Source organism: Mus caroli, unplaced genomic scaffold (assembly GCF_978045245.1).
Source record: "Mus caroli unplaced genomic scaffold, Mus_caroli_1 scaffold_15, whole genome shotgun sequence".
Lineage (NCBI taxonomy): Eukaryota > Metazoa > Chordata > Mammalia > Rodentia > Muridae > Mus > Mus caroli.
Window position 1 is genome coordinate 66,112,488 of NW_028227270.1, and position 71,478 is coordinate 66,183,965.

At 48.1% G+C, this 71,478-nt stretch overlaps 1 protein-coding gene across 2 annotated transcripts; it reads right to left on the reverse strand.

Moving 5' to 3' along the window:
- Nucleotides 1-7,292: 7,292 nt before the first annotated feature.
- On the reverse strand, nt 7,293-47,774 carry Hrh2 (histamine receptor H2). Of its 2 annotated transcripts, XR_015045325.1 has the most exons (4): nt 47,715-47,774; nt 25,992-27,503; nt 18,982-19,126; nt 8,700-8,759 (listed from the first exon to the last, which is right to left on the reverse strand). XR_015045325.1 is itself a non-coding variant. In XM_085830744.1 (3 exons), exons 2-3 carry the CDS (start codon nt 27,062-27,064, stop codon nt 8,567-8,569), a joined length of 1,266 nt encoding a protein of 421 aa, XP_085686870.1. In that variant the 5' UTR covers nt 27,065-27,503; nt 47,715-47,774; the 3' UTR covers nt 7,293-8,566. The 2 variants fall into 2 exon arrangements, 1 of the variants encoding a protein (XP_085686870.1); XM_085830744.1 differs by lacking the exon at nt 18,982-19,126 and having other exon boundaries at nt 7,293-8,759.
- Nucleotides 47,775-71,478: the final 23,704 nt, after the last annotated feature.

Genomic DNA, 71,478 nt, shown 5'->3' on the forward strand with positions numbered 1-71,478 from the left:
ACGTTTAAAATTGTGTCATGTTGAACAGGTAGACAATTTTTTCCCTCTTCATCATTGCCTAAACAGTGTGATCATTGTTATCTCAATATTTACACCTAGAGATAGAGTTTGATCAATAAATAGAAGTTGTGCAGAGAGTTGAATAAAATACCACTTCATCTCTGGAAGGGACCTGAACATTCATCGTCCCACACAGCAGCCCGGCTCCACTCTTCAGTGGTTTCTGCAGTACCTCTGGCGGCGGTGACGGTATTGTTGATGTATCTGTAGACGGCAGGGCAGGGGCAGAGACTGATAACAGGGATATTGATCAGAAATGGTTGATGTGATTCTTCTTATTTGTCTTATGCCAGTGAACTTGGGTGGTCCACATAGGTGTCCAAGTCTGCCGGGGATGTGTCTGATGTGTTCTTCTCAAGGAGTGATGCAGGGGAATGGGAAGTGGTGAGCTATTGTGAGAATGGGAACAGAGACAGGTTGGAAATGGGCGTGATGTTCAAGCTGAGATTCGGGAGATGAGTAAGGGAAAAGGTAGGTTGCAAAGAGACTTGTGTAGAGGATGTGGCTGAAGAGGAGGTGTGTGCTACAGCTGCCGGGTCTTTGGAGGAGGTTGGACCATGCCATTAAAAGCCCCTTCTTGGTTAGTTATGCCTCCAGACTCGGGAGCTGACTCGGTATTTATTGTCTTGTGTTGTGAGTTTAAGGATGTTTGTTACACAGCATTGTTGGGGCAACTCTAGCTGCTACAGCCTGCTATGGCTGTGTGTCTCTGATAGGGCCTTTAAAAAGATCTAGGAGAAAGGCAGGACTTAGGGGTCATGAAAAGCCTAGGGCAAGTTCAAGGAGACCTGTGAAAATGTCTGTTCCCTACATTTTCTCTACTGTCCTGGTAATTGACTTGTTCTAACTTCTAGGGCCTAAGAGAAGCCAGAGGGCCTCCTCTTAGACACAGGTGCACTGGGGAGCTGGGGGAACAGGGTCTCCCTGTTGGTACTGGCACAACTGGGAATGGATTCTTCTTCCTTGACGGCACCTTGACAACACGTGGCCTCCATACCCAGAATCCACTTGTGTGTACAGATGTTCTTTGACTTGTGATGGGATTATTTCCCAGTAACTCACCAGAGTTTGGAAACACCAGAGGCCTGCTGCTCTGACTCTATCTAACCCAGTGAGACCCTCACCTAACAAGCTAGTGTACTGCGGAGTGCTGGCTGCTCACCCTGGGGATCCCATGACTGAGTAGGAGGTGCAGCCCACTGCTGCCACCCGGCATCACCAGATGGGATCCTGTCACATCTGTCTAACCTGGGGAAAGATGCTATTTCCATCCATGCCATGTGTGTCGCCCTCACATGACCACAAAGAAAGAACCCTAAGTAGAGCTGTTGTAAGTCAGGGGCTATCTGTGTCTTGGGGCAAATGTGCACTGAAGCCCTGACAAGGAAACGTTGTCAAGTCACCAGCATCTCCTTGTTTAAGCATAAGAAAGGGGTAGCAGTGACTCAATGTCTGTGGCTACGGAGACAGACACATAGACCAGGGGACAAGCACCCATGGTTAAAATAAAGAGGGAGACCTTTGTGTTGCTGTTATGGCTGAAAGTTGAAGATGTAGTGTTGAATTTATGTCCTCTCAGAGACTGCAGTTTTAATGATAAAGAAGAAAAAAAAATCAAATTTAATTAAGCGCTGCACAGCAATCTGAGGCAATCGATTCATCAAAAAAAAAATTATAGGGAAAATGAGGATTGGAGCTGGGGGTGGGGAGGTTGCCAAATGAACTCAAGTTTTCTTTATAATCGTATAATGTTTTAGTTTATATGTCATTTTTAATTTTTTTCTTTTTTCTTTTTGGTTTCTTTGAGACAGGGTTTCTCTGTGTAGCCCTGGCTGTCCTGGAAGTCACTCTGTAGACCAGGCTGACCTCGAACTCAGAAATCTGTCTGCCTCTGCCTCCCGAGTGCTGGGATTAAAGGCATGCGCCACCACGCCTGGCTCCGTTTTAATTTTTAATGTTTTTCTTTGAGATAGAAAACTCTGCTTCCCCCTTCCTCCCCTCCCCCAACCCCTCTCATCTCTCCCTGTTAACAACCCCCTTTCTGATTATTATTGTTACTTACATATATAAGTACATACATGTACATGCACAAAGATATGTGCTTACAACTGCTGAGCCTGTTTTCACTGGTGGTGTCCATATCATTTTGAGGCTGATCATTTTACATTGGATAACCAATAAGTGGGGGAGGGGAGTACTCATCCTTGGAAGAGGTTAATTCTCTTTCTCCCAGAAGCCACTAGCTTCCTGTAATTCTTTGTCTAGGAGCAGCCTCCATGAAGGCTTGCTAAGGGCGGGGCCCCGTGAAAAGTTTCCCTTCCCACGTTGACACGGCCGTTAGCATTCTTGTTATTCCTCTCTTGTTTATTTAGTTATTTCTATTTTTAAGAGACCATCTCTGCAATCACGTACGAGCTTAGGAATAAACTCCAACTCTAAATCAGAATTGATACAGACTGTTGATAAGGAGGCCTGAGCTATAGCCTCAGTTAGGCCATTGACTGGGTGGGGCTGTTCGTGGGGTCATGTTTCCTTCTCCTGGCCCCATTTTGTGAGTTGCCGACTGACTGCTGCTGCCCCACGGAGGTGGCCACCAGAAGGATAACCCTGGGTGTGGGAAAGGGCTTGATGATCTCAGCTGAAAATCATGGTTAGGTTCATCTGGGAGCCACATTACCCAGAAGGCAAGTCCTCTGGGGGCCCTGTTTCTCTGGGAATCATGCCAGGTTTACGGCATGCATGTGACAGTTTTGGCAGAGCCCCGGGGAGTGAGCCCCTGTTGCAGCAGACCTGCTTCTGAGGGCAGTGACATGGCAGAGTATGAGAAGCCCCTTGTGTCCCATGACCTTGAGCAAGGAGATCAGGGGACTTGGTGCTGAAATCTGTGGTCACCTCCAAATAATGAGTCACAAGTCCCTTCAGGCTGCTAATGGGTAAAGGAGCTCGTTCCGGCCACCCAGCCAGCGACCTGCCAGAGCTGATGAATTCCTCCAGGAATGCTTGCAGTTCTGGTGGGAGATGTGTGCCTGCAGCGATCACTTCCTGCGTGAATGGCCTGGAGAGAACCACCCACACATGTTAAGCTCCTTCCTGTTCTTTACCTGTGTGCTGATTAGCTGTCTCTGGAACACTGATGACCGACCGGCTATTCTGGAAGGTCTGCATTGTCTCCCAGCTTAGCTGAGGTGGGATTCTGAACGGATCCGCCTGGGTCAGGGCTCCACAGCGGTTCCCTAGCATCCACTGTGTTCCTAAAATCCACCCCAGGCTTTGGTAAGACCTGGGTTCTGTTGGACCACGAGCATCATCCCATCCTCTCTCCTGGTGTAAGTAAGTCTACCACCTGTCTCCTGGTGAGGTGCCTGCTAACTGGCATGCCTCATTCCTCCCCTAATTCCTTTGCAATGTTTAAATACAAGCTCACCTTTCTGGAGAGTAGGGAAACACATGCGCAAATACACTCTTCTTTGTGTTCCCAACACGGAGCTCAGGGTCAGTAGAGAATGGGCCCTCATAAAGTGTTATGGCCAAGTTGAGGAGAGTCAGGGAGATCCAGAGTTTGGGGTCACTGGGCTACAAAGTGAGTTCTAGGCCAGCCTGGACCATGTGGTGATACCTCATTTCAATTTAAGACAAAAAGCTTTACTCTTCACCCTGCCTGTCCCATTGTTTGCCTCTGCTATTGTTTGCCTCTGCTCTGATGTCCCTAGGCTTCCCAACTGAAATCTCAATGTTTCCGTTCTAACCCTGACCTTATTATATTAACCCTCTCTTGCTTAAATTGCTACATTCGGTATAGGATAAGGCACCCCATCCCCAACCCTGCTAAACGCCAGCTGCCCATTGGGACCCTGCATGGATCCCCACACACTGCCTCAGCCAGTCTGTGGGACCCCTGCTTCCCTCCTGGCTTTCCACCGTGGCTCACTTACAAGCCTCTGCTTCTTATCTGGTTCACGCTGATGGTTTCAGAGCCTGCAGATCAGGACTGCAAAATGCCTCTCCCAGGTTCCAGCCTTGCCTGGCTGTCTATTTAGTTCCTGGGTGATTATCACAGTCCTGGCTGTAACCAGGGAGAAAGCAGCTCCAACGGGAACTAACCAGCATCGCCTTTAGACTCGCCTGCCTGTGTGCGCCTTTCTAAGCCTTTTGCACAGCTTTGAGCTTCTCTCTTGACATAGTAGACGCTGCTCGAGGAGAGCACTGTAAGCTTTGCCTCACCAGCTTTTCTCTGGTTCTTGTGAAAGTCCATCAGGGTGTGCCATCATGGTTTCTTCTGAAGGGGCCAAAGTTCAGAATTCTACCACCTCCAGCTTCATCCCTCCCATACCAAGGTCCCTTCTCAGCTTGATACTTAGTAACCCAAGCCCATTCTCCACCCCAGCCCTCTTCCTTCCTTGTGTCCTTCTCTGAAGCCTTCCGTTGGGTCCTCTGGGATTTGGATTTCTCTTGCCTTACCTGCCCTTCCCCGACACAGTGTGGCTCTCCTCCACCAATAGATGGATGTTTCCATCCTGAAGATGTTGCTCTGTGTAATGACAAGCCTCTAACAAGTTTGAAAATCTACTTCACAAATACACTTTGCCACACACCTGCTGCACACATAGGCCACCAGGTGAGCTGGAAATGGTAGCCTTCCCCAAGTCAGCAACAAACGGAGACATCAGACCACAGAGTGGGTTGGATGGCAGCTCTCCAGGTGTTTTTAACCTGGAATCTCAGCATGTCACCTTAAGGTCACTCCCTCCTCTGTGGTTTGGCTTTTCTTGGCTTCTGACAGGAGGAGGTGAAGCTGCTGGGGAAACTTCCTTCTTTTTTTGTTTTGTTTTAACTCATGTGTGTGTGTGTGTGTGTGTCTGTACATGTGTGTGTGTGTGAAATCCCCCGGAACTGGAGTTACAGACAATTGTGAGCTGTCATGTGGGTGCTGGAAATGGAACCCAGGTCTTATCTTGGAATTAAACCTAAGTCTTGTTTTTGTTTGTTTGTTTGTTTGTTTGTTTTTGTTTTTGGTTTTTCGAGACAGGGTTTCTCTGTATAGCCTTGGCTGTCCTGAAACTCACTTTGTAGACCAGGCTGACCTCTAACTCAGAAATCCGCCTGCCTCTGCCTCCCAAGTGCTGGGATTAAAGGCGGGCGCCACCACGCCCGGCTTTGAACCTAAGTCTTATAGAAGAGCAGCCACTGCTCTTAACTGCTGAGCCATCTCGCCAGCCCCTGAGTCAGGGACTCTCACTGAGTCTGAAGCTCATTTTTGACACTGCTGGTCAGTGAGCCTTTAGGATCTTACTCTTTCTTCCCCGTAGTGCTAGAATTACAGCTATGTATGTTCATCCCTTTGAGATGAGTGTGGGAGACTCGCACTCATGTCCTCTTATGTGGAGGGTAAGTGTCCTTTCATCTCCTCAGCCCTATCCTAACCTTTAAAGGCAACTTTCAATTTGGCCCCTCCCAGCTTTGAGCCCTTTATCCCAGACTTTTCTCATGACTTTGTTTCCCCCTTCTAAATCAAGATACCACATGATAAAATTTGGGAGTATTTCCTTGCCAGGGAGAGAAGGAGGGATGGAGAGAGAGGGAGGGTCGGAGAGAGATAGAGACAGAGACAGAGAGAGAAAGACACACACACACACACACACATACACACACACACACACACACACACACAGAGAGAGAGAGAGAGAGAGAGAGAGAGAGAGAGAGAGAGAGAGAGAGAGACCAAGGCAGCATCTGCGTTGATAGCTTTATTGGAACATGGAAACACAGAATGGACTTGAAGTTCCACCTCAGCTGATGCTCCCCCAGGCTTCATGCACCCCACTTGTGCTGCCAGGAAAGGCTCCAGAAAGTTTACATGTGCAGGAATCTTCTGATGTGGCAGGTTGTCCCCGGGCACTGTGCTCTTGAGTCTGACTGGCTGTCTCTCTGATCACGCAGGTCCATTTGCACCAGAGATCTTGTGCCTCCGGTTAGTTGGCTGTGAGTTAAGAGACTCACCTGCCATTGGCTCCCAAGAGGATGTCTAAGTGGGTCTCTTGGGCTTTCAGAGGGAATTTGATAAAGATACTCAGTGGTCATCTCTGGGAGTCATCAGGCCAAATTACTCCTTGAAGTTTATTGGCAGGCTAGCCCTTAAAATATTGCTGTGGACCATTCTTTGCCTGTTTCCCTGACAACTTTAACTAAGCTTCTACTATGTGTGAGTACTCTTCCAGAGACCCAACAGGCAAAGGTCAGCAGAAGGAACTCATGCATAGAGGAGGAAGATAGTGTCCAAGAAACCACAGCTGACTATCATATTATAAGGTATAATATAGAGTCAATGGCTTCTACATAAAGTCCCATGGTGTGTGGCAAGGGCCTGGTATAGGAAGGGTCAGAACAGACAAGGAGGAAATCCCCAAGGGAATGGTATTTTCAATGAGATCTCATGATGTCAAGTTGTCCAGAAGAGAAAGGAGCATTTGAGGTCATGGAAATAGCACTCCTAGTGCCTTGTTTGCTAGAAATAGTAGAGCTAAATAAAACAATATGACAAACAGGGGTGGAATTAAGAGAAGGTAGGGGATGGCAAAGCAGGAAGCTGGAGGAACATGGAAGCTGACAAGGCTAGGCTGGCGGGCCGTTCTAAAGAAGGTTCTATCCTGGATGTGACAGAGTAGGCTATGAATTTTCACAGCCCACGGAGGCTGTTGTGTGGAGAGCTGATGGTGGGAAGAAGGTGGGGTGAGTGTAGGAAAGAGATCTAAGCAGCTTTTCCAGTTGTCCCGATGGAGACGACAGCAGCAGGGTCATGTGATACAGGGAAGATGAGGATTATCAGTTGGATGGTGGATATGTGTTGGAGCTAAGACTCTAGTGTCCGCCATGAGAAGAAGCAAGGTAGAAGGAGGGGCTGAGGCTGACCAAGGGTTTTGAAGCCCAGGATATATCCTCTGTTTGAGAAGGAGGGCTTTGGAGAAGCAGGCGAGGGAGAAGTTGGAGTGGGTAGTTGTGGACTTGTTAACAGTAAGGTACCTTTGAAGTATGCAGATGGAGGTGACCCAGTGTCTGATGCTTTGCCTACAGTTGTGAATCAGCCAATAATTTCTTTATGTTTGGTGATTAAGGTTATGGATGCAGATGAGGTCCCAAAGGGAGAGCCAAGGTGAGATGTCCCATCACTGAACTCCAGGGGACAGTCACATCTAATGGTTGTGTGGAGGATAGCAAGTCACAAAGAGGGCTGGAAAGTCACATAAAAGGTGGACATGGCGGGGGTTGGGGGCGGGCATGAGGCAGCAGGAGAGGGTCTTGGAAACCTGGGTATCAAGGAGGAGTTGAGGCCATGGAAGGGCAACAGCAATGAGGAGTCCTCGGGGAGAGAAGCCCAGATATCCTCTTCTCTCTGGGACTCTCGCCAACTCCACCTCCTTGAATCTCTCAGTCATTCTCTAACTATAGAAAGGGAGTCTGCTCATTTACACAGAGGAATAAAGGGCTGCTCAGAGGGGCCAGGGATTTGTTCTGGTCATGTAGCCAGATGAGGGTGGCACTAGGTCAACCTACACATTTGTACTCTCTGCATCTTCCCAGCTTCTATCTGTGCTTTCCTGGGACTCAGTAGACACACTTTGCCCCACAAGCCCACTGTACACTACTTCTTGTTGATAATGAGCACCATCAATGGCTGTAGCTCATCATGGAGGGCTTCCTGAAGGGCTAAGACTTGCTAGAGGAGGGTTAGCTGAGTTAAGGAACTGTCTTGGCTTCTCTTCTGAGTATCAGTGTAGTTTAGAAGACATGGACGTAAGCCTGGATTTTTATTTATCCATCCATCCATCCATCTATCCATCCATCCATCCATTCATCCATATACTCATCCATCTATCATCCATCCACACATCTTCCCACACATCCATTCTTAGTACCTCTATCCCAGACATATTTTCTGGCTGAGTGGCCTGGGGTACATTCCACACTACCCTGACTCTCAGTTTCCATCTCTGTAAAGTCTGGATAGTGATGCTTATCCTAAGCATATGTATATAAATTACGAGAGCCTGTGTAGGCAAAGTATCTGGAACTTAGTTAGGTGTCCATGGAGGGCAATTTCTCTCCTCCTCTTTCTCTTCCACTTGCTTCTCTTCTTTTCTGCTCATTTTGAGACCCCGCAGGGAAGCGAGGCTTCTCAGTGCTTTATGGTAGCATCCTTTGCCCTGCTCGGCAGATGCGCATGTTTTCTACAGAAGCACGTCCATGCACACCTGTGTAGACATCTCTGTCCTGCTCTCTCTGCTCATGACTCCTAGGGCCAGCACCAACATGAGCTTTGAACCCAAGGAATTCTGCCCAAGGATTTTAACCTGTCTGAAATCTGCTCCCAGGGAAGATGTTTTGTGTGTTCTGTGAGCCTCCAGGCTCAGGCTGAAGTTTGTCCTCAGTGGTTTGGTGGGGCTTGGTATACAGGGGCTCCAGAAAGGAGATCCAAGTGATAAGGCCAGCATCTTGGCGTCCTGGGCAGGATCTAGACAGCCTCATAGGACAACAGCCCCATTCCTTCCTGCGATGGTGTCCTTTCTGGCTTTTCAGACAGTGGCTCCCCCAGTTGCTCCTTTGAGGGTCCTTCTGGGTGTTGCTGGAGGAAACGAAGCCTCCACAGGCTCTTGCAGCAGCTTAGGAGGTTATTGGAGCATATGGTGCAAGACAATGCTGTTTTCCTGCAGAGACACAAGCACAGGTCAGAACTGGGGTACTGACATGACTTGTCAGCTTGACATACATGGAAAGAGGGACCCTCAGTTGAGAAATTGCCTCCATCAGATTGGCCTCTCTGTGGGGATTTTTCTTGATTGCTAACTGATGTAAGAGGATATAGTCCACTGTGGGTGGTACCATCCCTAGGCAGGAGAGTATGGGCTTTGTAAGGAGCCTAGCTGAGCAAGCCAGAGTGAGCAAGCCAGTAAGCAGCCACTCTCTTGGTTTCTGCTTCAAGCTCCTACCTTGAATTCCTGCCTTGGCTTTCTGCCACGATGGACTATAGCCTATAAGCTAAAATAAACCCTCTTCTTCCCAAATAGCTTTTGGTTATAGAGGATTTGTTGTTTGTTTGTTTGTTTGTTTCACAGTAACAGAAAGCAGGCTAGAACAGGTGATCACTGAGACAAGTCCATGGGATGAGCCCTTGTCCTGTGTATCCTCTAAGCCTGGACTAAGCCTGTGGGATTCTCTTCCCTGTCTAGAGCAAGGAAGTTTTACGGGCAGAGCAGGGAAGGTCATCACCTTATAAGGAGAAGCAACCAGGGGCCATGCCTACAAATCCCAGCTCTGTTCCTGTATGCTGTGTTGGCATGATCCTTCCTCTGAATCTCATATGGAGCTACTCATAATTATATATTCTCCAACTCTGGTAAGAACCCAGGGTTATAAAACACACCAGAGCGAACACCTCATACGTTAGGGGGCCCAGGTAACGAATGTTCTATCTGTGCCACTTTTCAATGTTCACAGTGCTGGAGATGGAACCCAGAGAGAACCATCTCACACGTCTTGTATGAGCTGGGGAAGCTTGGCCAGTGGGACCATCAAGCTCTCTGTTCCTCCTTCCATACAGGGAGAGGGATGGAGACTCTACTTCCCTTGCTCACTTCTGCTAGTCACACGGTGGCTATGGCTGTGGGTGCCTGGCTTTGCAAGGCTCCGTGGACAAAGACTCTGCTGATTCCCAGCCTCCTTCTGTGCGTGGCACACCCTGGCTGAGTCACTGCCGGGAACTCCCAGGTGGCCCTTGGCCCTCTCTCTTAACACTCTGTACCTTCGTCTGGTCGGCAAGGTCAGGCCTGTGGCATTTCAGAGGTTTCTGCTCCCACATGAGCAGCAATGTACATATTTGGCCAAGCTAGCAGGGAGGTGTCTGCCCTTGGACGAACATTCCAGTAGCTCTGAGAAAGTACTTCTTGCTGAAATTACTACCGAGGAGCCACTCGAAGCTGAAGCCTTTGCCCTCTAAGGAGCCTGCCTAGTAATTCATCATGACATATTCACAGTAAAATGTCAGCACGTAGAACCAACAAAAAGACACAGATAAACAACACAGGTAATCCCCTACTCCAGCAAATCCTCTTGGCTCACAATTCAGCTATTGGATATTTTTGAGTGAAATACACTAGCCACCCAAACAGAGCCTATTTTAAATACATAGACATGATTTAAAGACTATGTAAGTAAAGAAGTTGAAATTCACGAGCACCTGATTCACTCCAGCAAATATTTTGTTTTGCCTTCATTTATTTTATGTAGATGGTATCATGTTTTATGATTTTTTTCCCCCTCTGAGGCTGACTTTTTATTCATACCTTATTGCCCTGAGACAGGTCTCTCACTGAACTTGAAGTAAGATCCTTCGGGTCGGCTGGCAAGCTCTGGGGATGCACTTGTCTCCACCCCTCCGTGCTGGGGTTAGAAGCACATGCGGCCATGTCTGGCTTTACAGTGTGGGTTCCGGGGATTCAAACTCAGTTCCTCGTGCCTGTGTCTCAAGAGTTTTTACCTACTGTGCCAGCAACTCAGCCCGCATTTGCCTTCATTTTAATAGCCATGTTTTATTTATTTTCCCTTCCGGGATTGTTTATGAAAAGCCTTATACATCCCAAAGTCATCAAAGTGTTCTTTTTTTTTTTTTCTTCTACAAGTTTAAATGTTGCGATTGGCTTTTGTGTGTCACGTGGTGTACTGACTGGCTTTGTGTGTCAACTTGATAGGAGCTGAAGTTATCACAGAGAAAGGAGCCTTCCTTGAGGAAATGCCTCCATGAGATCCAGCTGTAAGGCATTTTCTCAATTAGTGATCAGGGCTGAGAGGGCCCATTGTGGGTAGGGCCACCCCTAGACTGGTAGTCCTGGGTTCTGTAAGAAAGCAGGGTGAGCAAGCCAAGGGAAGCAAGCCAGTAAGCAGCATCCCTCCATGGCCTCTGCATCAGCTCCTGCCTCCAGGTTCCTGCCCTGTGTGAGTTCCAGTCCTGACTTCTTTGGTGATGAACAGCAATGTGGAAGTGTAAGCTGAATAAACCCCTTCCTCCTTAACTTGATTCTTGGTCATGATGTTTTGTGTAGGAATACAAACCCTGACTAAGACACGTGGCATTCAATACTTTTTCCCCCTTTTTTCTTCCTGACCCCTCCCATTCCTATTTTTAACATGCAAATGGTTTTCCTACCTGTGTGTGGTGCTGACTGAACATCTCCACCTGATCATTGTTTCCCTTTGGGTGGACGTGGAGTTGATTCCAATGGTATTTTCATTCTTAATTATACCAAAATCTACAAAAACGTCCTTCATTCCTTATGCGATGGACCTGCCAGTTTTTCCAGAATTTTCCGCAGAACTGTGGCTGGGTTTGTTCCTCTTCTTTGACCAAGCCTTTGTCTTTTGCTTCACTAATGTCTGCTCCATGGTTGACCTTTTCTTTACTGTGTATGGGTGCGCGGTGTTGATCTTTTTTAACTTTCCAAGTTGAACTTTTAGTACTTAAATTTCAAAGCCATTGTTTGTGTTCTAAGCGCATACACCTGCATTTCCCTTGGTGGGCGCTTTGAGGAACGGAGTATGTTTCGAAGTCTTGTTTCCATTGTCCTGCACTCAACTCTATTTCCTAACAGCTTCAAGACTTTTTTTTTTCTTCATTCCACCAACTAAGGAATGCGTTTGCAAGTTAGCATAGGTTTCTTTTGCTATTTATTTATTGGTCTTCATTAGAGCACTGCTCTATGAACAGAGTTCTAGTAGACGCTCAACTCTTTTTCTTCGGTTTGTTCTTTTGAGACAGGATCTTGCTATGTAGCCCTGGCTAGCCTGGATCTTGCTATGTAGCCCTGGCTGGCCTTGAACTCACAGAGATCCACCTGCCTCTGCCTCTGGGAGTAAGTGTCTGCCACTATACCCAGCTTTAGACAGCTCTTTTGTGTTCCGAATGTGCTCTGCCTTTGTCGGGAGGGAGCAAATTTTTGTAAATCAAAATAAAGAATTATATTCTTATATTGATAGTCATATACCTGGTTTTTAAATACTGATAATATATTATACATTTTATATTATAATGAGTTGTAAGTTTTTCTTTGTGTTTCTGTTAGCTTTACATGTTTTTCAAGCTAGGGTCATTTGGCACATATGAATTAAAATGATCTTTCTGATAGATTAGCTCTCATCAAAATATATTTATCCTTAACAATACCTTCCACTCAATGTTTATTTTGTATGATATTAATAGAGCTAGCTAGATTTCCTTTTGTTAGTATTAGTGTATGGTATCTAATATATATGTTCTTCCTGTGCTATCAATATTTCTGTTTTATATATGTTAAATCTGTTTATTATAAAATATTTGTTTAAAATAATCAAATCTGACAACCCCTCCTTTCTTCTTTTAAAAATTTTCTTACTATTAAAACCTTACTTACTGTTATTATTATTATTATTACTATTATTGCTATTATTGCCTGTTTGGTGTGTAGGGCATGCAAATGCTGTAGCTTGCTTGCCATGGTCAGAGGACAGGTTTGACCAGCCAGTTCTTTCCTGCCACCTCTGCATGGCCTCTGGGGACTGTGCAGCATGCTCAGTTGAGCCATGTCACAGGCACTTCTGTTGAGACAGTGTCTCACCCTGTAGCCCAGGCAGACCTTGAATCAATGCTCCAATATCTCAAGTCCCCAGTGCTGGGACTGAAGGTGTAGGCTGCCAAGCCTGGCTCTTCATATCCTTTTAATTTGGTCATTTTATTCCATTGGCCAATGAGACTACTGATGAGAGTTTCACTTTTTCCTTTCATCTTGATTTCTATTTCACCATTAACATACCCTATCTAAATGTCCCCATTTTTTTCTTGCTGTCTTCCAAACTTCACCTATCTTCACTTCCTTACCACAGCATCATATGGATTTGCGTACATGTGAAGTCCAGTGGCCTAGGCCATCAGACTCACCAAACCATGATAGGAGTCTCTCAGTGTGCAGACTCCAGCCTAGGTTCATAGAGACACTAGAAGGCTTTCCATTCCTCAACACCTCTCATAGCCCCATAACCGATTTCTGCCTTGACCCCCACCACTTGCTGCAAAGACTGTTAGCAGGGCTCCAAGAGAGAACAGGGCCACCTTTTCATTGCCCTCTCCTGGGAACACTTCAATTGTCCCCTGAGATCCCCACTCTGTCCCATGTGGAAGAGGGGAGGCTGACCTCCCCCAGCCCCTTCTTGTGTTCTTTGCTGGGCTCACGACAATTAGTTTCAGGATAGAAAAACCAAGACCTAATTCTATAAATGAATTTTTTTTAAAAAAAAAAATTGATGGTTTTATTTTTCCTTCATCACCAATTTTTCTTTTCTTTCCTTCTTTTCTTTTCTTTTCTTTTCTTTTCTTTTCTTTTCTTTTCTTTTCTTTTCTTTCTTCCTTCCTTCCTTCCTTTTCTTTTTTCTTTTTATATGTTGGGGGATATCAAGTGAATGAAACTTAAACTTGAAACATTTACTGGAGCACTATTGGGGAGAGCACCTTTCTATTGGGTCTGAAAAGACAGTAAGACGGGAGCTTGGGCCAGCTGCAGGTCACATGGGGAGAAGGAAGCCTGTTGACAGTGAGAAGCCAAGCTGAGAGCTGACTGAGACCCGTCCCTGGTGACCTCAGCACTGGTTCTAGTCACACTCAAGCTACCCTTGACCTCACGGCTCTGAGTCAGTGGCCACCTCCACCGTCCTTCTTTACCGAGTTTCTGTTACTGGTGCTTACCAGTGGCCAGACTAAGACTATTCCTAAATACGGATTTGATTGAACTGAAGGTGTTAGAATCCATTCAGCCACCAGGGGTCAGAACCCAGCATCCATGCTCCCTCATGGGATGCCTCCCTCAGCTCTTCTCCAGACTCCCGGCTTCCTTCTGTGATATTAGTAACAGCAGCATCCTGGGACACGAGCTCCCGGGCCTTCTTGCATTGAGCTCTACTGCCTACAGGACAGATGGTCAGACAGAACCACTGACTGCTCTGCTTGTGTCTGCAACTCTGCATATGTTGTTCCTAGCACCTGACATACCCTTCATTTCTTCTCCACCTTCAGGGTGTCAGGGCTGGAACCCAGTACCCCACACCTGCTATCTCTACCACAGAGCTATGTCCCCAGCCCTTTATTTCTCCTTTGATGACTGTTTCTACTCCCGTTTCAAGGCTGTTCAGTTGTCACCTCCTTGGGCAGCTGTCTCTGAGCTCTCCCAGAATTACTGCCTTCTCTCATGTTTCTGCATTTATTTCCCTGAGCTGGCCACTGGATTGCTTCTCTGTCTCCCAGACTAAGCTAAGGGTGTCATAATGGCAGGTGGCAAATTTTTCTTTCTTTTTGCATTTGACAAACCACATATGTTTATTTGCGTGTGTCACATATGCCATCCTGCCCATGTGGAAAGTTAAGAGACAACTTGTAGCAGTTGGTTTGCTACTTCCACGATGTGGGACCCAGGGGTGGAACTGAGCTCCTCAGGCTTGGCAACAAGCACCTTCACCCTCCGAGCCATCTCCCTGTCTTGGATCTCTCACCTTCTATCCATTTTCTACCTCAGAGTGGATGTTCATCTGTGTGAATTGATGAATGAATGCTGGCAATCTCAAGAGACAGCGACCTAGACAGGCAGGTGTGGGAGCGCCTATTCTGGTTGACTATAGCAGTCCTCACCTGCTTGCTGGCTTCCCTGCCTCTCACAACTAGCCTGCCAGAGCCTTGAAAGCAGGAGCCCTAGCAGACGGTGTGTGTGTGTGTGTCTGTGTCTGTGTGTGCATGTGAGTGTGTGTATGTGTTGATGGTAGTGCCATTTCAGCAGATATCTGAACAATAATTAAATAACGATGTCCTTGGGTGTGTTTGAACAGTGTCTGAGTTTGATCCCTGGGACCCACATGATGGAAGGAGAGAGCCAACTCCCATAGGTTGTCCTCTGACGTCCTGTGTATACCATGATGCACAGTGAGCCTTGTGCACATGCGTACACACACACACTCTAAGATAATGTGATTTTTAAAACCCACAGAAAATGATTGACAAGAAGCAGCACCATCTGAGGCTTTAATCAGTCGCCACACCCTTTTCTCCTCCACTATGGCAGTGACCCTACGAGGCAAATGTTTTCACCACAGAACTGAGGCTCCAGGGAGGAGGTGGAGATACCCCGAGGACTCTCATCAGAGGGCAGTCTGAGCTGGAGCCATCTGACTCCGAAGCATACTACCCGCTTCCCATGATGAGCTGTTCTCTGAGAGGCAGACCACATGCATGTGATAGAATGAAGACTGCCTCGGAGATAACAAGATAGGTGACCAACCTCCAGGGACTTATGGTGACGGTGTGCACAGATCAACAGCTGAGGTAGACAGAGAACAACGTGTGGACCTTTGAGTGAGCAGAAAGCAGGAGTGCATGAGATTAAGAGTGCGCACTTGTGTGTGGCTGGGTATGCATACACACACACATGTGCATATCCGGTGCCTGAGCGTGTGTGTCTACCCTGCCCGTGAGCAAGAACCAGCACCGTCATGAGAGCTGTGTGGAACAGAAGCCATTTCTTGTTCTGAGGTGTGAGAAAGGGGACATTTGTGTTTTCCCTGGGACAATGGATGGGGGGGGGATTCAACAGCCCCTCCAAATGTTTGGGGGTGTGGGGCAGAGGGAACACCATGAGCTGGGGCTGAGTTCTGAGGACAGGGGAGGAGAAGATGCAGAGGAGACAGACGTGCATCCTTTCTGTGGTAGCAAGGTGGTTCTGACTGAGGTATGGTCTCCAGGTACTGGGGAGCTGTTGAAGGCTCTGGAGCGAAGGGGTTTAGGGAACTGTCTAACACTCCTGGCAAGTTCCCTGTGGCTTCCTCAGGATTCTGTGTGGAGGCTGTGAGTGACTCAGAAGATAGGGGAAAGGAGCTTGCCCTTCCATTGTTGCCCCTCACACAAAGGTTCACACGCTAAAGGCTTGGTGGCCAGTCAGGTGTACTAGTGGGGTGCATATGTCAGGGTGGTGTGGGGTGTGCACCTTTAAGAGGAGGGACTTAGTGGAGAAAAGTTAGGCCATTAACAGCAAAGTATGCTCTGGAGGGGGATTTCGCCCAGCTGTCTCTGCCCTCTCTGCCTCCTAGCCACTAAGAGGAGGCTCTCTGATAGACTTGCTACCTCAGCCCTGAAGCAAAGCGGACAACGGCCACACACTGAGACGTCTCCTCTGTTTTGAAGCTGTTATCTCAGCTATTTCACCTCACTGACAGAATGCTGACCAATACCACCCCCGTCAGGAAATAGTCCCCCAGCACTGGGAAGGTGCAGGGAAGGGGGCTTAGGCGGCTCTCTCAGATGTCCTTGCTCAAGGCAAAGTGTGTGATCCCACATTCATCTTGAGCTTCTGCTGGGTGTGTGGCCTGGGACTCTCTCAGCAGCCGGTTGGCTGGGCACCAGGTCGGGTATCCAGAGATTCAGGTCTAGCTATGTATATGTTGCTGGTAAGTACGGGGCTATAGGCTACACACACCTGCTAGATCTAAATTCTGGGCACTGAGCGATGGGATCCATGGAAAAGCTGTCATCTGTGAGCGATTACGCATACCAGGCCTGGCCCTGGGCATCTTGTGTGCTCAGTCGCTTGTCACACTAACGCTGGAGATAGATTACTGTACTATGGAGGGGTTGCAAAGGTCAGACAAGTTGGGGAACTTGCCTGAGGAAACACAGCCAACAGGTTGGTGCTGGGTATGTGTAATGGCTATTCCTGGTTGTCAATTTGACTATATCTGGAATGGACTACAATCTGGAATTGGAGGTTCTGAGGGCTCACCTGTGATCCAGATCTTGAGGCTGGAAGACACAAGTTTCTGACCTGGGTCTTGCCATGGAGATCTTGAGGCACAGTGGCCATGAAAAGCTTAGGCCCAGGCAAGGAAGGTAGTACACACCTTTAGTTCCAGGAGACTGAGGCGAGGAGATCTCTGAGTTCAAGGTCAGCCTGGGACAAAACAAGTCCCAGATCCAGGTATGGTGGCACACACCTTTAATTTGGGCCACACCTTCTGCTGGAGACCTACATAAGGACATTGGGAGAAGGAAGATTTGCTCTTCTTTGCCTGCTTGCATTTACTTGCCAGCACATCTGTTGGAACCTACTTCTATAGAAGACCAGCTGAAACAACTAGCCTGTGGGACTGAGCAATTAATAGAGTCTTGGGCTTCCCATTCACAGCTGACCATTGTTGGGTTTGTTGGACTACAGGCTGTAAGCCATCACAACAAATTCCCTTACTATATAGAGACATTCTGTAAGTTCTGTGGCTCTGGAGACCCCGACTAAGACAGTGTTATAGCTCATGAGCTTGTTGCTTGAAGGAGAAGCAAAGGTGTAGGGAGCCCTTCTTCCTGTTTAGCTCCTCCCCATCTGTCACCCAGTGGCGTTGGACTGCTGGACAAAAACCTGTGAGAATCTCCAAGACTCACTTCACATTACAACTCCCATGTGAAGAAGAGCATTTGTTGATCACCTCTAGATATGGACCAGGAATCCAGGAACTTCAGTCACTTTCCCATGGACTCAAAGCAAATAAAGATGGTGGCTTCCAGGGAGACCAGCTGCACCAGACACCCTGCCATGATCTCCTCAGGATGCATGGAGCAGAGCTGGGGGCCAGGAGCTATATGGTTCCATCTCTTGGAATGTGGGTCCTCTTGGGTCTCCCTTGTCCTAGCTTTTGTTTACCCTGTCTCCTTGTGAATCCTCTCTTGAAACTTGGTTTTAAAAAATTAGTGTTTGTGTGTGTGTGAGAGAGAGAGAGAGAGAGAGAGAGACAGAGACAGAGACACACAGAGACAGAGAGAGACAGACAGACAGAGAGAGGGAGAGACAGACAGACAGAGCAAGAGAACGTGTGTGTATATGCCATGGTGCATATGTGAAGATCAGAGGACAGCTTGCGACAGTCAGCTCTCTGTACCATGTAGGTCCTAGGGATTAAACTTAGGTCATCAGCCTCACTGGAGTGTACCTTTATTCACAGAGACATCCCATCAGCCTCAGGGTTGTTTATTTAAGGTAAAGGAGATCCTAAACTCCATCCAAACTCATGCTAGTGGCTGCTTATGTAAAAGACCCCAGGGCATCTGATGCATTCTGGGAGTTCACTCCCCTCATTCTTGGTGCCTCACCATTGAGGCAGGCAGGGTGGCATGCCCAATGCATCAGTAGTGAACCTGAAGCTTGGTGGAAGCTTCCATTGAACCATGCTCTGGGACTCCATAGCCTGTGCCTTTCCCCTGTGCATCCATGCTAGTCCCTGAGTCCCTAATTTGCTCTCCAGCATCTCACGGGCTTCAGCCTTGAAGTTAGGATGGGGTTTTTTCTTTCACAGGGTTCCTCCTCAGCCCTCTCAGAAACTCTTCCTCCTTCTAGGCTCCTACCACGATCTTTCTAGGCCAGTGCTCTTTCTTCCTGTTTGGTCTTTATCCTCTGCTCTGGCCAGCTGGCCACGCAACACTTACAGGATCATACTGCTTTGAGGAAGCGATACCTTCAGATGTGGCTAGCAGCAGGAAGGCCATGTAGCCCATCCCGAAGACAAGCAAAGTGGGACAAATGGCCTAAAATAATATTCCTTCCCTCTCGCCTGGAATCCTGTTGCTAGAAACTCAGTTCCTAGGAAAAGTCTGAAAGAAATCTGGGTGTTCTTTGTTCAAGGATGTTCATCTTGGAGTTGCTTACGGCAGCAAACAGACAAAAGGCAACTCGAGCCAGGGCCTGTGCATCTGACTGATTCCTGAGAGTGCCCAGAGAAGCTTAGCGGCAGCCAGCTGTGACCCAGGCCATCCATTGCAATTGTGCCATCACAGAAATGCCACAGGACAGGTCTAGAGGGGCCCAGACAGCCTGGGGAACTTACCCCAGAGGCTGGAGGTGGGGCGAGTCCTGCAGTGACTACCTTCAGCATCCAGAGTCACTGGGGTCACAGATGGAAGTGACAGAGTTGTCTGACACTGGAAACTTAAGGTTTTCCGTCATCTGTGAAATCGTGGTCTGTCTGCTCCCTGTGCAGAAAGAAAGGAAGACTTTTAACCCTGGGGACACCCAGGTACTTGCTGACAGTCCTCACCCTGCACCTAGAAGGAGGTGCTGACATGGTTGGTCCACTTCTCAGACAGAGGCAGTTTTAGAGAAAGGAAGCAATGCCTAGGTCAGCTGGCTACCTCTGGGAGATGCCCCAGCTTCCAGGAGATGCTCCCATGGCCAGCTTCACAGAGATAAGGAGTGAGCTGGCAAAACCGAGACTTGAAGAATCCAAATCAAAGACTTGATGAATCAGAACATCAGAAGGAGCATCAGCTGCCACCAGGAAGGAGGAGGGGGAGGAGGGAAGGAGGGAGATAGGGAGGAGGGGGAAAGCTTCTTAGAGGCCAGTCCCACAGGGAGAGATGGGGAGAGCAGAGCACAGAACCTGTCACCTGGACGTGGACAGTAAGAATAAGGATCCTCTGCGACTTTCTGTTGTGATTTTGTTTGAACTAAATTTAACATTCCTTCCAAGAGGGTAAAGGGAGGCTAAGAAGGTCATGGAACTTACAAGAAACTTTCCTCACCCCTGGTGGGGGGCTTATGCAAAAGTAAGGAGTCGTTCTGGAGAAGGGGACCCTTGGGTGGTGCAGCCACTTGGGGATTGGCAGTGCTCCAGTGTCCCTCAAGCTTTTCAGGGATGCAGCTGTCGGAATTGCACATGCTCCCGTGACCCCAGGAAACCCATCAACATGCCTGTCTGGCCCTGGGTGAATGGACTTGTATCCCTGGACTCTTTCTGCCCTTTGTGTCTGGGATGAATTGAAAGCAGTACAGTCAGGCACTTCCCCACCATCTCTCTTGAATGGCAGTCAGTGGGTGATGGTGGTGTGTGGGCAGTCAGTCCTCCAACACTGTACGGTGCACAGTCTTATGTGGGCTGTGAGGTAGTGTGCCCTGTGCCCTGCGGCTTTAGCATGGGGCATACACAGGACAAGAAGACCTACTGATGGTTGCGTGGCAATCCCTGCCACCCTTCAGCCCTTGATACAGCCTTCCCCCCTTCATTTCTTATCTCTGGGCAGGGAGGATGTGACAGTCAGGGGAGTCTGATATGTAGACACTCTGTCATGCTATCCCATCCTGGCTCCTAGCACTCTGCTGTAAACAGCTTCAGTGTTACATAAATACCACTGTCACCCCACAGCAAAGACCCCTGGGGCTCACTGCTATTTCTGCAGGAGCAGGACCAGCTCTTTTACAAGTGAGAAAATTGGGTCTCTGAGAAAGATGTGACCTTCTCAGAGTTGCCGGCAGCAGATACCTTTACAGAACAGGCCGAGGCTGCCTGTCTGTAAGGCTGGGGTTCTTGCTTGCAGAGTCACCTTGTGCATAGGCGATGTCCTGACCTGGCCCTGTTCTGGCACTTGTAGCTAATCATGACAAGAACAAATTCATTGTATCTGCCTCTACACACTAAGCAACTCATCAGGATGAAAACCACGTTCCCCATTGCCACTGCCAGAGATTCTTGACACGGCACAGTTGGGGTTGTGCGCATAATTTCCCTCCCTTGTTAAGCATTGATATGTAGTGATGGTTGGAAGGGTCTCCTGTGATGAATCCAAGTTCCCAGCTTCCAGATGAAGGACAGGAGGCTCAGGCTCAGGAGACAACTTGAGTGACTCAGTCCTGTCCCGAGAAAGACACGAAAGCCGTAAACTTTTCAGCTTCTCCTATGCAAAAAAAAAAAAGGCCACTGGGGAATAAAACCCACTGCTTTCCAGGTGTAGACACAGGCACTGTGTGTGAATTGCTGCTAAATCTCATCCTGCCCCTTTTAGGGAGGTGGTTTTAATACCCGTTATTTATTTTTTTTCTGATGGGAAAGCTGGGGCTCAGAGAGGGCAAGCATATGCCTGAAGTCCCAGAGTGTGCAGCTGGGAGTTGGTATCCATGTTTTACCCTACACCAGCATTGGTGATTAGATTATAACCCATGGGTCCAATCCTACCTACTGTCTGTTTAAATAAAAAAGGGCTATAAAAATGTAAAGAAGCACTCATGACCCATGAAAATGTTATGCAACTGACATTTTGGTGTTGGTGAACAATACTTTAGTGGGACACAGCCACCTTCCTGCATTTATTTGTTTATCATGGCTACCTTTGAGCTATTGGCAGACTGAGCAACAGTCACGCGCTATTTAGCAATTTGACATTATCTGAGAAATGCCCCGTTAGGAGATAGACCACTGTGCAGATGTCACAGTGTGTACTTACACACTCTGATTTGTCGGGCCTTGCATATACCTCAGCTATATAGCATAGAGAGCCATTTCTAGGTTAAGGACCTGTGCAGGGAGGACACAGTACTGAACTGTGCAGGCAATCCCAGTATAGTGCTAAGTATTTGTGCATCTTAACATAGACATAGTACTGCAAAGGCATAGGCAGTAAGATCGTTGGCTTCTCTCTTACATATTTAGATATGGAACCTATCTGACACTCTGAAGGAAAAAAAATTCCCATCTGTTTCCTGGAACATCTTCTGTGGGTCCTGGAAGGTGTGCAACCCTTCCAGGTATGTCTCCAATAGGACACACTGGCTGCTCTCTGCCCAGAGCATCAAGTGTAGGGTGTAGGGCTCTCTCTGTGCTACCAGGTTACATGCTGTTCTGGAGGCTGTGTCTCACAGGGAAAGAGGCTTTTGTTTCTTCCCCTTGTCTGGTCAGCTGGGTGAAGTCTTTTTTCCTAAAGGTGAAAGTTAACAAGTCAGTGGCCCTTTCCTCTCCTCCCAGGCCCTGGGAAGGCAGTGCTCGCTGACCTGCCTTAGAGAGAAGCCAGGGGAAGGGTACAGTTTGGGGAAGAAGGTGAAGTAGGGGTTCAACTTCCATCTGGCTCCGTCCCCAGATGTGCTAATTCCAGTGAAGAACCACAACAGGGTCTCCACTGCTCTTTCTAGTCTCCTCTCCACACCCCTCCCTCTCATCTCCCATCCCCTGCACAGTGAGCTCATGCTATTGTGAAGGGTCTATGTATGGCTGTCCTACCTAGAGACACTTTTTATGTCATTATCACGTGTCTTAGCTCTTCCAGGCCCATCTGTGACAGCTGGTGGGGGTGGGCGGGTTAGGGGGAGACTTCCCACTAGAGGCTCTGTGACTCAGAGATGGCCCTGGATGCTTCTGTGAGATCTGCCCCTGGCACCAAGTCTCGGAGGAGGGCCGCCTGTGAGTCAATGTATAAGAAAAGGGAACAAGCTCTCTCTGAGCTTTTCTAGGCTCCCCAACTTCCCTTTTTGAGGTTTGGTTTCCTGATGTTTAACAGTGGGTGACTCTGACCAGTGTTTAGGGTTCTCGGAGACCTAGGACAAGGAATTCATTCATTCATCAGCCTGCCAAGCACAGTGCTGGATCTCAGGGACTCAGCAGAGGTTGACATGGGCAGGACCTGCCCTCTGGGAGATGATGATGTAGTAGGGCAAGCATAACCCAAATTGAAGGTGGGATAGCATGTGACAGCCTAGGAGTTGCACAAGGAGAGATTAGTACAATTGCAGGCTCCTGGTATTCAAAGACTGTGACCGGGTAGGCTTTGATCTTCATTCCAAAAGTAACGAAAGGGTTGAACCACAATTGAGTCGAATTTTGAAAGAGCCTGGGTGACTTTAGAGGGAAGGAAGGCAGACTCAGGCTAGAGGCCACTCTGGCTCCTTGGCAAGAGGAGGGTTGGAAGGTGAAGATGGAGGTACCCAACTGGGACTCCAGTCCTCGAGGAACCTTGGTCTTTGCCAAACCAGGGGCAGAAACAAAGGGGCTCTGCAGGAAGGGGGACATTCCCACTCAGAGGTACCAATAGGCTAGGTGCCCAAGCATCTTATCTCTACAGAGATTATTGGAGCAAGTGAGTAGAGGAATAAGATCCCAAGGGCCCAGCCTTTCGGCTTGCTCTGCACTACAGATGGATCAAAGCCTTCCAATGCCTCTGCTTCCCCTTCTGGTATCTAAAGGACTGAGTCTGAGGTGTCTGTCAATAGCAGAGCCAAGTTCAAATCCAGGTGTTTGTTAGACAGAGGCCAGACTTGGAAGACAGACAGGTGTGGATTGGAATCTTAGTTCTGTCATGTCTGGAAAGGTGGTGGCCCAACGCCAATTGGTTTGTCTCTGGGCAGCCTGCTGGTTCAGGGCTACCCTGTGAGAAGCTCTGCTGTTTGCCCAGGGCTATGTGCTGAGAGCACTGGTGTCTAACAAGGGTTTGGTAAACATTTGGTAAAAAGCTCACATCTAGTGATGGAATCAGGGGTGGGATGGGTGAGGTGTCCCCCACAATGGGGCTGAGGAGGGGCAGACAGAGCCTCAAGCTAGAAAGATAGGGCTAGTTAGTTTTGCTAACCTCTCCCGAGAACCCTACATTGTCTGGCTGTGCCCTGCCCCTCTCCACTCAGGGGAGTCTTGGTCGGCTGCCTTCAAGATTCTTGGTAGGGTTAAAGGCTTTGGGTGAGTTCTGCTCTTGCCCTCAGACAGAACAGAGAAGACATGCTGTCAGTCAACAGGGAAGCTGGGAGCTGACCTTACTGAGGGATGAGAAAGCTCACAGTGCCCAGGAAGCTCAGAGAGAAAACCTGGCTGTTTTTAGTCTCCTGCAATTCTAAAGAAGTATGTGGGCTCTCTGAGCCCTCTTTTCTGCTGAGCCCACCTGCTCACTGTTCTCAGAGGCTGAAGACAGACCACAGTTGAGCTCTCCGGGATCCTAGCTCTGGGTCTACTCTGCAGCAAGCACCACCTCTTGGCTGACCATGGCTTTCCCCAGCCTGTACCAAGGGCGACCCTGAGGACTAGAAGAAAATGTGGACCTTCAGACTTACCAGGTACCAGTACCCAGAGACTACTTAGTAATGGAGCCTCTGGGAATGTCCGACCATGCAGTACTTAGGGAAATTTACTGGACTTTGGGTCTAGGTTGCCTGTCTATGAAGTGGAGGTTAGGAGTTAGAGAGCTGCTTCTTGGAGAAAACAGTTTGATTCCCAACATCTGTGTCAGGTTCTCACACCTGTCTATCACTTTAGTTCTCGGGAATCGGATGCCCTCTCTTGGCCTCTGCAGATAGCAAATGGAAGGAGCCCGGTGGAACTTAGTCATCTCTGCCAAGTGTGTTAATAGGCTTACTAAGAAGGGATGGTTGATACCAAGTAACACACAGGACAACCAAACAGGACTTTTTTTCTTCTTCTCCTGTCTAGTCTGTAACCCTTGAGTCTTTATTCTACCTCCACGGTGAACTCAAGCAACGTTGTGAAAGAAGTGGGGTGATGTGATTGAGGGGAGTATTTTATCCGTCAGGATGGGAAAAGGAAGCCTCCAGGTGCAGGGGCACCCTGTGCGGCCTTGGATGATGGACTTGATAGTGAGGGATGAGGGTGGCGGTGGGGAAGGCCCAGAGGCCAGAATGATACAATTTGTGACACTGTAGCAAGGGTTCAGGAACAATAAGGTTTTCTCCAGAGGGAAGGAGGAGAGGAGCAGGTGTGCAGCCTATGGGAGGACCTGCCTATGGAAGGGCCTGGCAATGGCAGTTCTAAGCTCAGCTGTTCCTCAGAACTCAGAGCCTACTACCATCAAGGCTTGCAAATGAATGGATAATGAAAGGAATGACTGGGTAGGCGACCTTGACCAGCACTGTAGGGGGCTAAGGCGTGGTTTATGGGAAGAGAAAGAGAAGCCACCTTCATTGAGCAACTCCTCTGTTAGGCGCTGGACTCTCTTAATGCCTCAAGCAGGCGCTGGCTCTGCACACATCAAGCTTCCCCACTGCCTCCCAAGACAGTGCCTTGGGTCCCTGCAACACCCTGCAGTGACTTTGTCCTTCAGTGAGTTTATTGAAATCTCATCTTGATTTGTTTCTCTTCCTAGCCTGGACACTTCCCATGCTTCCACTCTTACTGCACTCTTCTTACCCAGTGTTCTACAGGTTTTGTTTGTTTTGTGGTTGTTAAGTAGCCTATAAGATTTTGCTTTTCTCTCTTCCCCAACCCATGGATCAACGCAATTCCCTTCTTAAATATCTACAGGCTCACTTCGCTAGCTCACATCAGAGAGGTCACAATAGCCTTCTCTCCACAACCCAGATCTGCTAGCCATGTCCTCCTTTCTGAAACCCAGCTATGTGAAGTCCACTTGTCCCTAGTCCTTGTGTCTGTCCCTCCCCAAATTCTACACATGAGACCCACATTTGCCCACATTTGCGGTTCTACTGAGGCCACACCTGCCATTCTCATTCCCTACTGACTGGAACACTCCCCAAGGAAGAAGCGATTTTCATATGACTTTTGCATGCTTTTCTCCTCCCTCCCCACCCCCCACGCAACCCCCCACCCCCCCAGGGTATAACTGATCACTCACAACTCCTGAGTTGCAGAGTTGGGCCTTTCTTAGGCACCTGATGGAAAGGTAGTTATGTTTTTTGTTTTTTGTTTTTTTTTAAAGATTTATTTATTTACTATATGTAAGTACACTGTAGCTGTCTTCAGACACTCCAGAAGAGGGCGCCAGATCTCGTTACAGATGGTTGTGAGCCACCATGTGGTTGCTGGGATTTGAACTCTGGACCTTTGGAAGAGCAGTCGGGTGCTCTTACCCACTGAGCCATCTCACCAGCCCCGGTAGTTATGTTAGAAAGAAGGGCCCCTGAGCTCTGGAGTGAGTAACATTCTGTCTAGGTCCCAGCTCCGTGGATCTTGGTAAGATCTCCGTTAACTTTAACATGGCCTTTTAAAAAAAGGAAGGTAAATGGTCTACCTAAGAGAATGAGAGATGATTTCTGTAAAATGCCCACGGACCGGTCTCAGCATCATCTACACAGAGGGTGGGGTGTCTCCCAGCACTTCCAACCCACACCACTTACCGGACTGGGCTTCCCTGGGGGTGTGTGAATTCTGTCCCACTCCACACCTGAAGCTTCAGGGGCTTCTCCTCCTGCCATCTACCTTCTCGGCTTTGGCTCCTGGACAGCAGAGAGTTGTTCAACCTCAGGGAAGTTTTGTGAGAGTTGTGGCTTGCAAGCTTGCAGTGGAAGAGCTGTTGGTACGCCATGCGGAAGTCTCTGTTGAGGGTGGCGTACAGGATGGGGTTCAGGGCTGAATTGGCATAACCCAACCACAGGACGATACCCTCGACCACCTCATTCACGGCATCATCCCCTCTCAGTCCACGGTAAACAAAGGCAGTGAAGTAAGGAAACCAGCAGATGATGAACGCTCCCATGACGGCCGCCAGGGTCACGGTGGCTTTGTGCTCTCTGATGGTAGCTGCCTTCCAGGAGCTGATGTGGTTGATCCTCTTGGCCTGCTCCCTGGCAATCTTAAAGATTCTGTAGTAGGTGACACACATGATGAGAAGAGGCAGGTAGAAGGTGACCATCCCATCCACCAGTCCATATACCTCGTTGACCTGCACTTTGCACTTGAAGGTGTCATTGCCCCCTCTGGTCCCATTTCTGCTGTTCCATCCTAGGTGAATAGATAGGAAGGAGAGGGTGATGGAAATGACCCAAATAAAGACCAAAGAGATGGCAACACGAACAGGGGTGACCAACACGGGGTACCGCAGTGGGTCCGTCACGGCGCAGTAGCGGTCCAAGCTGATCATGAAGAGGTTGAGGATGGAAGCTGTGCAGAGCATCACATCCAGGCTGGTGTAGATGTTGCAGAAGACCTGGCCAAAGCTCCACTTGAAGGACAGCTGGTAAATAGCAGAGAAGGGCATCACCAGGAGGCCAAGAAGCAGGTCAGTGGCTGCCAGGGACACAATGAAGCAATTGGTCAGACTGCGGAGCCGACGATTCAGGCTGACAGCCAGGCAGACGACCACATTGCCAGCAACAGTGATGAAGATGAGGGTGGTGAGGACCACACTGATGGTGACTTTCAATGCAATAGAGTCCAAACAGCAGGAATGAACCGTGCCATTGGGTTCCATTCTGGGGCCCCGTGGCTTCTACACTCACTTCTTGGCTTTGGTGGCTTCTCTTCTAGCCCTAACCACTGGGCTCCCAACCAAGCCAAAGTTTGGGAGGGTGTAGTGACTGACCCAATGCTGTTCTAGCAATTAGATCAAGTTTTTTCTTGTGAAGTGCAGGACATAGGTAAGAATGAAGTAAGGCAGGGCCTTAAAAGCTCACACCCCAGTCCTCAGCAGGTCTTCCATGCCAGACTTCTCCCAGGTCTGTAGTATACACCTATCTTCTAGGTTCCTCATGGAGACTGAGGCACTGCTGGATGTATCTTGAGGTGGCTTAGGTTTTATATGCAAGAGATCACACACATAGGCTGTCATGTCCTTTTCCATGGCTGGTGCCCGTTTCCATCGATGGCTTAAGGTACAACACTACTGGCTACCCTTTCTGGGGTCATAGGAGCTGAAAATATAAAGATCGTGTGTTTAGCACTTCAGAATTAGACCAATAACATGACCGTTCCAAGATGAGTCTTTCTAGACATCCATCACCTGATGAGAGGTCAGGAGGCAATGGGGACTCTTCTAGGTATCCTTCCTTAGGAAAGACCAAGATGATTAAGGCGCATGTTGGATGGTGAAGGGTACCAGGATATAAGTCTATAATACTGTGAGAAAAAAAAAAGTGGAGGGGCAGGTCTAGGACAAGCCTGCTTCCCTTTGCTGCTGGTGGCTGCCTGACCCCACTCACTGGTAGACATTTGTCCTCAGTTGATTAAATGATGCATTGAATGAGTGGGCAAATAAATGCACTCAATTTACTCTTATTTAGTGTGTGAAACACTCTAAACTGGGGACTGACAGCCTTTTCAGAGAAAAAAACCCAGGCAGTCTGTATTCTTTTCCTCTCAGTCTGTAGGGTGTCTGCTGAACTGACAACACTGCCACTGTCCCTAAAAGCAGCCACTTAGGATCATGTGCCAAAGAATGCATGGATCTCGCTTCGTGGTGGGTGTGGAACTGCAAATTTTATATTGGCTTTTCTCTGCTACAAAATCATCATGATTTCCCCCAGGCCCTAACAATCTCAAAGCATCCTTATCTCCCATACAAAAGCAGGCACAAGGCTAGTCTTGGTTTTAATTTTGTCACCTGCTGTCTCCATAATCTGTCAGCTTCATCCTTGCTCAGGGTTCAACTCCCATATCTAAGCGTTATTGGTTTGTATGTAGCAGTGTGAACATTGCCACTTTCAAATCAGCGGGTACACAGCTCACTCAGTTCTAATGGCTGTATAACAGCCCACCACGTGGCTGGAAGTGATTACTCTACCACTGTATCGCCTTCTAGGGTGATTTTTTTCCTTTCCTCCCTCTCTCCTCTTCTTTTCCCCTTCCCTTCCTCCATTTCCCTTCCTTCCTTTCCCCTTTCTCTCTCTTCTTCCCTCCTGTACACACAACCCCTGTCACCAGATCACCTCCACAAGTCTCCTCCAGTGGGGACAGCCTATGTTTCCAGTGGATGAGAAACAAGGTCATTCCTTGTTTCATGGCTAGCCCCTTTTACACAAGTTCCCCGCCTGGTTTTTCTGAGAGCTGCAGGCAGGTTCTCCTGAGGACTGAGACTGTGGAAATCTAAATGACAGCTGAACCCTCTCAGAAGCGAGCTGATCTCTGCAGGACATAAATTCTGCCTCTTAGAGCTCTGGCCTGGGGTTGCTTTTCGATCTGAATACAGATGCAGCCTCTGATTACAATGCCTGTGCTGGAGCAGGGACCAGGGTTCCCCAGCACCCTCTGCTGCTCCGGCTGCCTGAGCCTTTTAGCCCTGTGAGCTGAGCCTCTGGGTATTATTTCTGGAGGAGTTTTTCATTACAGGGAGAGCCTGAACAGCACAGGTCTTACCACCACACTTAATTAACTTTGGAGGGGGAGCAATAAGGACAGACATTTTTGAGACTCCATATTTCTGATAATAATTTCCTCTGCATTTCCTTGATAGTTGGCTGTAGGCATTTTGGCATCAGGCTGGCATTCAAGTTAATGTCTGGGAGAGTCTTCACATCGGAGTGAAACAGCTCTCAATATGATTAGAAATCCCCTCCCTCCCTCCCTCCCTCCCTCCCTCCCTCCCTCCCTCCCTCCCTCCCTCCTGTTTTCTTCTACAATCATTTCTCTGGATGTGCTGCAGAGCTCTGGGTACCAGGGATGAACAGGTGACTGTTATGATTTGTGAGTCTTCCAGGATCCATTTCTCGGTCTTTCTGTTTAGCATGAAGCTTCCAGAGTTTTCCCCGAGAGCATTCTGAAGGCAGGGGGTGTTTGTGTGGTGCTAATGAGTCGAATGCTCACACTAAGGGACCATGTCATCTACACATCGCTCTATAACCTCCTTTTCTGAATTTCTCTTAAATGTATAATGGATGTCTCTTTAAAGGACTTAAGATTTGACTAATTCTTTTTCCTGTTACCCAGCCTGAGGTGATATAACCACAGATGCATGGACAATAATAATACCTTTGTTGGCAGGCTTGAATGTGGCAAAAATATGGAGACAACATGAGTTTCCACCATGAAGAGGGTGATAGATAGATCAACAAATGACAGCGAATCTATACTGGGTAACAGGCCTGGCCTGGGTGATGTTGCATACAGCAGGAAAACATCATGGGATCCTAAGAACAGCCATAGGAATGAGAAAAATCGTCTCCGTTTAACTTCGAGCGGTGGTTTGGACAAAGACCCAAGTGATGTCACTCCTCTGATACCTGGCAGAACCCAAACTCAGATTCAGTCCTGCAGTTGGAGAAGTGGCTGCCAAAGGCCCGTATGCCAAAGGTTTGGCCACCAGCCTGAGGTGTTACTAGAGGTGGTGGAAGTTTTAGTAAGTTGGGCCTATGGAGAGGAAATGAGGTCATTAGAATTAGCCAATTGAAGGAGGTAGTGGGTCTCTGATCCCCTCAGGTCTCTACTGTTGTTTCCTGGCTACCATGAGGTGAACAGACCTCTCTGCCATGCACTTCTGCCATGATGTGTTATGCCACTGTAAGCCTAAAGCCACAGGGCCAAGAGACCATAGACTGTCACCTCTGGAGCTACAAGCCCAATTAATCCTTATTTCCCTGTTTACTTTAGGTATTTTGTTGCTCTGTGAAAAGCTGACTAATATACACAGTTCAAGTTATGGTGGCTTGTTCTTAATGCTCATTCTTTGATTAGACTTCAGTTTTTCTAATCAATTGAATTTCATCATTCATCATCTGTCATCTACACATCCACCTGTCTGTCCATCCACCCACCCATCCAGCCATCTATCCACTCATCCACTCACCCACCAACCCACCCATCCATCCACCTGTCCATCTATTCATCCATCCACCCCACCCATCTATCCATCCACCATCCACCCATCCATTCATCCCACCAACCCACCCATCCACCATCTATCCTTCCATCCATCATCCATTCACCCACACATTTATCCACACACCCACCAACCTACCCATCCATCCACCTGTCCATCTATTCATCCATCCATGCATCCATCCACCATCCACCCATCCATCAATTCCACCAACCCATCCATTCATCCATCCCACCAACCCACCCATCCACCTATCCATCCATCCATCCTTTTCCATCACCCATATAAAGGGAAAAGTGTGTACAGTGTCGAGTGTGTGCATGTGTGTGTTCTTGTATGGTTTCCCCACCTTAATGCTCATGGCCCTGGTGACTGTCTGAAGGCAGGAATGTGTTTATTTTATATTGAATATTCCTGAGCAGTTGTGTAAAGCTGAAAAAGTAATATGCGTGACATCTTGTTTATCTTTGATACAGTTTCAAGCAGTTTGACTCTACCTCTCTGTACATGTGACAAATTTATAATATTCGTTCGGCCACTTCCTTTCCTATCTCACAAGTTGACCACAAATATTTCAGTTGTGCAGTTATGTGTTTCCTGTCAACAGCTCCTTATGTTTGCCTTAATGCATTTGAAAGAGGTCCTTCCTAAATCTACCCACGCAGAGCAAGCCCCCAACACACATGCAGAGAGAAGCTTTTGAGTTTGGCTACAGGTGTTCCTAGCCACTGCCACCTTGTTAACAAGGCCATTGTGTGCCCCTTGTCCTGGGTGGCCTCCATGGGCAGCACTCGAAAGCAATCATAGGCAGGGGACTCAGTGGATCTCTTAAATACCTGTTACATCCACCCAGCCATACTGGGCTCTCTGTGGGAGAACTGAGCCTGCTCTTTGTTGTCTCTTACCGACTCTTGGCTGGGCATTCATGGTGAATGGTCCTATCTTCCACCTTCTGTGTCCGCTCCTGCCTGCTGAATGCCGACTGTGCCTCTCAGCAGTCTGAGGAACACGGTTGTGGCAGTTTCAGTTTCTCTTGGTTCTGAAGGGTGCCATTCTGACTGTGTGCCTCTGTGCGTACTGTTCCTACTGCCTGGCAAGCTGGCCCTCCATCCCTTCCTTGTCCTGTATGCGCTTACTCTCCTCCCAAGTCCTCATCTCCTGTCTCCTCCTGGTCCTTGGGGGGTAGTTTTTACTTAATTTAATTGCAGTTGTGCCAAGTCCTCTTCAGGAGAAGTAAGAGAGCCATGGAAGACAGAAATGAGGTAACAGCAAAAACAGGGCCCACATGGAGAGGGGACACCTCCGAGGAGCTTGTGGTGGGAGGTGGTGTTCTGTAACCCAGGGTGCATGCCCTTTCTGGCAGGGAACAGGGAGAGTGTGCAGAAAATGCTACAGTTAGGAAGAAACAGGACCCCTGCCACCCATCAGGCATCCCTGTGGGTCTGTGTGTGCAAGCACGGACAAAGGGCCCTGCCCATCACCATAGATGACTGGATACCCATACACATGTGCATGTGAGCATGTATATTGAGGATGAGTGTGTATGTGTAAAGTGTGAGTGTGAGTGTGTATCAAGTATGAGGGTGTGTGTGAGTGTGTGTATCAGAGTGTATATGTATGTATGTGTGAGAGAGCATGAGTATGCGTGTGAGAGTGCGAGTATGCATGTGTATATTGTATGTGTATGTGAATTAGTGTGTGAGCTTGTGTGTCTGAGGGTATGAGTAAGTATGTACGCGTACATATATGTATATTATAAGTATGGATGTGTGTTTATGTTCTCACATATGCACATAGAGCACATACTTTGAGAAAGGCAGCATTTTCTTGGGTCTAGAAACACCCACTCTCATCATCCTAAGTATTATCTACTCATTTATTTTGAGATGAGACTCTCCCTCCGTTGTCCCGGGTGCCTCTGAATTGATGGCTCGAGCTCTCCCCAGCTCCGGATGCTCAGTGGCCAGGATCACTAGTGAGAGCCACGTTCAAAACCCGTAGACGAACTGACCCGGCAGCTGTGCTTCTGAAGGTTTGTGTTGGGGTCTCCCTGACACTGCGTGTGGTAGCAGAGTTTAGAAAGAACATAAAAGTATACCCGAGAGACTGTGAGGAAGCCACCAAGACTAGCTTAGAGCACCTGGGCCAGGGTGGGAGAACCTCCAAGTCACAGAGGAGGTTACCCATGCCCCCAGGGAGGGAATGGGTAGCCACTTCAAGGGTGGAAGACTGCCTTCTCACCACCCTCATCTGAGGGCATTTCCAGACATCTCGTTTACTCAAAACCCAATAGCCCATGACTTGTCATGTTGAAAAGGGAAGGGGTGGTGCATGCTGGAAAGGGACATGGCAGAAAGGAAGTAGGCGACCAGGTCACATCGAGAGGGAATGGAGGCAGAGTTGTAATGGGTTTTAGGTTAGGGAGAGGATACTTTGTACGAAGTCCACCACTTCCAAGCTCCCCGTCCTTCCTTCCATGGAATTCACAGCCAGGTGGTCATGTCTGTGACTACACCATGCGCCCAACCTTCCCAGCTGACTGTCAGGAAGAAAATGCAACTGAGGATAGGTGCCCAGACGTTTAGACTTAGTTCTGAAGGAGACAGGGTGACATTGACTGTTCAATGAGCAAGTTCAAGATCATCCGGGGAGCGGATCACAGACAGAAAACACCAGATCTCCCTAGTCAGTCAGTGAGGCTTATCTACCTGGGAATTAGCTGAGTGTCTACCTTATGGCCTGGGGCAATACACTGTTTTATTTCATCTTTGCACTATTCCGTCTAGTGAGGGATTTTTATTTTCCCCACCTTAGAAAGGCAGAAATCAAAGCTTAGAAGTTGTGACGCTTGCCCAGAGTTTCAAAACTCAGTAAGAGGGAAAGTCAGGATTTAAGCCCAGCTCTGTCTGCCTCCACAGTCCCTATTCTTAGCTCCTCTGTATTTAGCTTTTCAGCAGACAAAGGCCGATCGGCCTGAATGCCTGTGTTTGCCGCTCAGGCATCTTCCTCCCTGAAAATCACGGCCACAGGAGTCTTTCTTTTTTGTTTTTTTTCTTTTTTCTTTTTTTTTTAAGTGGTGAAGCTGGCAGCAGCTTCCTCATACATAGTGGGCGGGACATGGGACATTTGGTCACGGCCTTCACTGCAGGAAGGCATCTGGTGGAAGCTGTTGCTTGGAGGGAAGGTCCAGCCTCACAGGGCCTTTCATTCCACCCTTCTGCTTCTTCTGGACATGGTGATTAAAGCCAGAGCGAGCTTTTGCTTGTCCTCATGTCACCTTGCTCAAGGATGCACACACACACACACACACCAGGCATAACGAAAGGTGAGCAGATCTGAATGTCATCTGAAATCTGGGGCAAAGGTCTGCAGCTGCTGCTCTTGGCCCAGGTAGACAAGAGCCTTGCTGCTTCTTAGCCAGGCTCTCATCCACACAGAGCAGGGTAATGGGTTCAAACTAGTCTCTTTAGGATGATGGACGGACCCAAGAGGGAGAAGGTGACTTTGACTCAAAGCCAAGACAGTGGCCATTCCCACGTGCCAGTCACCTACCACAGGCTAGGCACTTGCAGGTGGTAACACATCTGCAGCAGGGGCCAACGTTATCGCCACATGACAGGTAGTGAAACTGAGGCTCAGAGAGAGCCTGACACTTGCCTAAAGCCACACAGCCAGTGGTGAGACCGGCAGGTCGTTGTACAAGGTCTAGGTCATCATGTGAGCATCCACACCCTCCCCACATCATCCAGATTCTGGGTAGCTTAGCTGTCATGTCACCTTTGCAGCGACATCTGCTTGGCATCTGACAGCAGTGCACAGAGTCGGGCAAGCCACAGCTGGGGACAAGGTCCCTTAATTTTTTTTTTTTTTTTTGTCTGAGAAAGCTATTATTTCTGCTTCACCCCCTTTTCCACTTGGTCTGAAATTCTCATAAGCATGGTTTTGGGGCACCATCCAGCAGCTTTAGACAGCTTTATCACACTGTACACATATCCAAAACACAGCAGGAAGGAGATCCTATCCTTGTAGGGCCCTCCTCCGGCCTTGGTAGCCACTGGACTACTTTCTGTCTATAGACTTGGCTGTCTATACATTTATCTGTCTGTCTGGAATCAGGAAGTGGGTCCCTGAGTCGTTTCTCTTCTGCTTTTGCCCAGCCTTCAAATGCATTGTTCAGAGAACTGATCTGTGAAACACATCGGTGTTACCCTGCATTCCCTGCCCCTCCTTCACATCAGCGCTCAACCACAGGCTAGCCCCGTGTGTCCTGCCTCTATATCTAGCCTCTCTCTTCCCTGTCACCTTCCTTTGCTTCTGCCACCAACTCTGTGGTTACTCTGCTGGTACAGGTGTCCGGTCTGGGGAGGGGCCCACTTGGCTCCTCTCCACTGCACAACCACCTCATATTTTTTAACTACTTAATTTTTTGTGACAGAATCTCATGGCCAGGTTGACTTTGAACTTACTGTGTAGGGGAGAATGACCTCGAATGCTTGATTCCCCTGCCTCAGCCTCCTGCCTACACCTGCCTGGCTTGTTTTCCTACTTGTTGCCATTCTCCATTGGAGTGTGAGCTCTGTCAAGTGTTAGGACTAAGAGCCCCTTTAGCTTGCTCCCTGACAGGCAATCGGAGATCATCCACTATTAGCTGGAGTAGCCAAATACGCCATGGTCACATAGTAACGCCCAGTTTATCAGGCCCTCAGAACTGTCAGGCTACATCGTTGCACCTTTTACACATGTGTTCTCCTTCACTGTAGCTCTGTAGCTACTGCTCATGTTTGTTTAATAGATTCAGAATTGAAACAGTTTGGTCAAAGAGGATCAAGAGCATGGGTCAGCACGCAGGGGTGAGAGGGGCCTGGTGAAGGGCTGAATCTACAGGCGCTAGAAGGAGCCAAGGCAAACTTCTGCCTTGGTTCTCAAGAAGTAAAGTTGAGGACTCCCTGCTTTGGCAGAGAAGTCCAACTCCCTGCCACCTTGGAGATAAAGGTCTAGGGCAGGAGCTGAAGTGAGGAGGGCAACCTACTGCAAATTTGGATCTCCAGTCTAAGTTCTGGTGTGACTCTGACTTTATACTCTCAGTTTCCTTGGCCTGAAAATGAGGAGACAGGATTAGAACATCTTGAGATTCTTCCAGTTCTACATACATGATGAGAAGGAAGGAAGCAAGGGAGCGAGGGAAGGAGGCAGGGAGGAAGAAAGCAATTATGTGTCTTCCAAATGACAAAATATGAGAGATCTGAGTGGAATCCAAACACAGACATCCCCTGGCATTCCTCAGGCCCCTTTACAACATGCTTAAGAGACAGCCATCTTGGGTCTTTTTCCATAATTCCACTGATGGAGAGCCTCTAACAAACGTTTCCCAGTCAGTCATTTAGAGCCTTGTCTAGGGCCCTGTCCACTTTCTGTTGGAAACCATATTCCCTGGGAACAGAGGAGCATTGCAGTTTATGATCATTCCAAAGGAAGGACAGCACGGATGTAGCTAGGTGGCTAATACTATGTTTGCGGTTGTCTGACTACAAGCTGCCATTTACAGTGTGTGTTTTTCTCTCTCGTAGTTTTTTTGATCAGGAACTCAAACATTTTTTTTTTCCTGAGGTCCCTGAAAGGCTCTAAGTCCTCCTTTACAGGCAGCTCTACAGAGCTCTGGTGCCTTTCAGGCCTTCACAGCTCTGTGTCAAACAGTGTCAGGTCTGCCAAATGGATACCTCTTACTCCCCCCGACCCCCTGGCTCCCCCACATCCCCATCACCATCTCAGCGGCCACCCTAATCGTTATCACCGGTACAGCCACCCTATGCCCAGGGACCAGCTCTCTCCTGCTCTCCTCTCTGCCCCAAGCTCATTCCTTGAAGGTTTTGCCCTTTCTAGCTGGGTACAGATTAGTTGTACAGGACAAAGCCCTGTGGTTGGCTGGGCCACTCTATAGGTATCAGAAGCAAACAGCTAACCCTTGCCAGGAACATTCACACTGCTGGTTATCTTAGGCAATCCTCTGTGCCTTTGCCATCCCTTCCCCCAGCCTCTTCGCACCCACTGCCTCAGTTGGAGGCCTGCGGGAGAGCTGTGTGCTGTGAAGAGGGATACCAGTGTCACCCTATTTTGCAACGTGAAGCAGAGAAACCAGGTACCTTGGTGGAGGCCACGTAGCTGATTATAGGCTGTCAAGAGCCAGTCCTCTTGGAATTCAATTCCTTCTAGTTCATCCCATCTCCCTCTGTCTCCCAAGCGTCAGTCACTCCTCCACCCCCTCATGATCATTACCAAATTTACAGATTATTACGGCTATATTTTTTATTTGACATTTTCCCTCTTGCATGTGATTTTTTTTTTTTTTTTTTTTTTTGCGAAAGGAATTGTCTGATCATTCTATACGTGGATAGGATCCCTCACCCACAGATAGGCCACACTGTCAATAAACGCAAAGAACAGCCAATGTTATTAACGCCTCTGAGGCCAGTCCAAAGGGTTACTGGTCTACCTTTGAAAAGTAGTGAATCGTGAGATGGTAGCACTTGGCAGGTGTGTTCTCTGTGTTCAGAGGAAGGGTTACAAGACACCCGGGCATCTGTCCATGTATCACGTCTAACCCACATCTCTCTGGTGGACCCCCTAGGGCTGCCTATTCTATACCAGAGGAGTCATCTCAGCCTTCCTGGGGAGCCAACGATATGTAGTAGGAGGGCGAAAGCCTGGTCTGTGTCAGATACTAACTTAGCTATGTCTCCACTGTGCTGCTGGGAAAGCTCTTGACCTCTCTGAGGCTGTGTTTCCATCCATAAGTGGTTCATCACAGCCCACTGCTGAGAGGAGAAAAGTGAGAGTCAGGGCCATGGCCGTGTGATGATCGCTGAGGCTTCTCCACAGATGGCGCGCCTCATGCTTACTGTCTGCTTCTCTCTTACAGAAGCTTATTTGAAGTCCCACCTTGTCTGAGAGTGAAGACGGCCAAGGTCACCAGATGGAGAGAGGCAGAGCGAGTCTAAAACAAATCCGTCTAAAACAGGCTGTGGGCTGGGAACGGGGCCAGGGCAGACAGGATTGGAAGGTGGGGGATGGCTCTGAGGGGAGAGAGTAGATAGCAAGAGGAGCCCTTGCTGGAAAGGGTCACTTTGGTAACAGCCCCTGATGGTGGCAATAGTAGTAAGAGAGAGGGGTGAGGCCAAGTGGGAGGGGGGCAGATCATTAGGAGCTAGAAGCCTCTCCTGGGCCAAGGTATGGTCAGACTCTGATGCATTCTACACAGGGAGAAGGTCCCTTAGATATCAGGCCAGGAGAGATTTGTTACGTTCCACTCTGCTGAGGAGATCAAACCCACAGAGGCTTCTGAGCCTACCAGTCCTTGGAGGTCAGAGGCTTCTGGCTATACCTGCTTTTGGTCATATGGGACCAGAATCACTATAATGGGCCTGTGACCAGAGAGAGTTTGGCAAGACAAGCCTGGATGGGATTTTTATAGTCCTAGTGTGTCAGGGCTTTGGCTAACGGCACACTGGGGATGGACTTCCATTGTAAACAGTGTAGGCTCTGGATGGGTCCCTGTGGGCTCAGGGATGTCATGGGGTGAGGGTAGAAGGCATGGCAGAGGCTTATGGGATCTGCGCATCTTGTGATGCTGAATTGAGGAGATAACCCAGAGATCTCTGAGGTGCAAGAATCTTTGTCCAGTATTCCACATGGTGGCCAGACTATCTCCCCTTGATTATCTCCAAACACAGAGCTATTTATTGCCCCCTCCATTCAGGAACATGTGTTTTCCTTAGTTTACCAGTTTGTGCGCACAAAAAGTAAGCCAGTGACTATATATATATTTTAGTCTACTGAAGAGTATTATTGGGCTTAAATAATTTTTATAATTTTTTAAATGCCCACTTTTATCATCAGGAAGTATAATGGAAATTCTGGGGTTGTAGTTAGAGTTAGTTTCTGGCTTGCTATGGCTTGACTTAGTAATGTTATTACTTTATGAGGAGCAAAACACATGCTTCTAGAACAGAACTCAAGAAATCCCAAGAGGTGGGCCACACTTGATAAGGCAGGCTTTGTGCTGGATGACATCTGCCCAGCTGGAGGATGAGGTAAGTGTCCTGATCATGTCCTTGGGAGGCTAGGCTCCCCTGTGGCCTCCTTTAGGCTGGAAGCCTTTTCAGTGTCTTCTGTGTGCTACAGGCTGACCGTGCGGACACACTCACTGCCATCAGAGATGAAAAAAAGCTGGTGTCTAAAGAAAACAGTTCCAGGCCACTCCACCAATGGCCAGTTTTGGTCTGTCCTCATGCTAAGGGTCACTTGGAGCAGATCTAACAGGCAGGGATATCAGATGTCTGGTCTCTGAGTAGCTGGGGTTTGCCATTTTGAGGCAGCAGTTCATGTAGTTTGTGCAAACGAGGCTGTACAGACAGTTTCTACCCAGTTAGATAATCATGAAGTCCTCAAGGTTCTGTAGCTCATGTTTCCCTTAAGATCTGTCACCTAGAAGAAGAGAAGTTGTCCCTGTGCAACATCATCTGTCCTAGTCAATGTTCTAGCTGTGAAGAGACACCGTGACCAAGGCATGATGCTGGGGAAGTACCCGAGAATTCTACATCTGGATCTGCAGGCAGCAGGAAGAGAGAGTCACTGGGCCTGGCTCGGGCTTTTGAAACCTCAAAACCCACCTCCAGTGACACACCTCCTTCAAGAAGGCCATACCTACTTTAGTTGAGGCCACACCTCCTAATCCTTATCAAGTAGTGACACTCCCTGATAACTTCAAATATATGAGCGGGGGTGGGGCAGGGTGAAGGGCATTCTTATTCAAACCACCATATCATCTGACCTGTAAGGGGTCAAGGGGGCAACTGCATCTCAAGTCGCAGCATCTCTGAGTTCACAACAGTGCATCAGTACAGTACAGTACAGTACAGTACAGTACGTGGATGACTGCCTTCCTGCAGCTACCCACCAGCATTTGCCCTTTCTCCTCCGGAGTCTCATTCTGTCCCCTCATTAATCAGTTCTCTTAAACCTCCCACACCCTGCCTATCAGATCCTGCCCTGGCACCCTGCAGTCATACTTGTGGCCTAGACACCTGTCTTCCTTGACAAGCCCAAAATATTCTGCGCCCTCAGCAATGGCTTGAACGTTGAAAATGATTTTTTTTTTTTTTTTTTTTTTTTGGTTTTTCGAGACAGGGTTTCTCTGTGTAGCCCTGGCTGTCCTGGCACTCACTTTGTAGACCAGGCTGGCCTCGAACTCAGAAATCCGCCTGCCTCTGCCTCCCGAGTGCTAGGATTAAAGGCGTGCGCCACCACGCCCGGCTTGAAAATGATTTTTGATGCTCAGTAGCTGAGTCAATTATGCTGCATCAGAAACGTTATGCGTACTATTGCCACATATTGGAAACTATAAATAATAAGGTGGAAATGCTTGTGCTCAGATTACAAAGGCCTCATCAAGATTTGAATTATGTAATTCAATGAACTTCTATTCTATCAGTGTTAAGTAGGGGAGGATACCACCAAATACTGGTGACCAGAGTGACTGGATTGTAATAACTGTCTTCTGGGAGGGGGGGTTGTTAATACCAATTGTTACATTACTTGCACAATTCTTTCTCCATTGATAATTACTACTAGCAGCTTAAGGGCAATCTTTATAGTGTAAGATAGCATTTATATGCTCCCCTTTGGTAAAAAAAAATATGAAAACATAGATAACATGAACCTAATGACAATATAAAGTAAAATACAGTGAATCTTTTTATTTGTAGTGTTTTTTTTCCTTTTGTGATCATCCACAGCCTGAAAATGTTAATGAGAAACTCAAGAAATAGGCAATGAATCAATATCAGTAATACATAATTGAAGCTTTTAGTCACCTGACATTCAGGTAAGATGGTATGTACCTATAACCCCAGTATTTGGAGGCCTCAGGCAAATGGCCTGTGGGAGCCATTCACAAGCCCAGTTCCTGAGTATAATCAGGAGAATTGCAAGTTTGAGGCTACACTGGATTTGAAAGCCTGCCTCAAAAGCAAACACAGAAAAGGCTCTACTGCTCTGAGGTGCATGCCGAAACCTCATCAGTCCTGGCCAGGATCAGCGCTAATCCCTTTGTCCACATGGGCTGTGTCCCTTAATATCCAGTATGCATGTTTGGTGACAGGCAGTGCTGTGTCCAGAGGGTTGGCCACTAAACAGCTAAGGTCACCCTGGGCCCAGGGCCCTCTCATTATCTTTTCTGAAAGAAGCTAGAAAGCTGATGTGGACTCCAACCTTTTGGCTTTAAACCAAGATGTCTTAATTTCCAGTGAATTCTCCTTTTAAAATGTTGGCTCCCACAGGCCTTGATTGCAGGACATGGAGAAATCAAGTTAGCACGAGGCTGGAAGCTTCTGCCCTACTGTGTTAGCCCTTGGTGCTGTGCAGGCCACAGAGGGAGAACTGTCATCAACATCCTGTTAGCTGTGGACCCTGAGTGTAAAAGTCTAGCCTGCCAGGCAAGATGAGGTCACTGGTACAACAGAGGCAAGACCATTAAGAGGGTAACTAACGGGCTTTTGATTAGATCAGACGTCTACTCCACGGGAGGCAATTCACTTCTATTACTACACACCCACCAACAGCCTGTGGCTGGGGAAGGCAGGGGCCCTAATGAAGAAGCAGTTGCTTTATCTTGCTAAATGGACATGATGTGCCCATCAGAACACGTCTAAGCTGCTGTGTTCATACCCATAGAACAGCGTGGCTGTCAGTTTCAGTTGGAAACGTTTCTTTTTGCTGTGACCGATGGTGGCTGCGAAGACTCCTAAAGTCCAAATACTGAGAATTAAGGATTGACAAAGGTCCAGCCATAAAGGGGACATCTCTACCACCTCAGGGCTCAGATCACATCTCCGAAGAAAGGATGGAATGAATGTCATAGCCCAAGGATGTGGGTGGGAAGAGCAGGAAAGGCATGAAGCACTGAGCCAGGCATGGCACAGCTCTTGAACTCACAGCTGATGTCCTTAGATATACAAGATGATACAAAACTGGGCCAGTCTGTCATGGAAGGGGCTTATAAGGCCCCACCTTTCCCAGAACCTACACACAGGTAGTGTTACTTGTTTGGGAGGATCAGTTTCTTTGGGGGTATAGCACTGGTAAACTTCCCACGGAAGCAAAGCCTTACTCATCCTCCTGTGAACAGCCCCAATGAAACTCATTGGTACACACACACAGACACACACAGACACACACACAGACACACACACACACACACACACACACACGCACACCCGTGAAAATAGAGGAAGGTCTAATCAGAGAGAGAGGAAAGGGGTCAGAGAGAATGGGAAAGGGACAAGAGAGACCGCAATGGGTGTGTGAAAATAACTGAAACACGGTATGCACATGCATGGGAAATTTGTAATGAAATCCATTGTTATGCAATTAATATCTGCTAGTAAAACATGATAATAAATAGGCTCATTCAGACAAACAAACACCCTGTGGGTTGTATGATCATCCCCTGGACATGTGATCTCTGCATGTCCTCCTGTGTCCTGCAGAGTCTAGAAGACTCCCTGGCTGACACTCTCCTTTTCTAACCGCCTTTGCAGGGGGTCATTATTGCTTTAGAGTTTCCCTTTCTGATTGGCGTCCAATCCATTGGCAGCAGTTTGAGGGAGACTGATGTCACCCACTGCCAGAGCAGCAAGATGACACGCGGAGTTGCCTGACTCTACCCAAGGGCTTTCTCCTGGGTAATGAGTATTTTTGCTTCTGGGGACAGCCCATAGTAGTCCTGTAGCTTGAAGTCCTGCTCTCATCTGTAATGTGGCCTCACTGTCCCCACCCCTTCCCTCCACACTGTCTGTCCTTGGGTCTCCAGAAGGCTTCATCATTCTTGGCTCTCTGCTTTTTGTCTCCTTTATTTCTTTGCCATCCAGATCCCTGTGTCTGAACCATCCTCTCTGGCTGCCTCTCTCCTCCATTTCCTGGACTTTTGTGTTTGGATGCCAGTTCACACCAGCCTGGGTGCCTCCCCTGTGGTAGCAGAGACCTCAGGAGCCTGGCATTAACTGTTCCCTATTGATCTCCACTTAAAATTCCTGGCCCTTATCTCTGCTCAAGGTAGAGGTGCAGAGCTGGGGCAGCATCAGTGGGCATGAGGTCTGTACCCTCCTCCAGCCCACCTTCCTCTCCATTGTGTGGAGGAATGGCATTTTGGAAAATGCGAACTCAACTACTTCTTTGGGAGCCTAGACTCCCATGTGGCTCCAACAGCCTACTTGGCAGTGAAGGATCTAGGTCCTGTAAACTGTGAGACCCCTTCCCACCCCCCCTCTCCTGCTGACATCGGTTGACACCTAGCTGTTCTACCTGCCCCAAGAACACCTGGAAGTTCCACAGCACTGCGCCTCTGGACCTTCTCTGACCTCACCTGGGCTATATGGCCATTCTTTGTGTTCCTTTCACCTCCAAGGCAATTTTTGAAATCTCTGGAGGTGACTTCCTCTGGACAGTGGGGTGCTTGGGTCTCCCATGATCATGGGTCTTCAGCACATGGCTGAAGGGCTGCCCTGTCCCTTTGGCAGCAACATCACCATCTTCCCTGATAAACAGGCATCCTTGGGCGCATTGCCACATTCACCCATCTCTCTTCTGTGAACTGCTCAGGTTGCGCACATGACAGCCTTAAAGAGTGTTTTCTGAACACCTCGGTGATTGAGTGGCTAGCTCTGATTTGGATGTTTGGAGGCTATTCTGTCAGGAGAAGCTGGCAATTTTAGAGTTTACAGTGACCACAACATTCAGTGCTTGCTGGATCTAGAAGTAGTAATGATCACCTCCTGCTGATTTTTGAGTCTGAAAACCAGGCCAAAGATCCCATATACTCCGGGATAATACTCTCATATACTCCGGGAGAATACTCTCATGAGGCTGGTAGCAATTGGCCACTCTGCCTGTTTCAATTCATGCCCAACATGGGCCTAGCCAGCCTTCTCTCACTCTGGCCGGGTCCACACCCTTCCCACTACACTGTCAACTAAAGGTTGAGTTGGAAAACCCCTCTGAGATCAGTCAATGATGGGCCCCTATGGGTTTTCATAAATCAGTCACCGAGGCCCAGAGAGGAGAGTCTACTTGCCCAGAATTGCAGAGATGAGGGAAATGGGTGTTCACACCTGAAGTCAAGTGTGATCAAAGAAAAGTTTGAGATGGTCTAGGAAGTGTCTGGGCTAGCCTGGAGGTTGAGAAGCCAGGGAGGGTCCCTCTGAGGCTACCCATGCAAGGGGCAAGAAGGACAAAGGAAACATGCAAAGGTCGGAGAGCGAGTGAGCTTGCTGCTTTGAGGCCAGAAGAGAGAGGAGAACACAGCCATGCCATGGGCTACGTGGAAAAGATCTGTGGCCTTTGCAGTGTAGTCTCAGTAAGAGAATGCCATCAGAAGGTTGAACTGAACGTCTAGAAGATACCAAGCAGCAGGCACAAATGGGATCCAGGAGAACCCAAATCAACTCACCCTTCTACCCCCAAGTACACACCCGACCATAACCATAACGTACATGTCCCCCCAAATGGCCTGCACCCAAGTGATCACAGCAACTCTTCATAACAACTCTAGAGTGGAAACAGCCTAGCTGCCCATCAACTGGTTAACAGATAAATAAAAGGTGGAGCCCATAAAATGGACTCTCCATCAGCTCTAACAAGGCGGGTGGTACTGACACATGCTCCAGCAGGATGGGGCAGGAAAACATAACAGGAAAGGTCGCATGCTGTGAGACATTTCTCTGAGATGTCCAGAACAGAAAGGCTTATAGAGATAGAGAGATAGGAATACAGATAAGTAAGTAGATAGATAGATAGATAGATAGATAGATAGATAGATAGATAGATAGATATGATAGATGATAGATAGGATAGATAGATAGGATAGATACAATAGATGATAGATAGGATAGATAGATATGATAGATACATAGGATAGATGATAGATAGATAGATAGACAGACAGACAGACAGACAGACAGACAGACAGACAGATAGATAGATAGATAGATAGATAGATAGATAGATAGATAGATAGATATTTGGGGCAGGGTCTTTCTTTGCTGAGGCGCTGGGAGGGTACCATGGGTTGTCTAGCAGTGTCCCTGGCCTCTATAGTTAGATACTACTAGTGCATCCCTCCTGACATTGTGACATTCAAAGACCTGCAGTTGATGAAAAGATCCCCTGGGGTGTTAAATGGTCCTCAGTCAAGCACTACCTTCCTTGCTGGCAGCTCTTGCAGAATCACTTAAGTATCTCACCCTGAGGTCTCCAGTACCGCCCTAAGTCCTGCAGCCTGGGTCCAAGGGCTCTTTCCAATCCATCTGGGCATTCCCTGTTAGGGATGGTGCCTTATGTTAGGGCCCTAGAGTCCAGCACAGAGACTATCACTTTGTGGTCATCCAGAAGCCATTTTTTAGTCTGTGAAGGCCAAGGTATCTCTTCTCACAGGGCTGTGGGATGGCTACTTAGATGCTGGAAAGCACACAGAGCCCATCAGATAACTGTTGGCATTAATAATTTGTGGTTCCTTCTTCTCCCATGCCATTGCCACGTGTGCATGTGTGCTTCTGTTGTGGCAAGAACACACATGCTAGCTATGTGAAGGAACTAGTGAGAAAAGACAGGGTAGGTAGGTCCCATAGTCCCCGCCCTCAGGGGTCTCCAGGGTCCCATAGTCCCCACCTTCAGGGGTCCCCATGGAGGTGTATACCCATACGTATGAAACACAGAAGAACTGTGCATGCCAGTTTATGAGAACTGGGACAGGTGGCGGTTGGAAGAAGATAGGAAACAAGATGGTGACCAACTCAGTCTGGCAAACATTGCTTCTGAGGACACTGTCTACCGAGGCTCTGGAAGTCTCAGAGGTGGCATGCCCATCCACTGAACCACACCAGGAACACCTCTTTCCTTCACTCACTCCCTTCCTTCAGCAAGACCACAGCCCTGGAAGCCACAGAGATCTCTGTGCTGATTAGCGAAGTAGGTACTCCTTGCAGAAAATCAGGAAAGCCCTGGGAGCAACCATGCCCCCAATCCTGCCACCATGGGCAAATGTTGCTAACCTTCTTTTGATCCCTCCCCACTTTTTTCTAGGTTTTTGTCTCAAATCCAAGGTAATGCCATGTCTGCAATGGATAAGGGTGTCCCCAACCATTAAAACTGTTTTTAGTAAAAACTTGTCTGTCCCTATTGTTGGGCATTTAGACACTCTTTTGAGTTTTGGTAACTGTCTTGGGGATTGCAGTAATCTTTATTCTCCTCCCATCACTTCATGTGGATGGATGTTCTCTTGTTTTAAAACATTCTTGGCAAAGAGCCTTTTTGGCTTGCTGAGACCCTTACCCCATTACCAGGGATTTCTTTCCCAAGGATGACCCAAATCCTCCTGATTGCAGTTTAATCCTGCTTTTACTTCCTGGGGCGTTGGTGGAGTGGGACCACAGCTGGGTTTGTTTTCCCTGCGGACGTGATGACTGGGAAGGCTTCTGGAGAGAGTGTCTCTAAAAGGAGTGTTTGCCAGATTGAATCTGTCACCAGATTTTTGTCTTCTGTCTTGTCCCTCCTATTCAGATGTCACTGTCACTTGGATGACACGGACTGAGTCAACCCAGTTAGTACAAGTTAGCCATTCGTCCAGGACAGAGGGAATGGGCATGCCTCAGAACCCAGGGGAGCTGTCCAGGCTGAGACTAAACAGGGAGGGGGGTAATTGGGACAGGGTGACCTCAGCAGCAGAGGCGAAGCAGTTCAGTATTGCTTTCTGTGGGACACTGAGCAGTGGCCTTCCTTCCTTTCTGAGCTTTAGAGGCAATGCTTGGTCAGGGTACCAGCTCTCACTGACAACCATCAGTCACCTCCAGGAAGTGTGCAGCTATTCTTCCCGTGTGGGACAAGGAGGGAACGATAGCCTAGTCTACACTGGGAGCTGTGCATTTCATGCTCTTATTTAATGGCTGGGACTAGAATGATACAAAGCAGTATCACCCCTGCAGCTGGGAAGATGGGAGGCCAAACTTCACAGCAGGGACTACGGGAAATCACTGTGGAGAACCTCGGTTTCTCCATCTGCAATAGGGGGTTAACAATACCGGTCCCCAGTACTGTGATGACAACTTTAGTCTGAATTATTACACATCTAATGTGCCTGGTGCCAGGCCTGCCCACAAATGATATCTTTACTCTTTCCGGTTCTCCCCAAACCCAGCTCAGAGATCAGTCCCATAGTCCTGGATAACCTTTGGGGAAAGCAAACATGTTTATAGAAATTCATAACTCTCTCTTATAATTAAGAAAGCAGAGACTTGGCCAAGACTTATCTGGAAGGTGTCTCTTTAAAAAGCCACCTTGACATGTGTCTGAGGGGAGGGGTGGGGCTCCTAAGACTTGAACCTCCCCTCCTCCCCATTCCCTGGGCCCTGTTCTATGCTTCATGCTTAGCTACATATATGACCTCCAGACAAACAGTGCCAAGGCTCAGTAGACACCAAAGTTAGTGTATGACAGTGACCAGTGGGAACATCTCCGCTCAAGGGTGCTTTACTGCCCTGTGAGTGTCAGAGGGGGAAACTGAGGCTTTCAGGCTCAAGGTCACTGGGTTTCTCAAACCAGAGTCAAGGCCACTTCTGAACTTCCACAACCAGAGAACAGCTATCAGATGTCCCTGGTGTCTCGGACAGCTACCAGAAGAGCTACCAGAGTCAACTCCCAGTCTAGCGCAGGGAACTCCTCGATTCCCAGCAGCCCAGAATGGGGCAGCAGCCCAGGAGGACTTAGGCAAGGCGACCTGTTCTTGAGAAACTAGACAGGCTCCTTCCTGTCAGCCCCTGACGCTTCACTGGTGCTGGGGAGTCGAAAGTCTCTCCAAGCTCCCACATATATATCGGGCGACTCACGCCACCGCCCAGAGGGCACAAAGCAAGCCTTTAAGCGCAAGAAGATTTTTTAGAGGGCACGGAGGGGGGGGGGTGTGTGAGGCTACCCTGGCATCCCTCACATCCGCGGGACGAGGCAGCAAGCCTAGCTCATAACACCCCTTTGGGGGTGGGTATGACCCTTGAGGGTGACAGGGAGGAAATCTAGGTAGAGGCATCAGCCCAAGGTCAGGTGCTTCCTGTGTGCAGCGCAGCCTGAGGTCGATCTGGGGACGGGGGTCGGCAGGAATCTGAAGCAGGCAGCCAAAGCGGCCACGCCACAGCCTGGTCTCCGCGCAACCCCACCCGCGTCCCCATCCCGAGGCGACGTCTGCCGGGAGGCGTCGGTCACCTTACCTTACCTGGTGCTGCTGCTGTGCGCCACCGGCTGTACCGGGTCGCTTAGGACTGCGCGCTTGCACTGGCTGGGGCAAGGATGGAGCTGGCGGCGTGCGCCTAGCACCCACTTCCTCGTCCCCGCCCCCAACTCGCTCCTCCTCGTTCTGAAAGCCGCTCCTTTCCTCAGCGTTTTCTCCCATATTCATCCTCCCCTCTCCCTTTCTCCCCCTCTTCCCCTTCTTCCTTCTGTCTCCCCCTTTCTCGCTCTCTCTTCCTCCCTCTCTTCCCTCTTCCCAACCCCCCTTTCCTTCTTTGGACGCTTTCACCCCTCCCTCTTCTTTCCTCCCTTTCACATGGTCATCTGTCATGTTCCCCCCCCCCTTCCCGCCACCCCCCACCCACCCCACCACCCCTCCTACAGTGGCTACTTATTCTGGGCAGCTCCCTGGCCTGAGACTCTGCCCACCTGTGTGCACATTGATGGTGTGAGGGGAGATGCTCAGCCTTGGCTCACTCTGGCTGGTTTGAGAACGCTAGGCCAGAAATCTGATGAGCCCTTCACCTGAGTTCCTCCAGGACCTGACCACTCCAAGAATGGCCAGGTGCGAGAGAAGAACCAGTTTTTTCTGAGAAAATCCTGGAAGATCTTGGGAATCTGGAAAGCCAGATTTGGGTAGATCTCAGTCAGCCCAGGGGTTCTGGTGGAAAGAACTGGGAGGGGGTTGGGGCTTTGGAGGCAGGACAAATAAAAACTGTCCAGGTAGACTGTTCCACCTCCTAGATGCTGAGCCAATGCAACCTGAGGTGGAGTGTCTGGCAGGAGGTGGTGTCTCAAATCAGTGCAGACCCAAGCCTCTTACTTTTCTTTGACAAACTCCCTCCACATAGCAGATTCCCCTCAAGTACCCAGGGGCAGCTCATCTGACCACCTGCCTCCCTAGCTAGGCTGCTACCCCAGTGCCTAGCACAGCACTGTGGCCATTCTGCCTGTCCCTATCTTCTCTCCTGAAGTTCTTGTGGCAAGCACTAGGTAAGTGTCTCTATTTGTGAGCCAATTTCCTCCTCTGTGACCCTAAAGGTCATGTTCACCTCACGGAGGCTTGGGTAGCAACAGATAAAGCCTTGGGCCAAGGCAGTGAAAGGGATACAGGTGAGCTTTGTGCACACTCTGCTCACTAGGGATGCATTTGCCATGTTCCCTTGTGCCAAACCAGTCTGTTTCCAAGGTAGACTTTTGGGCTCTTCTCTTGCCATTCACAAAGCATCTTAGGTCATCTCTAAAACGTGCAAGTTGATCACATGTCTCTGTTCCTGGGCGTCCAACCCTCCCACACTTTCTGCTTTAGTCACACACAGAACCAGGATCCTCCTGTCTCCAGTGATCTGTAAAATCGCCTCTCTACAACAAGTGAAGTCACTGTCCACTTAGTGCCTCTCATGGCAAGAGCATGATGGCCCCCAGCTTGCAGAGCTACTAATGTGTTGGTGGAAATGACTTTGGTGAGAACCTGCCCCATCTCTTTTCCATCTACCATGGGATGCCATTAGGGGAATGTTCTGGAAGAGGCTAGTCCATTACGTGAGTCCCCAGGGAACAAGCAATATTAGCGAGGGTTTAACTTGCTGAAGGCCCTTACAATTTCTGAAGTCATCCATCCTCCTTTAAAAAAAAAACTGAGTTTTTATTTTTGTGTATAGGAATGTCTTACTTGCATGTATCGTCTTCACATCGTGTGTGTGTCTGGTGTCCATGGAGACCAGAAGAGGGTAATTGGATAGCCTGGAACTGGAGTTACAGATGGTGGTGAGCCACTGTGTGGACAGTAAGAGTCAAACGCAGGTCCTCAGGAAGAGCAGCTCTTAACTGTTGAGCCAGTTCTTTAGATCCAAGTCATCTGATCAGGTTAGACGGTCATGGTCTCTTCAGTACCACACTGAGTCACACAGTCAGGCCGGTTCTAGCGATTGGTGGTTAGAATGAATGGATATTTCAAAAGAGAGGGGCCCGTGCCTTGGAAAGCGTCGCGGTTCCGACAGCGTCTGCAGGAGGTGTCAGAAAAGTTACCACAGGGATAACTGGCTTGTGGCGGCCAAGCGTTCATAGTGACGTCACTTTCTGATCCTTTGATGTCTGCTCTTCCTATCATTGTGAAGCAGAATTCACCAAGCGTTGGATTGTTCACCCACTAATAAGGAATGTGAACTGGGTTTAGACCATTGTGAGACAGATAAGGAGGTCGGCCAGTTCCTCCTGCCTTCTGTTTTTCATAGCCCACACACACATGCACGCTCCACAGTGGGGAACAATCATGGAGGAGGAGGGTTCCCAGACTGCCCTTTGAGAATAAAATGGGAGGCCAGAACCAAAGTCTTTTGGATAAAGCACCACAACTGACTACACACTAACCCGTTTGGCTGCCTTCCTTCCCAAGGCACGGATCGTCCCAGCCTGGGAAAGACCTCCCTTCTTCCCTCCCTCCCTCTTTCCCCCCTCCCTTTTGACCCACCTTCACTCTTCCACCATACACTCAATAAAATAAAATAAAATAAAATAAAATAAAATAAAATAAAATAAAATAAAGATGATCGTGCCATTGGCCCAGGCTTCTATTCTATGGGAGGTGGAGGGTACACCCTGCTGTAGGAATCTGGATCAAGGAGCTTAGCAGTTCGACGAGCTCTCCCTCCACAAGGCCCACAGTGCTCCAGCCATCCCACGATATAGATGCCTAAGATGCTAAAATGATTAGAGAGTGATGCTCTTAGAGCCGACAGGTGAACACGAAGCATTCTCAGGCAAGAGTAGCAGGAAAGCCACCAGTCAACCCACAGAGAGAACAGCTCCTCGGTGTAGACAGCTGTGCTGTGCTGTGCTTTGTCACATAGCAAGGAACAACTAGATAGGCAGCCGGAGGGGATCAGTTCCTGTCTCTGGGGTCCTTTCCTTGTCTGTAAAAGCAGCATCACAAGTCATGCCTGCTGCCAAGAGCTTGGGCAAGGTCTAAATCACCAGAAGAAAGGGAAGAGAAAGTCAGGTGTGATGTGCAGGAATCCCAGGACTTAGAGGCAGGGAGGATCAGACGTTCAAGGTCATCCTTGGCTCCATAGTAAGATGGAGGCCAACCTGAACAACATGAAATCCTTTCTCAAAAACAAACACTAAATAAATGAAAAGGAAACATTAAATCTACGTATTTACTCAACAAACGTGTCCTGAAGCCTGCCAGGCACTAATTCCATGCCAGGATACAGCAATGAACAAGATAGGAAAGGGTCTCCTACACCACACAGAGCCGGCCATGCCAGGTAGTTCCACTGAAGGGAGTTAATATAGGCAATAGGAGTAAGACTATCTGGCTCAGCTGTGTTTACCATCCCTGGTGTGTGTGGCATCAGGACTGAGTTGGGCACAATAAGAGAGAATAGAGCATCCCTAGAGGAAGAACAAGTGTCTGATGTAGGGACCAGTGTGGCCTTGACCAGTGAGCAGGAAGAAGACTGGTGTAGCGACTGGATTAGGGACTGGGTGCTGGGCAGAGATGGGTCAATAAACCGGATGAGTGTGCGTTACACTGTAGCAGAGTCATGAGTGGGGGTGGGGGTGGGGGTGAGATGGGGAACCTACCTGCACTGGAAAGTTTGTTGCCATTCTCAACCGGCCAGCCAACTGCAACATTTTCCAGCTCTGAAGATTCCCAGCTCCATCCCAGATGGGGAGACCTTTGGCAGCAGTGGCTCAGCCCTGTCAGTATAGGCGCTCTTGCTAATGGGAACCATATCTCCACTTGGCAGGGGCTGTGGAGGCTGCCAGCCACCACAAGATGTGTAAACACCATCTTCTTCCGGCACCCTTTGCCGGAAGAAACCTCTCATTCTGAGGAAACCTGTTGACAAAAATAGAAAGGGAAAGAAAAGGTGGTTTTTTTTTTAAAAAAAATTCTTTTTTAATTTTTTTTTTTTTTTTTTTTGCTTCGGGATGAGTAATCTCTGCTGAGTCTAACTGCTAGGAAAAAAACGAGAAAGAGGAAAAGGTGGAGGTGTGGGGGGAAACACAACAGTTCAAATATCGAATGGCAGGACATAGTGATAACTTTTAATGGAGTCGCCTGTGGAAAACCCCACGGAGAACCTGCTGGGATTGCCAGTGGTTCTTCCCTACGGTGGCTCGGGGTTTGTGCGGGGCTCCTAGGAGTGTGGTCCCAAGTGGGCAGGATGCTCCATATGCACTGAAAGTCTTGAGATGCAGTAAGGTCTCTGCTCCGGGTATCCCTGGAGGAGGGAAGCCAGTTCCTGACCCTGCAGTGCTGCTGTGGGGCCCAGACCTGGCCATTTCTCAGCATCTTTAAATTTGCACCTTGCTTAGTTCTGCCACACAAGACAGGAGGGAGTGCCTGCTGTGTGTAAAGTCTGCCGTTTTATTTTATTTTTTCCATAGGGGGCTGAGTTCTTTGTATACAACATCTTAACTGATTCTCTTCAGAGCCCTGAAAGGTAAGCATTGACATCTCCTCCAGGCCTACGAGTGGGGAGTACAGAGGTAAGAGCACCTTCCTTGTTCTCATCTCTATCACTGGAGATTCATACAAACACGGTCCTACTTGTAGGCCGTGAACGCTCCTAGCCCACTGTCTTTTCTGGTGAATTGGCTGCTCTGAAAACTCAGGATAGAGAGTGATTCAGCCTGGGGTGGAGGGGGGGCCGTGAGGTGACTTTTTAGAGCAAGTCTGCTCATGGATTGGGTGGAAGGATACTCCAAGAAACAGCTCAAAGAAGGTTCCAGAGCTGTCTGTCCTCAAAGACTTGGTCCCCATTGTAGTGGTGTGAGAAGAGGTGGGACCTTTAAGAGTTAAAGGCCGAGTGAGAAACCCTCAGACCCTCTGAAGGGATTCTGGGGGTCTGAATGTCACTTCACTTCCTGTCCGTAATGCCATCTGTATCGGCAGCTTTGTGGTCTTCTTCCCCAAAGCCAGGCACATGAAGATCTGTGAATGAAGATTCTTGTCTTTAACAGCTCAAACCCTAACATGCCTCTGTGTGTGTGTGTGTGTGTGTGTGTGTGTGATGCATACACATACACAGAGAGGACGTTTAGGGAAGAAAGGAAGGAGAGAGAAAAGATACATATAGGGAGAGTAATTATAGCTATACATATAGTATACATATAGCTATACATATAGACATACATATACACAGAGAGAGGAAGAGAGAGATACATATACATATAGGGAGAGGGAGAGAGACATACCTACACGTTTAGGGAGAAAGGGGGAAGGGGTATGAGGAGAGAGGAGTTTGGCTAGAACATGGATGTAGAACGTGTGGTCAGTAGAATCAATGAGGGAGGCTGAGGAGACACGTTGATCTAATACGAAATGTGCTTGAACATTATGACTTGCTCTGCATCCTGGTGGCAGAGAAGAGACACCTTTGAGAGACGGTGAGTGGGAGAAGGGGGAGACTAAGGAATCTTCTGCTCACAAGGAAGAAAAATGCCCGGAACGGCTCATGAATACAGGGCATGAGAAGCGAGGATAAGAGGCAATTGCCTGGGCCTGGTATCAATGAGGACCACAGAATCTCTGATCTTTGGCCAACTTCTGTACCTACCTCACATCTGCATTCCCCAGCTGTCATCTCTTCCCCCATCAGAAGACACATTTGTTCCTCTAGTTCTGGTCCTCCAGAATTTTCACCTTCATGGCACCTCTGCTTGGGCCTTAAAGCTACATGGCTTTAATTCTAAGTCTCCTGACTATTCAAATTGGAGGAAGGAATAGTCTGAGGAAAGTGGCCCTTGAAGCCTCGAGGCCAAGGGAAGGAAGTGGCATTGCTGGGCCTGCCAGGAAGGCACCTGCAGTGCAATAGCCACGTGAAACAAGAGTTGTCTCAGAGAGTGGAGTGAATTGTCACTTTGTGGAGTGACAATTTGTCACAATTTGTCAATTCACTCCACTTCACTCAGAGAGGGCATGACTGGCCCACATCCAAAATAAGGAACTGGCAGAATGTCGAGGTTGACCATAGGGCCAAGGTATCTGTGTGAACATGTTTCTGTGAGTGTTTTGGGGGCGAGACTGCATTAAATTAGTCTTTGAGGAAAGCAGGTTGCCTTTTGTATTCAGAGTGCATTTAGCCAATCAGTTGAAAATCTGATTGAGATGAAAGTACCCAACTCTAAGCAAGAAGGAAATCTACTAGCCAAAGATGGGGTTGAGCCACAGCAGGTCCCTACGTGGGGTCTCAGCCCCCCAGGGCCTTAGATTTCAGGGTTGCCAGCCTCCATGGTTGTGTGGGCTGATTTCTTCAAACACACCCCTAGAGGCTGAAGAGATAGCTCAGCTCACCCATCATCCGACCTGTGCTGACGACTCGGCTCTCCTGCTAGGACTTGCTTTTATCACACACCCTATCCAATCTCCTACCAGGCTTACATCTTGCCCTGCTGGAAAGTCAAGGTCAGAATTGCAGGCTAGGTCACATGCTCCTAGTTTGAAGGAGGCCTTGCAAAGTGACAATTCACTCCACTAGACTCTGTAGTATAATGCAGGGAAGAAACCAGGCATGGAATGTCCCTTTTGATATGAAAATTGGAATGTTTTATTGAGTTATTTGATTAGTCTATTTTTTTTTTTACATTCTGTGTGTGTGCGTGTGTGTGTGTGTGTATGTACACATAGGTAAAGAACAGAGGACAACTTAAAGGAGTCAGTTCTCTCCTTCTATCATGTGGGTCCCAGGGATTGGACTCAGGTCAATAGGTTTAGTGATAAAATGCCTTCATCTTCTCATTGATCCATCTTGCCAGTCCTGAATTTTTAGATTAAAAAAATTAGTTATTCACTTACTCATTTGTATATCTGTGTGAGTGTGCACATGTGTCTGTGTGAGTGTGTACACACATATGTCTGTATGAGTGTGCACATGTGTCTGTATGAGTGTGTACAGGTCTCTGTGTGAGTGTGTGCACATGTGTCTGTGTGGGTGTGTGCACATGTCTCTGTGTGAGTGTATGCATATGTATCTGTGTGTGTGCACATGTGTCTGTATGCAGATGTGTATGCCTGCACGTGTGATCAGGGGCCTGAAGAGGATATCAGATGTCCTCTCCTACCTCTGTGTACTCCTTTGAGGCAAAGTCTCTCCCTCATCCCAGGTTCTCATCTTTTCAGACTGGAAGTCAGCAAGCCCCATGAATCCTCTTGTGCCTGCTCTCCTCAGAGCTGGGCTCATAGGTGTGCATGTGTCTGACTTCTTGCATGCTGGGCTCTGGATGAGGCCATGTGGCTGCCCAACGAGTCTTTCTAACCACTGAGCAATCTTGCCAGGCCTAACCCTTTTGACTTTTAATTCTTAAAAGCTATAATATTAATTTTTAAGTAGAAACACTCCTTTTTAAAAAAAAGGCAATAAAACTTGTAAACAATTAAAACATTTGTACAACAAAGTGAGTCTTCTGAGCTCTTCTCCTCAGAGGTCTTATGAACTTCTGATCAAATTCTAGAATTTGATCTTATACATTAAAAATTTTAGCCATTTTATTTTTTTAAAAAGTCATATTACATATTCTGTATTCTGCTTTAAGGTATGATGAGCCGTTTCTGATATTTTATACAAATAGATGTAACTCTGCCATTTAAGCTAGTAGAATGGTTTTTGCATTAGTTAGCTATTGCTATGTAACAAATGACCACAGTTAGTGGCTTTTTGTTATCTCATGATTTCTGGGACCAGGCATCTGCACAGGTATTAGTTAGGGTTTCCATTTTTGGGTCTCTCTGCTGGCTGTAATGGAGTTGTCTGGAAGGTTTGAGTCCTCTTCTGAAAGCCCCACAGAGCAGATCTCCTTCCTGATGAAGTTCAGGTACTCTTGGGTTAGAGCTCTGAGGGCTTGACTTCTTCAGTGGCTGTTGGGCAGATGAATTGGTCTCAGTTCTTTTCCTTGTAGCCCTTTCCTAATATGGTGGCTTTCTTTTCCAAAGTCTGCCAAACAGCGAATCCACTGGCCAGACAGAAGCTAGAGCTGTTTGTCATCAAAGTGCACAGTTCATCCTCTTGAATTGAGACATCCTATTCGTCAGAATCAAGTTATGGATCCTGCACACATTCAAAGTAATAGTTAGAAAGGTGTAAGTGCTCAGGACCAGGGACCATGGGGACCAGGGTCTGCCAAGGTGTCTGTCCCAGTTGTTCCAGCTGTTCCTTCATTTGCTGATGAACAGCCAGGCTGTTGATAGTTTTCACATCAGTTTAAACAATGTCTTCATCCTGCCAAGTGTACCTTCACGAACTGACTCAAGATTTTTTGTAAAAATACCTGAAAGTGGAATTTCTTATTCTAAGGCAAATAGATTGATGTTGACTACACACTATATCAAAGGTATACCAGATGTACAAGCTCAGAAGTACTGTGAATGGACACACACACATACAAACACATACACACACACAATTACTGAGCATTTAATCCCATAGATTTTTGGTATGATAGGTAATAGCTGGTATCTCTGTGTCTTAGTCTACAATGATGTCTCAATAAAGTTGGATTCATATATATATATATATATATATATATATACACACACATATATATATATATATACACACATATATATATATGTATATATAATCAGCTACTTATTTGGCCTAGGGTGCTTTGGTTAGCAAGCATAAAAATCCATTTGAACCAGCATAAGTATTAAATTGAAAACTCCTGGTTCTCTAAAGAGAAGACAGAGCAACTCCCTGAACAAATTATTGCTTTTCCTCATGGGATGAGAAGCAGTGTCTATCTCAGCATGTGGACATCACTCCATTTATTGTTTATACTCTGGGGACCCAAGAGACCTCATTTCTCTTTGAATTTTTCTTTGTTTTCCTTTCCTTATTGACTGGCCTTTCCCCTGACTCAGAGTAAGGGTCCTCATAGCTTCCTTTTGGATTCTAATGTAAAATGTTTCTAATCACAAAATCACATGTATAGCAAGTCAAATGTCATACGCAATCTCTTCCCTACTCCCTTCTTTCAGATATACTGACAGTTTAAAAAGTGGTATGAATATTTTAGGTTGTCTTAGTCAGGGTTTCTATTCCTGCTAAAAACACCATGACCAAGAAGCAAGTTGAGGAGGAAGGGGTTTATTCAGCTTACACTTCCACATTGCTGTTCATCACCAAAGGAAGTCAGGACAGGAACTCACACATGGCAGGAACCTGGAGGCAGGAGGTGATGCAGAGGTCATGGAGGGATGTTACTTACTGGCTTGCTTCCCCTGGCTTGCTCAACTTGCTCTCTTATAGAACCCAGGACTACCAGCCCAGGGATGGCACCACCCACAATGTTACCACCCTTGATCACTAATTGAGAAAATGCCTTACAGCTGAATCTCATGGAGGCATTTCCTCAAGGGAGGCTCCTTTCTCTGTGATAACTCCAGCTTGTGTCAAGTTGACACAAAACTAGACAGTACAAAGTTCTTTCAAAAACTTTCCTCATGTGTCATATGATGCTGAGATGAAGGAAGATGGTGGAGATTAAGATGCTGGTGCTACTGCTGATGGAGACCATGGCAACAGAGATGGTGGCAGCAACAGTTAGTGAGCATCAACTGAGCGGCTGCAGTATCTTAATAGTGCAGCATGCTTTCCCATGCTGTGAGAGGCTTATCGTTCATCACCACTGGGCCTCCGAAGATCCTGAGGAAAGCCTTTTTGTCAAATAGCAATCTAATTTATATTATTCAAATTATAAAACTTGTTCCTGGGATGCTATCAGTAATTGAGAGCATCTACCACTGTTCTCACAGAGGACTCATGTTCAATTTCCAGTTCCATGAGAGCTGATACCCTCTTCTGGCCTCTATAAGCACTGCACACACACACACACACACACAGAGAGAGAGAGAGAGAGAGAGAGAACACATACATTTATGCAGACAAATATGCACATCAAATAAATACATTTTTTTAAAAAATTTAACTTTTTATTTCCTCCTATTACGTTTATTGTGGCATTGAAATACTCAATTAGCCATTTCCAAAACATTTCCTTGAGTAAGCCATCTTTTCTCCATGGATCCAAGGAGCTCACGGTGTCACTGTCTCTTTGTTATCACCACAGTGGCATGGAAGTGGGACAGACTCACCTCCTCTGCCTCCTCTTTCTGGCCACACGGTTTTAATTAAGAAGCTCAGGTAGTGTTTCTGGGTTCATGTTCTGATTTGCAGAGTGGCGATGTCAGGGTTTGGAGTCTGGAATGCCGGGAGATTCGAGGTGTTTCATGTGCAAATTGCTCAGGTGACTCCCAAGAATAGTTTTCCCTGTGTCCTGGAAGCGCAGCATTAAGCCCTCCCATCCTGCAGCACATTGCAGAACAGGGGAGCTTGAACACCCATTGAAAGAATGAGTGGGTAATGTGAGCGCCCCTTCTGTGTTTCTGTCTTGAACATTTCCCTAACTACTTTTGGATATTATTTTACTCAATTTAATTTTAATTGCTTTGTCAAGATCTTCTTCCAAAGGCTAATGGAGTTTTTCTTTTCTTTTCTTTTCTTTTCTTTTCTTTTCTTTTCTTTTCTTTTCTTTCTTTTTTTCTTTTTTTGACATTGCAGCAAATTAATGGGACAATTTCAGGAGAATTGGCCACCAAGAATATGGTCAGAATATGGTACATCTTTCCTGGGCACTCGGAAGCCATATCAAGTCAAAGGTGTCTGCAGTTTTCTCTCGCTTTTTAGAAAGGGGCTTCATCTCCATTGGAAAGACTGGGTCTTAGGGTCTCAGCCTGGTTCTCTCGTGCTGGTATCAGCAGTTTGAAGCACTTGGCTTTGGAGCCCAGCAAAGGCTGGCATGAATCCACTGGATATGGGTGTGACCTTGAGAAATTGCCTCGTCACCGTGAGTCCTGGTCTCTGGTGTACCTGTGTGCAGCACAGCCTTCCTGACTGTGATCTTACAGGTAATGCTTTTCCGGGGGCTGCCTGCTATGGTAGAATTACACAGCAACGTCTTGCATTAGGGCTACTTCCTGATATTAGAGACATGGATACTTTATAACCGTAAGCAGTGCATTACCACCTGACTCTGCCCTCTGTCTTTGTTCCTTGGTGGCCAGGAGACTACAGTGCCTGCTATATATACACCTGTGCTGTGTCCCTAGGCTTACAACGTCCAGGATTCTTGAAGGTGATGCTGACACTGGGGGTGGAGATGTGGAGAAGGATATTGTCCTGCCTGAGATCAGATGGAGGCAGGGTTAGAGCAGGGCATGCTGGAAGACATGAATTGTGGGTAAAGGGAGGAGATGTTCTTAGAAAGACAGCAGAGGAAGGCAGCAATTTGGAAGAGACAGAGCCCTAGATGTGATAAATATTTGGAAGGGAAATCTCCCACTCCTCCAGACCTACGGACTCCACACTACTCTTTCTCCTATAAGCAGGGAGATTCTGAGATTCTGAGACATACCGCCCCCCCCTCCCCCGCCCTCTCCCAATCCCTAATTCCAGAAGGCCTTTGATCCTGGCCTCTCAGCAGCTGCTGCCTGCACCTCAATCAACCATAGTGCTACAGATTCCTTGCAGGGTCCAGATTCTTAGGTCTTCCATGGGCCACAGCCCATGGATCAATGATGCCCCTGCCTCCTGTTCCCAGTGCAGGTGGTGACTCAGTGTTGTGCCTGGTCTAACCCCAGGGAGCCCTCCCAGAGGGAGCTGAGAAAAGCTGCAGGGTGTGTGGTACGAGGCCAGATCCTGGCTCCCTGCCTTGTCCCTGCTCCCTGATGGCTTCTCAGCCGCTTTTCCATGATGACAGGGGGCTTCCTCAGGCCAGAAGGGCTGGCTGACCTTTCTGAAACAGGGCCAGTCTCTAGCTCTGCACACGTAACTACTCATTTCCACCACCCCTCAGGAAGGCGTTGTCTCACCATGGGCTCCACAAGTGACATGGCACCATCAGAAAGTGTCCCTGCAGGAAAGAGTGGACACACTCTAATGAGATGGTTTGAAGAGTATAGGAGAGGGACTTTCCACAAAAGGACCAGTGAGCTTGTGCATACCATGAAAACCAGACCTTAGCCACTGCTGGCGGGCATTGGTCCTGCAAAACTGACAGGGGAGGGGACAGAACAAGTTCCAGACAGAGAGAGTTGGGTAGGGCATGCCTGGGAGCAGCTGCTCCTTTCTGTAGAGGAAGATGTCCATCTCCAGTAAGACATGAGTTGTGGGTAAAGGGAGGAGATGTTATTAGAAAGACAGCAGAGGAAGGCAGCAATGTGGAAGAGACAGAGCCTTACTGTATAAAAGGCATGATGGCGCCCACCCTTTCCCTTGGCCTGGCAGAGCTTCCTATGACAGCAAACAATAGGTACCTAAGAGACAAAGGACCATTTAGTATAAGAGGACTTTTGGAGGTGGGGAGAGGGTCTGGAGGTTATTGCCACCACAGGGAAGCCACACCCCAGGGTCCACAAGCACCTGTGCACATCTCCCCGAACCCAGCTCTGTTAGAGGTAACTTTCATTAACATTTCCATCCTCCTCACAACTCTCTGAGGCAGATGACAACATCAGTAGCATCCCTATTCCACCAGAGACGTCAAGTGCTTGATTGCCTCGGATGCCACGCCCCTGGTACCTAGCTGTAGACTGCCTCGCGCCAAATGACATTGATCATGGGAGTTCACCACTATCACCTTTTTTTGGCCATGGCAGAGTTTCTCTGTGTAGCCCTGGTTGCCCTGGCACTCTCTGTGTAGACCAGGCAGGCCAGAGATCCACCAGCCTTTGCCTCCTGAGTGCTGGGATTGAAGGAGTGTACTACTATGCATCGCTCACTGCTGTTGTCTTTTCTATTGCTCCGATAAAAATTATGTCCAACAACAAGTTGTGGAGGAAAGGGTTTATTCCATCTTACTCTTCAATATCACATGGGAAAGCAGCCAGGAACTCAAGGCAGAAACTTGAGGCAGGAACCTGAAGATAGGAATTGAAGCAGAGACCACGGAGAGATGCCTTGTTCCCCAGTGTTTGCTTCCTTATAGCATCCACACAGGCCACCTAGCGGGGGGCTGGGGGTGAAGCACTGCCCGTAGTGAGCTGAGCCCCCTTGCATCAACCATTAGCTAAGAAAATGCACTGTAGACTTGCCTACAGGTGAGTTTGATGGAGACAATTTCTCAGTGGAAGTTCCTTCTTCCTATACGACCCTGGCTTGCATCTAGTTGACTTAAACTCTAACCGGTACAATCTAACCAGTGGTAGTGGTTACTCTACAGTTACTGCACTCTACTTCATTATTACTACGAGCACACCTCTACTGACTAGCTTGCTGTCAAGCATTATTCTGTGTTTTGCTCATTCCAGGCGTTCTATTTATCTTGATGACATCTAGAGGTCACGAGGAGTGACTGACCACTGAGGCTCTGTGTGGCATAACACAGAACAGAATCATCCTATGTATTGCAGGGCATATCCCCATCCTTAAGCAGCTCTGAGGTACAATTGAACTGTTCTTGACCACACTGTAAACAGCTGCCTTTGTATCAGCTAGACATGTAGACCTCCAGGCCAGGGCTCCTGGCCAGGTTGGCCATTAGAATACACCGGAGCTATTTCTGATTTCACTTGAGCCTGGGACTCCCTGGGGGAACTCATTCATATCTTAGGAGTGTGGTGAGCATCAAGTTGTTGGTTAGAGGTGAATCCAGCCTGCAGAAGTTTAACTTTGGTTGGAGAGAAGAGAAACTGGAGCGCTAGTTGGTTCTTTGAAGGTGAGTGCTGAAACCAAGGGGTCATTTCTTGAGGGAAGGGGAGTGACCCGGGAAAGGTCAGGGGTCTCCCTTTGCAGATCAGAAAAGAAATCCACAAACATTCCCCAGACAGGAAGCCCAAGGCAGGAGCCTGTCTGACTGCTGCCTCAGATAGGGCCTGCCACATGGCAGGATTTTGTAAATATTGGCTTAAGAGAGAGTGAATGGGCATGTGCCCTCTAAACGGTCGAACTTGTAACTCAGTATTTCTTTGTATTCTGTATGTATCCTCTTCTTGTGTAACACGTGTGTAGCACGAATCAGGTGGTTTACAGGACAGAAATCCACAGTTCTGGAGGCTGGAGGTCCAAATCAAAGTATGTAGAGATCAGAGCCTTCTGCCCTGTGCCCCACCCACCCTAGGCTTCAGTTGCCATGGCATTCTTTAGCCCTTGTGTAGTATTCTTTTCCTGTATCTGGTCATGTTTTCGTGAGCCCAGTATTTTCTGCTTATAGGGACTCTCAGTGATGAGTCTATCCCACATGATCTCATCTTCATCGTCTGCCAAGACTTTGCTACGCTTTGGACACAGTTTGAACATATCTCTTTACAGGTCATATGCTGGTAGCTTGGCCCTTGGTATGCTGATGTTGAGAGGCAGTGAGGCCTATGTGGAAGGTGACTTAGGTCATCGAGGCATTGCTCTTAGAAGTGATCAATGCTGGTTTTGTGGAGTGAGCTCTCAGGCACATCAGTTAGTCTGTCTGATCTCTTCCGTACAGGGGTGCTTCTCCTCCTCCTTATCTGCCATGTTATGATGAAGCAAGAGGAGCCTTGGCTGGGAATGCCAGTACAATGGTCCTAGGCTTCTGAGTCAAATAAACTTCTTTTCTTTGCAAATTATCCAGGCTCATGTATTTTGTTGATAGAAACATAAAGTTGACTAAGACAAGCTTCTTTTTTTTTTTAAGATTTATTTATTTATTATATGTAAGTACACTGTAGCTGTGTTCAGACACTCCAGAAGAGGGCACCAGATCTCATTATGGATGGTTGTGAGCCACCATGTAGTTGCTGGGATTTGAACTCAGGACCTTCAGAAAAGCAGTTGGCACTCTTAACCACTGAGCCATCTCACCAGCCCCTGACAAGCTTCTTTACAGATGAGTCAAGTACTAGTGTTGACTTCAGTGTCTTTCGGGTAATAAAATTCATATGACCTTGTTAACTGGAGAGCTTAGACATCTAATCCTTCCCTTTATAGCTCTGTTGAGTACGTGATGCATACTGTGTCCCAGATGTTGCAGGTCAGCATGGAAATGAGCAAAGACATTGAAGACTGGCACCCTGGTGCCAAGGAGCTCACAGCCCCCAGAATAGCATGCCCATAAATAGCCGATAAGAAGGCACTGGAGGAAAGAGGTGGTGGAGAAGGCTGACGGTCTAGGTCAGAAGTTCTCAACCTTCTTAATGCCACGACTCTTCAATACAGTTCTTCATGTTCTAGTGACCCCCCCCCACACACACACACTATAAAATTATTTATTTTCATTGCTACTTCATAGCTGTAATTTTGCTATCACTATGGATCTTAATGTAGACATCTGTGTTTTCCGGTGGTCTTAGACAACCCCAGTCCACAGGCTGAGACCCATTGCTCTAGGCTATTTTGCTTCCCACATGAAAAGCCTTCAGCAAATCTATTTTCATTTATATACAAGTTCACTGGCTCCCGTTTCCTAGGTATCTGGAGGGCGGTTCCTTTCTTTCAGTGTAGGAAAAATAATAGGCTTCCAAATGTATGCCAAGCTCATCCTTCTGATTAAATCTTTGCAACAACTTTCTCAGAATCCGAACCTCAGGCACTGGTGCCTTAAAAGCTCTCGCTCTGAACACTGATTCTGACTCATGACTTGACATTGGAAAAGCACAAACTCCCTCAGGCTGGTTCTACAGTGACCCAGGTCTAAACAGCCCAAACTTCTGCCAGTTTGCGGAGTGCCTTAACCCAGAGAGTTGGAGACATCAGGCCCCTGGGGATTTGTCCATGCTAAGATCTGGGTGGTGCTCTTAAGTTCTAGTTCCCAGCAGGGTCCCAGGGGCAGAGAGCTTTTGTGGCTTTTGGACTGTGGCGCAGCTGAGCTGGGCATGTCTCCACTCTCTTCCCTTCTCTGGGTATAGCCCACTCCATTTTAAAACTGTTGGCGAGAGTGGAGGAAGTGCCTGGCACCAAGGTTGATTTACTCCTGGGCCAGGACTCCCAAGCTGACCTCCAGGGTTGCTCTTCATAGATCCCTGAGGCACTGGCTTGCAGCCAGCCAGCCAGCTTTGCCTTGCTTGCTCCTATGACCCTCTGTCTCAGACCTGTCACTGACGTCTCCAAACACTGGGGAAAGGATCTAGTCTTAGTTTTTTTACTTTTGTGTTCCTGAAGAGTTTCTGGTCCTCTTCTCCTCTTCTGATTTGATTCACCATTCATTAAAGGCAGTCCATGATAGCCTTTGTGTGTGTGTGTGTGTGTGTGTGTGTGTTTGAGAGAGAGAGAGAGACAGAGAGAGAGAGAGACAGAGAGAGACAGAGACACACACACACAGAGAGAGAGAGAGAGAGAGAGAGAGAGAGAGAGAGAGAGAGAGAGATCCTGACTGATTATCACCAGAGAAGACAAAAAATATAGGTATTAAAATAAAGCAGAAATATTCCAATAAATGTAGTCAAGTGAAAAAGAAAGTGTTGAGATATTGAGCTGAAGGTAGGTTTGACTGGAAATACCGAAAGGGGGGAAAGGAGGAGAAGGAAAAGGAAATAAGATAGATGTTTTCATCCTTTGGATGACACTGCATTGCTAGGCAACCACTGAAGAGGACCTGATACCTACAGTGGTCACACGGGAAGATGCTTGAGACCAGCTCCTGTCCAGAGCCATGCAAAGGTTAGCAGCATGCCTGGCAGTAGAACGGAGGTTTGTGTCATTTGCTGCCACTGGGAGAATGTATTTGAGAGGGACCACAGGATGGGTTAACAAAGGGGGTCGAATTGGGGAACTTGCCTAAAAATTGTGGGTTCTACTTTGGAATCCTAAGGTGGGAGTAAGAGAGCAAGCTCTGCAGTGGGTGTTATCAAAGAGCTGGGAAGTTCAGTGAAGGGCATCCACGCTATCTCTAAAAACAGCAGCTATGACTCACATCACCAAAGGAAGTGGGGGCTCGATAATTTATGTGTCCACAAAATGGTTTTGTCTCTGCCTTGTTTGAAACACAGATGCAGCGATGTTGGGCTCAGTTCAGATGCTGCACGCGTTGAGCTGTCTTTAGACTCTGGTGGGAGCATCACATCCTGCCTGCTGATGAGGCTGGCGTTCTCTTTCTTGCTGTTAGTAGAGAATGGAATTTTATTTCAAAATTTGGGGAAAACTATACATGCAGGTACATATAAGCACACATATGTGTACGAGTGTGATAATATATGATGGAATTAAATAATATAGTAAATACTATTTTCTTTTAATTGACAGGTCTTAACGGTATATTTTGAACTCTGAAAATTATAAGTATTTCTGATGTCTGCTGTAATAGGTGGGAATACTTACCCATGTTGGCCTTTAATATATTTTTTTCTCCTGATATAAACCATAAATATAGTAGGACTCTCTAGAAATTGGGGGTTTGCATCTCTTGATTCACAGCTTCTGGTGTTTGAGCTCAGAAAATCTCATTAGGGTGAGCTGGAACGGGTTGTGACCGGTTCCCCCAGGAAGGATCCATTAGTAAGAAACAGAGTCACAGCTTAGGAGAAGAGCTCCATTCATGTGGCTAAAGTCCTGTGGTACCAACCACTCTGGCCAGCTGGCACCTAGTGGTGAATCCTGAGATCCCAGCAGTAGGGTAGGGTGGGTTAGGTGTCTGACCAAATAGAGTGTGTGATGCAGAAGCCAGATGTCCCCAGGGCTGTGCAAGACTGGTGTTCGACAGTGACCCCTTGTGGCCAGAACAGAAGCAGCCAGCCATACTCGCTACCTCCCAGGCCTGGAGCCTGTGAAGATTTGTGTGGCTAATGGAACCCTCTCATTTCTTTCTCCCCAGGTGTGTTAGCATCAAGACTTCAACGCCCTTTCTGTTTGAGGAAAACCTCAGGGTCTTTGGGCAACTCAGGGTAAGCTGGTACTCATGCCTAGAGGAAAACCAGAGGTGAGCTGGGTCTAAGGGGCAGAAGAATGACCCAGGCATTATAGTAGGAAAGATGGGTTCAGAAGGAAGGGCAGCCTCAGTGGACTGCATGGCGCCAGGCTCAGGCCTTCCAGCCTCTGCGTCTCTCTAACTTGGTCTCACAACACTTGGCTTCTTTCTGCTGCCACATTCTGCTCATTTCTTTGCCCATCCCTGCCTCAGGCACATCTGCTCCTTGGCCTGAAGACCCCTTAGTGTAGTTGCGGTATTCTTCATTCTTCATTGGAATTCAAACCCCGATTTTTTTGTTTTTCTTTGCCAAATCCCCAGGGCACAGAACAATGCTTGCCAAACAATAGGAGCCCAGTGACTCTTGGGTAGTGAGTCCTTCAGCCCAGTCACTGAAGGCTGATTCACAGCAGTCTTCATCTCAGTGGGCCTTCTCTTGGTGGGATTAAGGGATGTGCTAGTCAGATTGTGTGCGCAGGCACACGTGCATATGTGCACCTGACTCTGTGAGACACCCTTGCTTCCAAAGAAAGGAATCAGTTAACCATACAGGATGTTGACTCACCCTTTGTACTAAGTTCCATTCTAGCAGCTTTCAGAAGAAGAAGGAGGAGGAGAAGGAGAAGGAGAAGGAGAAGGAGAAGGAGAAGGAGAAGGAGAAGGAGAAGGAGAAGGAGAAGGAGAAGGAGAAGGAGAAGGAGAAGGAGAAGGAGAAGGAGAAGGAGAAGAAGAAGAAGAAGAAGAAGAAGAAGAAGAAGAAGAAGAAGAAGAAGAAGAAGAAGAAGAAGAAGAAGAAGAAAGAAGAAGAGAGACAGAGAGAGAGAGAGAGACAGAGAGACAGAGAGAGAGACAGAGGGAGAGACAGAGAGAGACAGACAGAGACAGAGACAGAGAGAACAAAACACCAAAACCCCAAAACAAACAAACAAACCAAGCACATTTCATTTCCATGGGAAGGAACCAAGAAGTTGTGCCTTGGCCCTGCCTTCCTGGAAGACTAGGGTAGATTTTGTGCTAGTGAACACTTTAGGGGATATCAGGAGGATCCCTTAAAGAATCAGAGAATGAACATCCTGTTATGGAATATGGGTGAATTTGCGAGTGGACACGATAACAGGAGGGTCCAGCAACAGGAACATGGGGGCTGAAGGCCTGTGTCAGAAACCCTGAGGGACTAGAGTGAGGCCAGGGATACTCACAAGCCCAAGCTGGCCTCTGCTGGTCCCAGATGACCGATTTTCTGTCTTCCCTGCCCAGCTTAACTCATCAAGGCAGGATCAGCACCAGCTCCTGTTTGTGCTGCTCAAACACTGGCTCTCCTCACCATCGGTGCTCCCATCATTGGCTGGTTCTCATCACTACCAGTGCTCCTATCATTTGCTGGTTCTCATCACTACCAATGCTCCCATCAGTGGCTGGTTCTCCTCACCATCAATGCTCCCATCATTGACTTGGCTCTCCTCATCATTAGTGCTCCCATCATTGGCTAGTTCTCCTCACCATCAGTGCTCCCATCATGGGCTGGCGGCTCTCCTCAGCATCAGTGCTCCCATCATAGGCTGGGTTTCACTGTACACATTTGGATCCTTCAGGACTCTAGGTTTTTTTTTTTAATATTTATTTATTTCATATATGTGGGTACACTGTTGCTGTCTTCAGACACACCAGAAGAGGGCATCGGATCCCACTACAGATGGTTATGAGCCACCATGTGGTTGCTGGGAATTGAACTCAGGACCTCTGGAAGAGCAGTCAGTGCTATTAACCACTGAGCCATTTCTCCAGCCCAGGACTCTGGATTCTTGGAACATAGCTATGTTGACCTCTCTAGTTAGGTCTCTAGCAGAACGACTTCTTCTCTGGTGCTCCCAATGACAGTGGAGCATGTGCTGGAGACAGCCACCATCTGGTGAATGGAACTTTATATGTGAGCCCAAAAGGCAAGATTAGCAGAGAGTGAATATTTGGTAACAACGAGGCAACAAGGGACACAGTTTCCCACTGGAATTCTTGTGCCCTTGACACATGGAGGAGACGGTTACCACTGTACCAGTCATGCCCTGCTGTAGCCCTATACTGAAAGGACTGGTAGCTAGTATTTAAAAGAATTTATTTCCATCTGGGTGTGCTGACTATTGAGTCTGAGGCAGGAGGATAGCTTTACTTCAGGACTCAGGGGCCAGCCTCTTTAACACAATGAGAGCCCACCATCTTTCTCCTGGCAGCAGAAGCTATCATCTGTGCCCCTCTGGCTCCTGTGGTCCCTGGAGCTTTTACTCTGATCCAGGAGCATGGAATAGCTAAGGAACAAGTCCAGAAAAGATCTGAGTCAGACCCACAGGCCATCCACGGGGCAGTAGCCCTTTGCTCCCCACACCCAGGACAGTGGCAAGACTCAGTCCAGTGATAGCCAATGAATCCACCCATCTCACTCTGCTCCGGTGCTTACGGGGATGATGTTGGCAGGTCACTAAACTGGCAGGGGAGGTGGTGGGCATAGGTCCTGACGAAGGGTACTGCTTTCAGAGGCTCCTGGTCCTCAAGTAATGATCGCACACCAACAGGCAACAGGCCTCCTTGGGAGGTCCTCTGGCAGCGGGAGGGTGCCGGTTAAACAGTGGTACTCTGGGGGTCCTGTACGGCCCTGGGATTAGTCTGCCCTTGAACAAGTCCTCGCCATCACTTCAGCGCAGCAAACCTGCACCCCATCCCAAGTCTGTGCTCTCATAGCCTTCGAATGCAGCTCTTGTGGACTTTTCTCAAAGACATGTGAGTCTGCCTGGCCCCTCCCACTGCTGCTTCAAGGGCTTTCAGCCCTAGGTTTGGAACCTTCCCCAGAATTTGCCTCCATTTATCAGGGCAGAGATTTTTGGTGTGGTGTGGGTAGAGAACTGCTTATTCTGAATAGTCAAACTGGCTGGAGACTTTCTTCATGACTCTGGGGCTTGAGGTCCTGGGTCCTCTTGTTTCTTGTGCCACAAGGTACCTCACAGAGAGCAACAGAGCCTCTGAGTTGGCTGGTCTTTCCTGGCAGCTGAGAAGTACGGGCCAGTCATTCCCTGGTACCCTGGCTTCTACTTCCTCTTCTTGGGGAGTGGGGGGAGGGGGAGGGAGATTAGCAGCCAAGTCACAAAATCATGGGAAGAGGGAATGCGAGGATGAGACATTCCCAGTGCTGATCGGGAGCGCAAACTCTAGGTCTGCATTGGTGCCTCCTTCCTTGCACAGCCTATCTGAATTAATTTCGTGTCCACTCTACAAGGACCAATGATGTTCTGAGGCTGGTTTTGCGTGAGTCTTTAGTCAGAGAGCTCGTGCAGCTGGCGTTCCAACTGGGAAATAAGGAAAAGATGTGAAAGTGAGGTGGTTTGCACGGTGCCAAGTGTTCTGAGAAACCCATGACAGCCAGCGGCACCCAGGGGGTGGGGGATGGAATGTGGGGATGGGGTGTGGTAGAGCTGGATGCTTGGGGGATGAGTGAAGAGTGGTCCGGAGTAGAGTGGGGGCTACAAGGGAGGTAATTAATCTTGGGGCATAAAGTTTCAGAAAGGAGGCAAGAGCTAGGGGAACCTTCTAGTCAAGCCAACCATAGGGCAGTCTGCTTGTATCTGCTTCCCGTTGACTCCTGCCTTGCAAATGCACCTCAGTGGGCTCTGTGTGGCCCCCATGAAGATTCTCCTGCTGTTTGCCAACTCACAAGTCTAGGGTGGGAATCTTCACATGACTTGTACTCTGGCTTGCATGGCAAACCTCCTGCTGGGGCAGGCTGTTATTTATGAAGTTTGAGCTCAAGTGCTCCCCTGGCAGGGCAAAGGATCAGGCTATTTTTTTCTTCTCTGCCTTGGAACCTGGAGACAGCTTGGCACAGTCAAGTTCTCAAGGCCAGGAGAAGGAATGATTTCATCAGCTCCCTACAGAGAGGGGCAGGCATGGTGACCACACAGGTCACAGGCCAGGACCTCGAGCACCCCTGTTCTCAAGGGAACACCGCGACAGCTGATGGGAGCAGTGGGTAGTAGCAGCTTGTGGGGACACCCTAATACGAACTTGTGGCAGGTGATAAACACTGTCTCAGGAGATGAAGGTTGGTTTAGTCTGACGGATCCCGTAACATAGCTAGCCATCACCGAGTAACAAGTCGCCCCCAAACTTAGCAGCTCAAAGCACAGAAATCTTATAAGCCCACACTGTTTCTTGGGACAGGTATTTCCAAAGCCTCGGGTTGGGTGAGCTGTCCTTCAGGCTTTAGTCAGAAGCAATAAGCACTGACCAGAGACCAGACATCTCTAAACCCTGGGGTGGACCAGATGGCACAGAGAGTGGGACCTTCTCACAGTTGTCCCTGAAGAAGGACAACAATCACTAGCCTTTCTAGTCCTATACAGCCTCCTGTTAAAGGTGAAAAATGTAGCCGGACAGTGGTGGTGCACGCCTTTAATCCCAGCATTCCGGAGGCGGAGGCAGGCAGATCTCTGAATTCGAGGTCAGCCTGGTTTATAGAGTGAATTTCAGGACAGCCAGGACTACACAGACAATCTCAGTCTCAAAACAACAACAACAAACCCCTAAACCCAAAAACAAAACAAAACAACCCCCCAAAAGAGACAAACAAGCAAACACAAACCAAGAAACAAACAAACAAACAAACAAAGACATAAAGAATGAGAGGAAGGAAGGAAGGAAGGAAGGAAGGAAGGAAGGAAGGAAGGAAGGAAGGAAGGAAGGAAAAAAGAAAGGAAGAAAGAAAAAGAAAGAAAGAAAGAAAGAAAGAAAGAAAGAAAGAAAGAAAGAAAAAGAAAGGGAGGGAGGGAGGGAGGAAGAAAGGGAGGAAGGAAGGAAAGAAAGAGAGAATGGAAGAGCTAATTGCACACTGTATTTCTGGAATAGACAAAGGAACCAGAGGCAGAGGGAACTAGGGGACTCTGCAGCTTCTGTGGAAGGTCCAGACTCTGTGCTTTATGGGTTCCCTGTAGCAGCCTCATGAGCTAGGGGGTTCAAGACCCAACCTCAGCAGTTTGGGGCTGTGTGACTCTGGGCAAGCCGTGAGTTTCCACAACCTCAGCTAGAGATGCAGAATGAACTTCCAGTTGCCTGCCTCCTCCAGGACCAAGCACGGGAGCTGTGCTTTTCTTCTTAGTCACCTAGCATCTCATAGCAGCCTGGCTGGCTGGCTGCCTGGCCTCAAGCATGACCGCTTTAATCCTTCTTCCACCCAGTGGCTTATAGGCCCTTAAAGCATCACAGCAAGCAAGTGACAACACATTATCTCCCCTTCTGGACTCAAGCTTTCCATTAACATCTTAGAAGACATCAGCTGGCCCAGGCCTGAATCCCCACACCCACAGGTCCCTATCTCCCAGGGACCATGTAGAACAAAGTGCCGATGTCATCTCTTCTTTGGATCTGGGGGCTCTGGCATGTCCAGGTTTTCTTCAACTCCTGGCTGGGCTCTAAGGCCCTGAGCAAGTGTACCATCCCTGTTAAACCATCCCTGTTAAACGCCATTTTCCCCACTGTTCAAACAGTGATGGCAGCACCCACCTCTCAGAATTATGATGAGGGTGACATTAAATGAGATAATTATATGCAAAGTGGCAGACGCACGGCAAGCGCTCGTGAACCGGGGCTATTTTTACCTCTATAAATGCATCTTCAGACTGAGCTAGGCTTTCCTGATGCTCACCCACTGAGAACCACTACAGGCTTTGATAAAGCCAGAAGACCTGATAAACTGGGGTTTATCTGCTCACTTCCTTTTCCCAACACCTCGTTTTCAATATTTGACTTCATCTGGCACATCGGGGAAACTGAGGTTTAAAAGAGGTAAATGTAGGAGGAGGGTCTGACCCCTTCATCGGATGCCAGATTTG

Excerpts from the sequence above, each read along its gene's own strand:
- Hrh2 (XM_085830744.1), bottom strand. The coding sequence starts at position 27,064 with ATGGAACCCAATGGCACGGTTCATTCCTGCTGTTTGGACTCTATTGCA. Across the intron at positions 8,760-25,991 it reads CCCCAGGGAAGCCCAGTCCG|GAAAACAGCATTGTCTTGCA; the intron begins GTAAGTGGTGTG and ends GTGTCTCTGCAG.